This window comes from Rutidosis leptorrhynchoides, chromosome 4 (genome assembly GCF_046630445.1).
Source record: "Rutidosis leptorrhynchoides isolate AG116_Rl617_1_P2 chromosome 4, CSIRO_AGI_Rlap_v1, whole genome shotgun sequence".
Classification (NCBI taxonomy): domain Eukaryota; kingdom Viridiplantae; phylum Streptophyta; class Magnoliopsida; order Asterales; family Asteraceae; genus Rutidosis; species Rutidosis leptorrhynchoides.
The window spans coordinates 469,002,175-469,074,263 of record NC_092336.1 but is presented as its reverse complement, the minus strand read 5'-3'; positions in this window follow the sequence as shown (position 1 = coordinate 469,074,263).

The window sequence follows — 72,089 nt, the reverse complement described above, 5'->3', positions numbered from 1 at the left end:
TTATAATCTTAATTTTGCTTAGTTTATCTGCTTTTGGTTTCAATTGTCGTGTCTTTAATGTATTATGCCTTATGATAATCCAGATGTTACTGCGGTACTGCCTTTATTGAATATTTAGGTAATTGTCAGCGCAGATAGTGTACGTTTTCATTCTTTTGTATTCTCTATCTTCAGTTGAGTAACGGGTCAAGTAACAGATCGTTGCCATGCTTATGAAGATATATGTGCTTGCTTTTTGTTATTCATTTAACGGATCCCATCTGTACATAGAGGTGTCAAGATAGGTCGATTTGGAGAATAAGGTAAGGAGTCAAACGGGTTAAAAGTTTTATGTATACAGCGGGTTGACCCACTTATACATTTCTGTCCATGATTAATTGTTTTTAGATATTGCCTGAATCACTTATGGTTACGAAAATGGTACCTTTACAAGTTTAATACTTTTGAGTGAATAACTTGAGGTTGTAGTGAATGCATCATATATACATTGACTAATTTTTATCTTTTTGACTTATAGTAACAAATGCAACTTTTTTTTTCCTTTCGATGTCATGTATTCCATTTTTGACAGATTCAAATGATTTACAAGATTGTTGCACACATGGCCGCCAATGATCGGGCTATCATTGTTGTCTTGCTGAAGGTGAGTGTGGTGGTAATTTAAGAGGTTTGTTTTTACAAAAATAAAATATCTTTTCTCTGACTACCTCAGATTATTTACTCTGTTTTGTTGAGTGAATTAAATTAAACGTTAATTTTATGAAGTATTATAATTATATAGTGATACATAACACTGTTTATGCTAAACAAATAAAAACTTTACTTAATCACTATTTGTGCTAAAAATGATTGGAATACTAAGCCGTACGCACGACCTATTATTGATGTTCAATTCCATGATATCACTGTTTCTAGGAATTGCGGTTATCCTTAAACCTAAACCGGTATTGTATTTATGAACGTTTATCATATGCTTTACAAAGAAACAACAATCCTATTGAAGTGTCTATTCACATAAAAAGTTTAGTTCTGAATCTTGAGAAGTATATGTCAAGCTCATACGCTATTCTAACTTGTTAGTCATTAATGTTTGATTTATACTCACATTCGTTTCTATTTAAAATTATTTGTTCTAATTAATATTTATCCAGCCTACACACGACGGATCCGGATCTTATTATGATTCAAGTAAGTGACCCATTAAGATTTAATTCTTTACTCAAGTTTAAACTGAATGTGAGTTCAAAATGTTATGGTTATGACAAAAGATTATTGAACTCATCCTTCTGATCGAGCAGGTATGTTCACGTCATTATTATTATCTTTATTATGCTATAATTGAAAATATGATACAATTAAAACATGTTACAAAATAGTAATCAATATATTACCTTGCATTGTAGTCAAAAGGGTTTTACTATGCTGATATAGATTTACCATACGCAAGTGTATGTAAGGATCAAGTAGTACATCCATTTGGTTGTATGTAAGTTGTTTATGATGTGAATCAAGGGTAGTAGCATTATTCGAAGTGTGTTATTTCTTGAATGAGTTATTGTCATTCTAGATTGTGTAAAGATCTTAACATTATTGATGCACTTTAGGAAACTTTCGAGAGACCAACTTCACAAGTGTATATAATTGGTTGATTAATAATTAATCATATTAATGTTTTCATTATAATTTTTTAGCAGTTATGATTTTTTTCAACCCATCAATATTATTAATCGGTCATTGAAATACATGCTAATATGTATGCAAGTTTCAATGGGTACCTGTGAAGCTGATCAAATTGTATTTGGGTTCCAGTTAAAGCTATATCAAGTTCACATATTTAACCATCCAGGCATAGCCTGGGTGGCTACCAGGACTTCCAATGAAGCAAGAGGTCACGGGTACGATTCCCTTCAAGGCAAAATACCTTGGGGCGAGCTCCATTTAGTGACTGATTGACTAGAGGATGCTTTGTCTGGTAGCGGTGGAGGCCTGGCTTGCCGTTTACCCGGGGTTTACCAACTAGAGGGGAGCCATTATGGCTCGTCGCTAGGGGGGTTCCTCGTAAAAAAAAAAAAAAAAAGTTCACATATTTGATGAAACGTCTTTTGGCAACTCTTAATAATATGAAGATCTTGACATAAAATTGTATCACCATGTTATTTTTTTTTTTACTATTTTAGTTTTGAACTACTATCCATAACTCATTGTAGAATTCTAAGGCTCTTGATTCACATAGTTTACGAAACTCATTTTTGCCTTTTCTTTAGTTTCAATACATATATTACTAAAGTGTTTCGTTGTTAAACATGTTTGCTGTACAAATAGTAACAAATAAAAAAACTATTTTTTAGAGCTGTCGTGCAACGCACGGACTCTTAAAATCTATTATAATATGAAACTGCATACTCATTATTTATTGTTTATTGTATATTGAAATTGCATTGTCGTGATTTAAATTATACGGAGTATATACTATTTTTAAAGCGCAAATGTATACATGAATTTGATTTGTATTTTTAATGACTAAGGATGTTGATGAAACATGCGTTAGTTAACATATTGTTAGTAGCTAATACGAAGTTTTAAAGCCATCATGCAACGCACGGACTATTAAAGCTAGTAAATAATAATATATGCATGAGTCGGAACTCGTGTTCTATCATTTTGAAATTGTTTGTGTATTTTTTTTTTTAATTTTTTTTTTGAAACGCAATTATATTTATTATTACCACTTAAATAAATAGATACAAAACGCACATGGAGCATAGAGCGATTATTCCATGGCGATAGGATAATGCATAGACTTTAATTAAGAGTAGTTAAAAACGATGTGACATTTAATATTACTTAGAGATAGTGACACGATAGTCTTTTAATAAGAGTATAGCCATGGAATATATTACAAGAATGTATTACTTAGAGATAGTGACACGATATTCTTTTTTAACGATACTATATATATATATAATACATAATCAATATAATTCTCATCTCTCAAAATACTCTATACTCTATCAACCAGCAACCAAAAGGTTTCAAAATGAAAACACTTGTGACCACAACATTTTGTCAACCTACTTTAAATTTGCAACCCTTTAACTGTCATTTGAACTACATTTTTTAACCTAACAGTTAAACATGAGATGGAAAAGAAAATACTCATAATGTAATTGACGTAAATAGCTAATACCAAAATGCCATGCAATATGTATGCAACAACAAAGTTGACCCTACAAACTCAAGCTACACACATATCCCTTTGAGCAAGAACATGCTCAAAGTCGTAGTCAACAACAAAAAGTATTACAATATGCCGAGACGGATCTTGAACGATTTTAGTGGGAGGGCCAAAATCATTTCAAAAAAATTATATAAGAAAAATTCTAAAATCTTAGAAGGGCTATTATATAAAATATTTATATTTTAGATCCGAGAACATAAAATTTACACTAAGAGAACAAATTTTTGGAGGGGTCACTGCCCACCCCTGCCACCCCAAAGATCCGTCCCTGACAATATGTAACATTTCCCGATTTAAGTCTTTACACATATTCTATAAACGTATCCACAAAGAATACTTATCAACTATCAATTTATCATATAGTTCTTACAAAAATTACTTCTAAAACATCCTAACCTGCACCCTTCCACTGAAACCATTAACTATAGCTTCCAAACAATAATTCTCTTTTACCAAAATTAACAACTTACCTTCAATGTTACAACGAAAATACCTATCACAAAGCTTTTGAAATAGCTAAATGAGTAAGGTAATGACCAAGTAACATGTCCAATACCAAACTTTCAGCAAAGCTTTTGAATTCTTTCTTAAGTGACTTAGTTGGCAGGTACCTCCAAGAGTTCAAATAGATATAACTTCCACATATTAATCAAATAATACTTGTCAGTATGTTACCAACATAAAAAGATGGAAAATAAATTTTGAACAAAACCAAACTTTCAACAAAGATTTTCAAGATTTATACGTAAAGCAAACAAACATCATTATTTAGAACTAAGCCAAGTATGCAAGAAATGAGTGTTAGATAAAGAAAAAATACATAAGGGGAGTAAAATACCCTGAGTGAAATAATGATGGCAATAGATGAATAATACGAAGGACACTACTTTCATTACCTCTACAAAGAGAGTAAACAATAGAAAAGAACACAATCAATCATGCCATAATGAACATATAGCCCACTAAAAACACATAAAAAATGGGTGCTTGCAACCATCACAATGCAAGTTGACTCTCACAGTAGTATAGCAATTAAAACCAAAAATTAACTATAATTGTTGGATGTGCAAAGAAGATCAAAACAGAGAAACAGGTACCAGGTCGCGTTCGGGCATGGTTTGTCGCGAAACGCGACGGTTTGGAACGCGACATGTGGAGCTGGAACGCGACATATCAATCAGTAATCAGGGCTTGATGACTATCGCGTTTTGATCAAGGTTGTCGCGTGTGGATGCAGTTCATCACGTAACGCGATGGGGTGTCGCGAAACACGACATTGTTCGTGGCCAGCAAGTTATTTGATTTGTTTCCTAATTTTGATTAGCACTATAAATATACCCTTTGTATTCTGTAACCCGATGTACGAAAATCAATAAAAAAAAGCTCTCTAGTTGCCCATGGACTAAAGCAATCATACCGATTGCATATAACCACGTAAATTCTTGTGTCTTTTACTTTTCTTGCATTTATTTTGTCCGTTTGTCGTTTGTGGGATCACAATCTATTGATTGGTGATCGTTGTTGGGTCCATAAATTCCTAACAACTGGTATCTAGAGCACAAGGTTCGTATTGGGCGCGATGGCGGACGAAGGAAAGTTTAGGATTGATCGGTTCGATGGGAAAGATTTTGGATTTTGGAAGATGCAAATAGAAGACTATTTGTACCAGAAAAAATTACACTTACCACTTGAAGAGAAGAAGCCGGACAACGTTAAACAAGAAGATTGGGATCTCCTAGATCGCCAAGCTTTAGGAGCGGTAAGGATGTCTCTTGCAAAAAACGTTGCATATAACGTTATTAACGAGAAGACTACGTTTGGGTGCTTAAAGGCACTTACAAACATGTATGAAAAACCTAACGCCGCTAATAAGGTTTTTCTCATGCGTCAATTGTTCAACCAAAAGATGAAAGAAGGTGCGTGTGCTGCAGATCATATCAATGATTTTAACAATCTCATTACAAGATTGGCCTCGGTGGAGATTGTGTTTGATGATGAACTTTAGGCACTGATTTTGCTTTCGTCTTTGCCTGAAAGTTGGTCGGGTACAGTTACTGCAGTTAGTAGTTCCACAGGAACCACTAAGCTCAAGCTTGAGAGGATCAAGGATTTGATTCTAGGGGAAGAAACTCGCAGGAGGAATTCCGGGGAATCATCGGGGTCGCTCTTAAATACCGACAGGGGCAGGAAGAACGATAAGGGTACGAAGAAGGGTAAGAAATTCAAAAAGAGGTTTAACTCTAAGGATCGAGAATCTGCGGTTTGTTGGAATTGCAATCAAAAGGGTCACTTTAGCACTCAATGTAAGAATCCAAAGGTGGATAAAGCTAGGGTGAACTTCACTTCCGAGGATACGGATGACGCCTTGGTGTGTTGTGTTGAAAATTCGGTTGAAGCTTGGATCATGGATTCGGGTGCATCATTCCATGCTAATCCTAGTAAGGAGATGATGAAGAATTTTAAGGCGTATCGGGGGAAGGTGAGATTAGCGGATGATAAACGCTTAGACATAAGAGGCATTGGAGATGTGATATTGAAGACATCCAATGGTTCCAATTGGACTTTGAAAGATGTGAGGTATATTCCGAATTTGAAAAGGAAGCTTATCTCTATAGGTCAATTGGATGAAGAAGGTAATCATACTACCTTCGGTGATCGCAAATGGCGTGTTCTAAAGGATGGTCAAGTCGTGGCATCGGGACATAAAAGGGGAACTTTATACATGGTCGAGGTGTTCGATGATGATGAGGTTAATGTGACGAGTAATGTAGGGGCCGATTCTACTCTATGGCACCGAAGACTAGGGCATATGAGTGAGAAGGGGATGAAGTTGTTAGTTTCTAATGGGAAGATTCCGGGTTTGAAGAAAGTGGATATCGGGTTTTGTGAGCCATGTACTATGGGGAAACAAAAGAAGGTATCATTCGGGAAATCGGGAATTGCGCCAAAGAAGGAGAAGCTTGAACTTGTTCATTCCGATGTCTATGGACCTACAACGGTTGAGTCGCATGGTGGTTCCCGCTACTATGTCACCTTCATTGATGACTCCACAAGAAAGGTATGGGTTTACTTTCTCAAAGTTAAATCTGATGTGTTTTCTACTTTTAAAGTGTGGAGAGCTGCTGTTGAAAACGAGACTAACTTGAAAGTTAAGTGCTTGAAATCTGACAATGGAGGAGAATACAGCAGTAAAGAATTTAAAGACTATTGTGCGGAACATGGTATTCGTATGTTGAAAACTGTTCCGGAAACACCACAGCACAATGGGGTTGCCGAACGCATGAACCGGACGCTCAATGAGCGGGCTAGGAGTATGCGGTTACATGCGGGTCTACCAAAGATGTTTTGGGCAGATGCCGTAAACACGGCAGCTTATTTGATTAACCGGGGACCCTCAACACCGTTAGAGTTTCGAATTCCAGAGGAAGAGTGGACCGGTAAAAAGGTGAGTTTGGCTCACTTAAGGGTTTTCGGTTGTAATGTGTATGTGAAAACCAAAGACATTGACAAAGACAAGCTTGAAGCAAAATCAAGAAAGTGTACTTTTATCGGGTATGGGTTGGATGACATGGGTTATAGGTGTTGGGACAATGAGGCAAGGAAGGTGATTCGTAGTAGAGATGTTACTTTTGATGAAAGCTCGTTGTATGACACCAAGGTAACGGTTAATTCTAGTCATAGTCCGGTTATGCTTGATAAGTTTGTTGATGTGAATACAGGTTCTAGTGGGAGTTCGGGAACTATTGAATTGCCAATTGACGGTGAGGATCAAAGTGATGGAGATGATTCGGAGAGTGGTGCTAGCTCCGAAAATGATGAGAGCTCTATTGGTGGGGACGATGGTGACTTAACTCGATCACCACCACCCGTTACTCCACCATTGAGACGCTCTAGTAGAACGCCCAAACCTACTGTTAGGTTTTCTCCATCGGCAAACTATTTGCTCTATACCGAAAATGGTGAACCCGAGAGTTATTTTGAAGCAAGACAATCTAAAGAATCCATACAGTGGGAGCTTGCTATGAAAGAAGAAATGGGGTCACTTATCAAGAATAAGACATGGTCTTTAGTGAAATTACCTCCAACGAAAAAGGCGTTGCACAGTAAATGGGTCTTTCGGGTCAAAGATGAGTTGAACGGGAAAAAGCGGTACGAAGCTCGGTTGGTAGTTAAGGGGTTTCAACAAAGAGAAGGAGTTGATTATAATGAGATCTTTTCTCCGGTTGTGAAGATGACTACTATTCGCTTGGTTTTGAGTATTGTTGCTGCTGATGACTTACATCTAGAACAATTAGATGTAAAGACCGCATTTTTACATGGGGATCTTAAAGAGGAGATTTATATGGTGCAACCAAAGGGCTTCGAGGTAGTTGGTAAAGAGAGATGGGTTTGCAAATTAAAGAAAAGTCTGTATGGGTTAAAACAAGCACCACGGCAATGGTACTTGAAGTTTGATGAATTTATGACAAGGAGTGGTTTTACAAGGAGCGAGTCGGATCATTGTTGCTACTTGAAGAAATTCAAGTCCTCCTATATTATATTGTTGCTTTATGTTGATGACATGTTGATTGCAGGTTCGGACATGTTAGAGATCAACAGGTTGAAGAGAAAGTTGTCTCACGCATTCGAGATGAAAGACTTAGGGGCTGCTAAACGGATACTCGGGATGAGTATTGAAAGGAATCGGGTTGAAGGTACTTTAACTTTGTCTCAAACCAAGTATATCGAGAAAGTGTTAGAGCGGTTCAACATGGGTGATTCAAAGGCAAGATCCGTGCCTTTAGGCGGTACCTTAAAGTTAACAAAAAGTCAAGCACCTACAACGGAAGTAGACAAAGAGGAGATGGCTCAAATTCCGTATGCGTCGGCAGTAGGTAGTATTATGTATGCAATGATTTGTTCAAGACCCGACATAGCTTATGCAGTGGGAGTTGTGAGTCGTTTTATGTCGAATCCGGGTAAAGAGCATTGGGAAGGTATAAAGTGGCTTTTGCGCTACTTGAAAGGTACTTCTAAAATGGGGTTGCAATTCACTAAAGGTGATTCCATTTTGAGAGGGTACGTTGATGCTGATTTGGGTGGTTGTGACGATTCGGGAAGAAGCACTACGGGGTATGTTTTCACGGTTGGTAAGACGGCGGTTAGTTGGATGTCCAAGCTTCAAAGTTGTGTTGCGCTGTCAACAACGGAGGCTGAGTATATGGCAGCAGCAGAAGCATGCAAAGAACTTGTATGGCTGAAGAATTTTATGTTTGAGTTGGGACGAGTTCAACAAGACTATGTCTTGCACTGTGATAATCAAAGTGCTATTCATTTGGTGAAGAACCCGGTGTTTCATGGTCGTACGAAACACATAAAGCTAAGGTATCATAAAATTCGTGAACTTATTGAAGATGGTACTTTAGTTGTTAAGAAAATTCCTGGTACGGAGAATCCTGCTGATATGTGTACTAAGGTGGTTACGATCGGAAAGTTGAAGCTTTGCATAGCTTCAACTGGTCTTCTTGTTACTTGATGAAAGAAGACGGCAACTAGAGAGCTCTAAGGGTTATTGGTTTTGATTTCGACAAGTAGTGTTGAAGACCTTGTATCGAAAGTCTGCTCTTCCAGCGATGTTGAGTTTGCGTGTCCCATGTTTGATTGGCGGTATGAAAGGTGGTTCGACGTTCTTGGTTGAAATGGTTGGTTTTTTGGGTTGACGAGATTTCTGGGTTTTGCTCTCCTTTGAGTGGGAGATTGTTGGATGTGCAAAGAAGATCAAAACAGAGAAACAGGTACCAGGTCGCGTTCGGGCATGGTTTGTCACGAAACGCGACGGTTTGGAACGCGACATGTGGAGCTGGAACGCGACATATCAATCAGTAATCAGGGCTTGATGACTATCGCGTTTTGATCAAGGTTGTCGCGTGTGGATGCAGTTCATCGCGTAACGCGATGTGGTGTCGCGAAACGCGACATTGTTCGTGGCCAGCAAGTTATTTGATTTGTTTCCTAATTTTGATTAGCACTATAAATATACCCTTTGTATTCTGTAACCCGATGTACGAAAATCAATAAAAAAAAAGCTCTCTAGTTGCCCGTGGACTAAAGCAATCATACCGATTGCATATAACCACGTAAATTCTTGTGTCTTTTACTTTTCTTGCATTTATTTTGTCCGTTTGTCGTTTGCGGGATCACAATCTATTGATTGGTGATCGTTGTTGGGTCCATAAATTCCTAACAATAATATATAAATAAATAAAGCACCATAAATACTAAATCTCAAAAAAAAAAAAAAAAAAAAAAAAAAAAAAAAGATCCCATTAGTGTTCTCTATACCTGTGTATCTACCAATTAAAACTAAGTTGCAATAACATAATATACACATCGTTGAAATCAAAAAGGTTATGTAAAATAGAGCAACAACATTCAATTATTATAAGCAGACCATAAGCAGCAACAATTATAGTAACAACCACATTAAACAAATCAGAAAATAAAACAAACATACACAAAAAAGATTAAATAACAAAATAAATTAAGTAACTACCTTTACTGACTTAGAAGTCGAGATGCAGCAGGAAAAGTACTTGACAAACACCAAGCTAAGGTACAATTGAACAAAAACACCTGCAACAGTAACAAAAAAAAAAAAAAAAAATTCGTTTATGAACGTGGCCAAAAGCAAAGACGATAATAAATGCTATAAAACTCGAACGTTAACAACAACCTTGAAATAAACCCCAAACAACAAATTTCGAGCTAAAGAGATCATCAAACTTATACCTGCTAATAAAACCAGACCTCAAATTCCAACAAACCTTTTTGGTCTCATTATCAGATAAGGATCTAATTCTAATAAATAAATAAAACACCTTAAACAATAATAATAAATACATAATCGTAATAAGGTGATAACCTAAAATTACACAATGCAACCAAACTTTTTTAAACTGTCTTTACTATTTACAAAACGTATTACAACCATTTAACTCATGAATAGAAGAGACAAAGATATGCAACCACAAACTCACCACAATCAGATATAAAAAGCTTTATATTATATACGTTAAAAATAAACACGGCTAATTGACGATAAAATAAAAAAAGAGAGAAAACAAACCTTCGCGACAAATGTAACATCTTTATCATCAACAATCAACAATATATCCAAACACTACATTATTGCCTGCAATTAAAATACAACAACGTTGAATAATCAATTTGATGTTCTTTAATAGATCAAAACATTGTTTACAAAACATATGATATGAGGGAGTAACTATTTCCAACATAACGCAAAGCAACACCTGTTAATTGATGATGCCAAGGATCTACACCCGCCAAAACTGATGAATGAATTAGCAGGGGCATAAGTTGTGGTAAGATATGGCATCTGGAAATAGTAACACTGTTAGCAACTTTAAAACAAAATCAATTTTCAAAAGTCAGAATACTTGTATCATAGACATGCACTACAATAATTATACTGCACACAAACTACGATTGAAGAAATATATATTCTTCGAGATATTCGAAAATAGAAAATGAAGTTTTAGTTATTGATAACACTCTTGAATTCCTAAAATACTGGAGTATAATCTTTTCAAGTCACCCAATTTACAAATTCACATCAGGCAATGGGTATAAATAAATATAATAACATATTTCAACTACTAACCAGTTAAACATCATACATGAAATATCAGTTACCTGCCCTGATTTACCACCATATCCTCCATCCTGATCCTGATCGTGATCATGAGAGCATAATGTATTAAGATTTTAGTATCAATAAGCTTATACCAAGCAGTGTTTCTTCTTCCCTCACCTCAGACCTCCAAGTGGTTCATACAAACTCTTAAAATTAAAAACAAAAAACAAAGAACAAAGAAAAAAAAAACCCCACAAATAACTACCTCATGGACAAATTTAGAGAGAGAGAAAAAAAAAAAAAAAAAAAAAATCATGACATGACACATTCATTGCTTTCATCCAGAGCATCAGCTTCATTGTACTTGATGAACAAATTTAAATTTTACTTTGAAAAGAAGAGATGATAAACTAATAAAATGTCAGAAATGTACATAAATGTAAAATAATAAACATACCTAGCTTGTCTCCATAAACAAATCAAAGACTTTAAAGTATCTGCATCTACATGTAACCCCGAAATAAAATTATTAATTAACAAATCCAGAAATTAGTAATATATATATATAAAAAAAAAAAGACTAAAGTGACTTTAAAAGAGAATTATATGAAGCATTCTATAAATAGGTATTATCACAATTTTTTTTTTTTTGAAAAGCAAGTAGGAATTATATTAATCAACGATATAAGTACAAAGGTGTCATTGTGGCCACTTAAAAAACAACAAGAAAATACAGAAGACTACACACGAATTAGATTGCAAAGATTGCAACTAGCACGATATGGGGTTAGAAAACCAATTTTGCCACTCGAGCTTATGCCGATTTTGTCTCCTCGAAAGCCAGTCGAAAGATAGGGTTTGAATCTCCAAGATTAGTGAAGGAACCGCCCCAATTTTGTTCTTGAAAACCTTTTCATTACGATTCTTCCAAAGCAAATAACAAACAATCCAACAAACCGCTTGCCACAAAATTTTTTTGTCGTCTGTAGCTAGCGAACCAAAAGTCCCATTAAAGATGTCGTCGAAGCTGAAAATTGACGTATTGTATCCCCACCAATTTAGAACTTTTAACCACACATCTTGAGCGAATTGGCAAGAAAAAAGAATGTGTTCAACCGACTCTATACCCCCATCACAAACCGGACATCTCACGCTATGTAAGTCAATACCCCTTTTGTCTAGTTCAAGTCTAACCGGAATGCGCCCCCTTCTCGCTCGCCAAATGAAGATCTCCACTTTTTTTGGAACTAATCTGTTACGCAAGGTCTCTACCTCCGAATTTTTACGAATCAATGTGATACTATCAATGAGTTTGGACATTACCATAACCGTGTACCCCTTGTTTTCGTCTAGTGCCCACTGCCACCCATCTTGTTTTTCGCTAACCAGCTTAATGGGCTGAATTAGCCCACGCAACTCTTGAAGTTCTGCTGCAGTTCGCCCAGTGGGCTCACGGGCCCAAGAACAGCCAACCGACAGCCCACCATTTGAGTTATGAACCATCTCTTGCACTGTTGCTGCTTTGTCAAGTGAAAGTCGAAATAGCCTGTTGAATCTTTCTTTGAAGCAAACGTTCCCGATCCAAGTGTCATCCCAAAACATTGTGTCTGCCCCATTTCCAATTGCGCTAGTAAATGAACTAGAGAAGGGGATCCCTAGCCCATCAACGTGTTTTCCTGCATCACAAATAAAAGACCAAAGACTAGCGCTTGGATTACGGGCAGGCCCGTTACCAAACACAAGTCCTCCATTAGAACCATAAATGCTACGAATCACCGAGACCCACAAAGTGTTGGTTTCGGTTTTGAACCTCCACCACCACTTACAAAGAAGGGCAAGATTTTTACATTTGAGTGACGTGATATTTAAGCCTCCTTCTTCGTGAGGAAGAAGGATTGTTTCCCATTTGACCCAAGACATTTTAGAGTTTGAACCCGACCCACCCCAAAAGAAAATACGTCTCGCACTCTCTAGACATTTTAGCACACAAGGAGGGGCACGAAAAAGCGAGAAATAGTAGAGCGGTAAACTAGAGAGAACCGATTTAACAAGAGTCAAATGACCACCGAATGAAATCATTTTAGCTCTCCACTCCGATAACCGATTGTTGAACTTTTCGATAACCGGGGACCAATCTTTCAATTTCTTCATCTTATTACCCACAGGGAGACCCAAATACATAAAAGGTAACTTACCCGCTTGACAAGAACACCATGAGGCAAGATCTTCCACCTCTGAGTTGCTAATACCTACCCCATAAATGTGACTTTTATTGTAGTTCACCTTTAAACCCGAAGCCCTTTCAAAACATTCTAGTAAATACATTAAGTTACGAGCATTACGCTTACTCCATTCCCCGAAAAAAATCGTGTCATCCGCGTATTGTAAATGGGAAATAATAACCTTCTCGTTACCAACTTCAACCCCTTTATAAATGCCTTTGTCCACCGCCACTTTAGTAAGAATATTAAGGCCTTCGGACGCGATAATAAAAAGAAAAGGTGATAGGGGGTCACCTTGCCTAACACCCCGCCTTAGATGGAATTCACCTGTCGGGGAGCCATTAATTAAGACCGAAATTGAGGCTGATTGTAAGCAAGATGCCATCCACTTTCGCCATTTAACCCCGAAACCCATACAAGTCATAACTTCTAGAAGATAGTTCCAATTGATCGAATCAAAGGCTTTCTCGAAATCGACTTTGAAAATAAGACCATGTTTTTTATTACGCTTGAGATCATCAACCACTTCATTCGCCACTAAGACACCATCTAGGATAAATCTCTCACTAAGGAAGGCACTTTGTTCCATCCCCACAAGGCGCGGCACGACTCTACGAATCCTAAGAGACAACATTTTCGCAATTATTTTGTAGTAGCTACCAATAAGACTAATCGGCCGGTAATCTCCAAAATTCAATGGATCCACTTTCTTAGGGATAAGCGATACGAACGAAGCGTTGCACCCCTTGGAAAACTCACCGTGATCCCAAAACCAATTAATAGCCTCGATTAGATCCTCTTTGATGATGTGCCAAAATTTTTTGAAAAAACCCAAGTTAAAACCATTCGGCCCGGGGGCTTTAGTACTTCCACAACACTTTATCGATTCCCAAATTTCGGCTTCCGAGAATGGCACTTCGAGGCTTGATGCTTCTAATTCTGAGATCGATGAATAATTCAGCCCCTCTAGGCTAGGACGATCCATATCTCTCTCGTCGAATATTTTCTTGAAATGATTAATCGCTTCATCTTTGATAATCGACGGGTCTTCACACCATGAGCCGTTAACATTAATACCCCGGATATTATTTTTGTTGTAATTTCTTCGTAGTGAGTTGTGAAAATATTTTGAGTTTTCATCACCATCGGTCATCCAACGTACCCGTGCTTTTTGTCTCAACATTCCGGTTTTTACCTTTTCCTTTTCTAGCCAAGTTTTTCTCGACGCACGCCAATTCTCGTGATCCTCAACACTTAAAAAACCTGATTCCGCTTTGAGTTCAAGATCCATCGCCACCTTTTTTGCATTTTCAATTTCTACATCAAGATTCCCAAAATGAGATTTGCTCCACTCTTTAAGATCCCCTTTTAACCTTTTTAGCTTGTTACGGAAAACACAATCTTTTCGATTACCTTCCATCGTACCTTTCCAGGATTCGGCAATTACATCTCCAATACCATCCACCAACAACCATTCATCAAAGATTTTAAACGGTTTAGGTCCAAAATTGACTTCACCATCCGACATCATAATAGGACAATGATCTGAAACCTGTCTATCTAAAGCAATGACCTTTAAATCCGTCCACAAACTAAGGAAGTCACTCGATACAAGAAATCTATCTAACTTGCTCATCTTAACTCCATCATCACTAACTCTAGTGAATTTCCTTCCCCCCATTGGAATATCAACTAGCATATTTCTATCGATGAAGTCATTGAACATTTTGGCCCGACTTTCAACGAATTCACAATTTAATCTTTCTGAACAAACCCTAACTTCATTAAAGTCTCCACAAATAACCCAAGAGACCCCGGTACTACCTAGCAACATATCAAGAGATTCTCACATCCTTTTTTTATTCAAATCATCATGCGGTCCCTATACATTTATAATGATAGATTCATGGCCCGAGTTTTTCCATTTACCCCGAATTGCAATAAAAAACTCACTTATAAGCTCACTATTCACCTCGAAAACATTTTTGTCCCAAATAATAATTTGACCGCCCGATTTACCGACCATTTCTTTTTGAGAAAAACCACAATCCTGGATCCCCAAAGCCCAAAAAACCAACTATCGTCTTTAGCATGACATTTTGATTCTTGAAGTGCGAAAATGGAAGGTCTTTCCGCAAAACATAATTTACGCACATCACCAAATTTACTTTCTTTCCCGAACCCAAACCCACGAACATTTAATGACAAAATCTTCATTTAAAAGAAAAAATATGATAGAAGAAGATGAAGTACTTACAGCACTTTCTTGGTCCATTTTAGACCAAGATTTGCACCGAATTCCTCCAACCCTATACTGCTTTCCGAAATCAACTGTTTAGCCTCTTCCTTCTTACTGTTGCGAGACGAACTAGATTTGCTTTTCGAATTGAGGCCTTGTTGATTGGAATTTCTGGATCTCCTCGCACCACGACTACCACATGTAACACAATTAACGCCACCATGAGCCTCTTGACTATATCTTTTTCTTGATGATTTATTGGCGTGTAGAATTTTCGATGATGCTTTCCAATTACCCATTGACTTCCAACAACAATTGGATGAATCAGACTTGTACGAATTGGCTGTTTTATTCCTTCTGGGCATTTTATGGGCATCAATATCATGAGACTCTCCCTTTAAGTTAGAGGGATTTCCATCAATCGGCTTACTGGTTATGTTACCATGATTATCATTAAGCCCAACATTGTCATTTGATTGACAATCTACCGGCCCACTAGCAGTCGAAGGCCCACCTGCTATTGGTTTTTGAGGAGCAACCGGAGGCCCAAGAATAGGACTAAAGCAGCTATCATCATCTGTGGAGCAATCTGTCTCACCCAAATCCTTAATTGTAACCATATCTCTTGGATCATCAGGCCCTGGTATCACCACAGGCCCAACAGGCCCAATAGGGTAATTTTGAAAATTCGGATTGGAATTGTGTTCTGCATGGCCCAATGGACTGAATCTATTCGAATTAACCCTAGGGGAGCAAGCCGCCAGAATAGGTTTGCCACTTTTCTCTATCTTATCCGCCTCGGTTCCAACAAAATTAGAATTGGAGAAGTGACCGTCTCTAGGTGATTCAGGAACATTAGACGAGGCACAATCATTATTATTGATTGCATCGAAGAGATTTTTGATCCCCATGCATGAGGACTCATCAACTTCCACCTGACCTCTGTAATCACCGTCGCGATTGCCCCGACCACCGGACCGGAGTTCACCCTCTTCTAGCTCGTCTGAACTGTCGTCCGAATAGGTATTAGAAATGTCGTCTGATTCTGATGAACCCTCCCAATCAGACAAGTTCAAGCTCTCTAGATCTAGTTCAATACCAACGGCAGATTCAACAATGTTTACATACTTAAAAACCGAACCTGCAACCAATTTTACCACGCCGTTAATATGTTCATCATCCCAAGTGTGAAGGAGAACTTGTCCAGAAATTAAGTTTTGCTTGCCATGGAGGATATTACAATTCTTGAATTCAATGGGATTCCCCCACCATTTAGCAATCGAGTTAAACGTTTTAGAATTCCAATACTTGAATGGGACCCCTTTAATGTTAACCCACACTAATCTCCCTGGACTGAAATATTCACCTTTCCAAACCTTTAGATCAACAAAACATTTCTTAATGGGACAATTATTTCTATCCAGCAGGTTTTTTGCAATGGTCGGATTATCACACACAAGCATAACATGTAGGCCACCCACATATTTGATATGGATCTGATCATACCAATAGTAGTAATGAGATTTAACATACCGATGCTTTTCAATTCACCAATGAGAAAACGGTCCTCCAAATCGTTGAATGTAGGGTTGTGAGTTACATCAATAAACCTCACCTTTTCGAATTACCTGGATTTCTTCCAATCATTTCTATTGCTCGCTAGTTTTTCTCTTAGGTCTTGATTCTTGAATGGTAAACGATTGTTCCAACTGCTATCATGGCGAAGGTCAGGAATTGGGTTCTGCCGTGATGCCCCATATGCCTCCTTCAGATCCGAAAAGTCACCCCTAGGACCTGCTTTCACCATCGGAGCAACTTTTGGCATCCAGACAGAATTCACATTTAGCTTGTTCTCACCACCAATGTTACGGGTGCTACCGGCACCGTTAGGGTTCCTGTTAGTAGCTAAAAACACCCTAATGGGTCTCCGATCGAACTTCACTTTTTCAAGTTGACGGAGGAGATTATTCACATCTCTAACCCCATGAAATCTTACGTACGCGAATTTATATCCACTTCTTAGTCTTTTGCCGGCAAGGTAAATATCCCTAAGATCACCAAAGGGTTTGAAGATCCGCCAGAGGTCCGAGATGCTCCAGTGATCACCGAAGTTGAAGAACATGAATGATGTCAAACGATACCCGAAAAACCTTGAATCTGAACCCCTAGTATTACCCTCATCGCGAATTCTCTGCTCGTTCGTAAGTACCCCGTGTGCATATCTCACTGAAAGATGTTTCTCTCTCCTCTCAGACTCTCTCTCACGCACACACATGTTTTGCAGTTTAAATGTTTTTAAGAACTCTGTTATCTCATCATTACTCGAGCTGTGGACGTTAAACAGCTTGAATCGTTAATGAGCTTGGATCTGAGGCGGTGATGAAAACAGGATTTGATTTCAAATCTAAAGTGGTGATGTGCTAGGGTTTTGTGAGTGTTGGTTGAACGATTAGACACAGACAAAATGGTGTATTGGTGTTTGACTTTCTTGAATAAGTAATATATATTGTTCAATTAGATGAAGAATTGAACAGCATACATGAAAAAACAAGACGATCGGCGGTCACTGTTAACGATACAACTTGAGAGAAAAATAGAAGATGAACTATATAAGCTACAAACCCTAGGTTAAAGATATAGATCAAATCGAACATAAACAAATCGTATAACAATACAATATTTCTGATTGCTGGAAGAAACACAATAAATGAAGAGATCTGTAAACTAAAATAATTTTTTTTAAGACTAACCGATCGATCAGACGAAGGATCCGAATCCATGAAACGGATTTGATGAAACTGCGAGATGGAGTTTTTGATAGCGCATTTCAAAAGTCAATCTTGTTGATCTGACTTGATGATTATGAATAGATCTCTGAATTGAATTTAATTTGATAAAATTGTTCAATCTGTTTCTCTCAAACAGTTAAAGAAAAACATATACTGAGGTGTGTATTGGAGTGAAAAAATTAAAGAAATTGAATGAAATTAAAGAACCACATGACCTGATCTGGATTGAAATCAGAAGAATTTGTTCCATTTAATGAAGTTTTATCGGATCGATCAAAAAAGGATGAAGAATTATGAAAACTTTGGGAAGAGAATAAAGGGAGAAAACAGAGCGCATGTGTGTACAGTATTATCACAATTTACATCACCTGAAGCATCAAATGTTTTTAAACAAATTCAGTTAGACATCTAAACAAAATGTTAACGTTCATCGTAAAAACATAGACTATAAAAGGTTTTATAAACTTAATTAAAACAAAAAAGAAGCTAGCATACCTTGAGTAAACTACCTCATTTTATTCAACAGCCACAGTTATAAGAGTTTTGAACACTCTTTATTTTCGATCAATACTTCTCCTCGCTAGTCTTGTACACGTTGTTTTGATATATGCACAAAAACAAAACCGTCAATTACATAGTGTAAAAAACAGATATTCTAACTTTGAAAAAAAAAAAAAAGTTTTTGTCTTTACCTGCTTGAAGTCTTCTGCTTGTATCTCATGATATTAACAAAATTTGAAACTATGACAAAAAATATGATTACCTAACAAGTATTTCAAGACTGAAGATTGGCAGTCATTATTCATCACTAATGCCAGTTTAAAAGTAGAAAACCAAAAAATATATATAAAGGCTAATTAATACATGTTCAAAATTAGCAAAGAGCAAGTCTTTAAGGTTTATAAGAGTTGATGATATATTCACCTTTGATTCATCTTTGATCTTTCCAGATTGTGCAAGCTAGTAATGGCCTTTAAGATTTCTTACTTCAAAAACTTGAAGAGCTATGTTCATAAGCACCAGCAAGTATAGCAACAAATTAGATAACTAACCACATTCGTTCTTGAACTTGTTCGTGACATTTTATCGAGCAGCTGGTGTTCATTGAGTAAAATGGCATTATGCGCATCCACTATCTATCAGCTGCTGGTGTTCAGAGCACCTTCAAGATAGAAGATCCAAAACAATTGAATGAGATGAATACTCAAAACATACATATATACATATATCTAACAAAATCAAAACACAATACCTGTTAGAGAAGGGTGTAAAATGAAGAAGAAGATATGAAGAGGAAGCGAGGGATTATTTTGAATTTTTGAGAGGGAGGCGTGAATGACTGAAGCCTCTAATTTAAAAATATTGCTGAAGCGTGAGGTTACTTGTGTCCTACGGGGTTTTTTATTTATTTATTAATTTATTTATTTTTACGTTTTTAATATCATTAATTTAGTACATGTATTTAAATTAATTAAATTGTTAAGAGTTTTTTTTAATTCAAAAATAAATTATTAATTATGTCATCACATGAGGGGTCCAGAAGATGACTGAGTCCATATTTTTTAACCTAAAGTTTTAATTATTTCATGATATCTTTTTAATGAGTTTAGTAGATAGTAGATAGTAGATTACAAGAATGTATAAATTCTTATCATATCATATACTGTAATACGGAGAAGATCAAATTTATTTATTATACATTAATACTGTAACAATTTTCATTATTAAATTATATAACAAAATGTGACGATCCGAAAATTTCCGACCAAATTTAAACTTGATCTTTATATGTTCCCTACACGATAAGCAAAGTCTATAAAGTTGAATCTTAAAATTTTTGAACTAGTTATATGGATTCAGTTAACCTTTGACTACTTCTGACGATTCATGAACAATTGTTTGTATATATATATATATATATATATATATATATATATATATATATATATATATATGCAAATATAATTATAAGTATATATATATATATATATATATATATATATATTAATTTGAATCAATAAAATACAAATTAATCATTTGAATTGAAATATATATAAATGGCATATATATTATATGTTGACACTTATAATATTTAAATTCTATGATGAAATAACATAATACTTTATATATATATATATATATATATATATATATATATATATATATATATATATATATATATATATATATATATATATATATATATAAACATTTACATTTTCATATATACATATATAATATAATTAATATTCAAACACATATTATATAATGATATATATTTATAGTAAAAGTTATTTAGTATATGTTAAAATATACTACGTAATATATATGATATAATTGTAATGTTACTATATTAAATGTAATTAAAAGTTAAAAATATAGTTGTTATAATAATATTATTATTTCTTTTATTATTACTATTAATATTAATATCAACATCAGTATTATTAATATTATTATTTTAATATAAAAATGGAAACATGTAACTTGTTATATCTTTATTAATACTAGTATTATTACTTGATATTATTACTTTTTCATTGAAAATCATTATTTTAGCTATCATTAATATTATTATAAGTAGTGTTAATAATAGCATTATTAATAAAATTATTGTTATCATTTTTATTATGATTATTATCATTAAACTTATTAAAATTATCATTTTATGATTATTAGTATCATTATTATGTATTATTATAATTAATATATTTATAAGAATTATTGATATTATTATCATTATTATTAATTTATTTATTATTAGTTCCATTATTATTATTAAAATTAATATTAAATTAAAATTAGATATAGATATAGTCGATATACAGTTATATAAATACAGAAATATCTAAACACACACATATATATATATATATATATATATATATATATATATATATATATATATATATATATATATATATATATATATACAAAATACGGTTATTAAAAATCGCGAGGCAACCTACGGGAGAGAAAGGATACGAACCTACTCTGCCAAGCATTATGAAAAATGGTTTAGTACACGAGATATGTGTACTCTATTTAAATCTTGTGGTCTATCAAAATGATGAATTTTATTGTTTTATGATAAACCTATGAACTCGCTAACCTTTTGGTTGACACTTGAAAGCATGTTTATTCTCAGGTATGAAAGAAATCTTCCGCTGTGCATTTGTTCATTTTAGAGATATTACTTGGAGTCATTCATAACATATTTCAATAGACGTTGCATTCGAGTCGTTGAGTTCATCAAGATTATTATTAAGTCAACTATAGTTGGATACATTATGAAATGATATGCATGCCATTAACTTTCGATGTAAAGAAAGTTTGTCTTTTAAAAACGAATGCAATGTTTGTAAAATGTATCATATAGAGGTCAAATACCTCGCGATGCAGCCAAATGTAATGTATTCGTCCAGATGGATTAGGACGGGTCGTTAAACAAAAATAACCAATACTTACTTTCTAATTAACATTGTTTTGTAACCCAAGAATACAGAGTGCAAACTATTTCTACCTCTCAAAATTTCATTGGGGTCACATGCACCCACTAGGGTACATGTGGCTCCGCCACTGAATACGAAGGGGCCGATTTAAATCAAGCAAAATATGTAGTGTCAAAATAAAACATTTATAAATGTTAAATATCATTAAATAATAAAAAAAAAGTCCTACAACTCAGTTCGACGACCTTAAGGTTCTTGAACTCATCATATAGAGACTCTCAATCAAACATTTGTACAATTTCTCTTTCGATGTAAACTACCAAGTTAGATGCAAGACTATTATCCGACACCTTATTACAAATTCAATTTTTGCATGTCATTAGATTATCTCTTAAAAAATGAAGTTACTTTTTACGGTTGTAACTTTTTACCTAGTACAAAAAGATTCGGTATATTATTATTGTACTAGTAGTTCTACTAATCATTCAATTAATCAATGAATACATAAAATAATTTATAGCATAATTATATACTGCAAAAACTAATATAAAGACTAATTAATCAGTAAATACATATTTTAATTCAAGACTATAATTGAAAGAACAGAAGAAGCTCAAGAAGAAATTAAAGAAGTCTAGGTTATATTTATATTTAATTATTATTTATTTATATAAAAACTACATCTGCACAAAGTTAGAAAAGTATAAAAGAAACTCCCATTCTAAAAACTTTTTGAGCCGGTTTATGGGATGGCACAAGCATTTAATTTAATTTTCAAATTAAACCCTTAATAATATAAAAATTGCTATAAAGTATAATTTTTTTTGAGTGGCCAGGGGCCACCAGGGCCGGCCCGAAGGGGTACAATGTGTACATTCGCCCCGGGCTCAATAATTTTAGGGGCTCAATATTATTAATTGGTCACAAAAATTATCAAACCCAACTGTCCAAGACTTTTAAAAGTGTAGATAAGTTAAACTCAAATGAATAAATTTATTTTTTGTTATTTATTTATCATGACCCAAGTTATTAATTTATAGTGTATTCTTGTTTGATTCCTCACCAATGTGGGATAAAACACATTAACTTATCACTTATCAAGTGGACAACAGATAAAGAGAGGCTGTGGCAGAGCATTGAAGATCAATATCAAGGAGTATAAATTATGTTGTATCTGTATAGTTGGTGTGTTTCATTTATTGAATAAAGTAACATTAATAATCTTTAAAATATCTTTAATGATTGATATATTTGTCGTTTTTTTAATCAGCTTATATTATTCATTAAAGTCTAAGGGCCCTTTTTTTAATTTCGTCCAGGACACTCAAATTCTCGGGACTGGTCCTGGGACCCACCTTTGCCCATATTATACTCCGTCCTTGGGTAAGAGGTAGCTTACTACAAAATTTAAATACAAGAGGTACAAGATTTTAAGCTAAGTAGAAGACTACAAGAAAATTAGTAAATAGTTTAAGAGTACAAGTTAAGAAGCTTGATGTACAAGCATGTGAAGCATGGACCACCCTTTAGTTCAAATGGCTATATATCTTGAAAATGTGAGTACCGTATTATTTACGAAACTGAGATATATGCTAGTATGTATGATTATACGCTATATGTTCCATTAAAGATGTTTGTATGCATTATATCATGTTTTTATATATGCGATATATGTATATGTTAAATGAATGGTTATTGTATGCCGACCAGTGCGATACGAAAATATAGAGTTTAACACGTTAGCGTCAGGCTTCACGTTGTTCAATGAATGGATCCATATCTATATGATTGGATCCAAATAAAGAGACAGAGTTACGGTTCGGTTACACATTAACACATAGATCCCAATATGTCTTTTTATGTAATGAGTATGTCATGACATTGTGTATGTGTTATTTTTATAGCAAAAAAGCACGTGCTCACTAAGCTTTAGGTCAACATTTATTGAATATATATTAGGTTTAAATGCTCAAGAAAGCTAAGTCAAAGAGATGCGTTAATGACAAGAAAGAAGAGTTTAGAAATTGTACATTAGTTTAGAAAATTATAAATTGTACATAGACGTTTTCGTAGAGAATGTAATAATATATTGCTTCCGCTGTCAAATGAGCTTAGAAATAGACCCCGAAAAGACGGGTGTTACAATGTAATACGCACTAACCCAAATAACCGCTTGCAAAATAGAAGAAGCCCCTGATGTTACCAATAAATTCCATTGCCACCCATCTTCTTTCAAACTATCCAAATTAAAATTACCAATAATACTCAAAAGATCATTTAACTCCCCCAAAGATCCACCATTTGGCTCACGAATCCATTCCCAATTCCCTATTGAACCTACACTTGTTGTACTATTACTCGAACCTGCATCATGATCCCTATATTCGCTTGTTAACATTTCTTCCACACTCGAAAACCTGTTTAAACCAAAGCTGTTGAACTCGCTGAATTTGATCTTGGAGCTGTTGATGTTCTTCTGTTTGCTGTAGGAGCCGAATCAAAATTAGCTGACCTTGAGTCTGCTGCACTCGAACCGGAAACTGCTGCATCTTGGTCTACTGTTTCTATTCTTGTGACTGATGAAACCGGTACTGAAATTTGATCATAAACAGTTGCAGTTGGCCGCTGATCAAGTCTAAATAATCTTGGATACCGTTGTTTTAGGATTAGGTTACTGATGCGCGGCGTACGGTCACTTTTTATCTCGACGCCGGTCGTCGGTGTTGTTTCGGCGGAGGTGAGATCCGCTTGCGCACCAGGAGAAGTTTTATATTTTATTGTGCTGGGACCTAAACTATACCTACCTTCTTTATAGAGTAAATAGGGCAAGTATGACATAGGGTGTTGCTCTTAAAAGAAGGATGAATTAAAACGAAACTTATTTAGACAAACTAGTGTTTATATTTTAATAGTGGTTGGGTAGGTTTTATATTAAACTAAATTATTATATTAAACTAAGTGAAATAAATAAACGTTGGAGGTGACTGCGGTACTGGAAGTTTAAACAGTGTTTATTATGAATGTAAGTTGCATCCCGGATTACGATACTATTGTTTCGTGGAATATCTATCATATCAAATCTTGGTGATGTTATTTTTATCCGATTAAGTTTGAAACTTCCAAGAAACTTAATTCAGGCATAAGACTTAATGCGTCACGTGATAAAAATACAGGGTTTATTAAAAAGAGGTTTTCTTTTTATATAAAATGAACCAACCCGACAACCACCCTCTAGTCCTAATTCTCTTATGGAAACTCCCGCGAGGGTGTACCAAGAAAGATTAGACCTATGACAACACATATCAGAAATAAGAACATACGTTCCTACCGAATTAAGTTGGTAGTGGTTAATTGTACTAGGTCGAGAATGGTCCTCGGCTATGAAATGATTTGATAGATATTCGTCGTTCAAAGTTAAAACAAGTGTTAATGACTACTGTTTTATGAAAATCTTAGACTCCAAATATTAAATTGTGTCTTTTTACGAGCGAATGGAAAATGACATAAACTGCATATCACACCCACTCATTCAAAGACTACAAAGTTATGAAATAACTTTGGTTATTTATGTCTCATTTGTGATTGTTTGATGGTGGTTGGTTATGATTCGTATGCTTGTTTATTGTTGTTTGTGATGGCATGTTTGTGACCATATTGTGGGTGCAATGACTTGTTTCTACAAGTATCGCCCCACCCATTGTTGTACACTTGCAGAATGTTCTTTATTGGTACTTTTCCCGCAACAAACGGGCCACTAGCCATCAAGGCAAATTTTTCATCGAAATCAAATTCGCTTACCACAAAGTTATGGCATACTAGAAGGTGCCCCCACAAACTCTCAATGTCGTTACCATATTCAATATAGAGCTGAAAAGCTCTAATCAAGTCGAGCATGCTCATTGTTCTCTCTCTACCCCTAACCTAAAGTGCATGTAGTTGTTGTCCATTATAGTTTCGGGTTAAGCATTGAAGGTTAAAGTAGTCAAGAACTCGATAGTTAGAGTTGGGTAGATTGGTTCTTGTAGATTGAACAAGTTGTACCAAAGGTCTATGGACGTAGTTTTATCCCGAGGATTGGGATGAAAAACGATGTACTTACGGAAGTTTCGATAGAGCTTGTGGTTTGTTAATGTGTCCCAATCTATAACCTTGGCGGGGTGGGTCCTTTAGGTCAATCGGTTAAATAAACGACGAGTTAACTCCTCATTTTGGAGGTTCACAACGGCTTGATGCCATGGGTGTAGGTGGAAAGCATAAGGTTTAACCCCTCCCGGTGGGGGATCATGTGGTAGTGAGCCATCACCGCCACCACCACTACTAGACTCAACCCTACGTTTCTTTTGTTGCAGTACTTTTTGCCATTTGGACAAGTTTTGTTCTTGTTGTTGTTGCGCTTTCTTTCCCTGAAACAAAGAACAAACAAGCAATGCACATAAATGTTAGCACAATCAACAAACAAACCAGCAAACCACAATGGGCAACAAACATCCCCCTACATTTATCTTCTACCACAATGAACGCAATATATTACTCTAAAGCTTCATAATCCTTAATGTTTATATAAGACCCAAATTATTATTGTACATCAGTGTAAATAGAGTACTTGAAGTGTGGGAAGCATTGTGTAATTAAACAGAGGTCAAAGTCTGCCCAGACCTTGGTGCGCGCCGCGCAGGGGTAAGTGTGCGCGCCGCGCACTGCTCCTGTGCACAGATTCCTACTTTTTAAATTAAAGTTAAATAAGGGGCATTCTTGTCTTTTCACATGGGGACGAGTTTAGGGCATTAGAAGCCAGTTGTGTGGTGGTTGAAAACACATTCAACACTACACATTCAACACTTTGAGAGAGAGAAAGTTCAAATCAAGAAGGAAGAAGTTAATTTCGGGTCAAAGCGCGTGTATTAAAGTTGTTCATCTAATCACTAGCTACGTGGTGATTGTGGTGGTATGCTCTAATCTTGATTTCCTTATTTTAATTTGTTTAAGGGTTAGGGTTTTGGGTTAGTGATGAACATAAAATCCATATTTGGTGATTTTGGGTGTTCTTGGGTAAGATTGGGTCATGAGGACTCAAAGATGACTAACCTAGGGTTTTGAAATGATAAATGAAATTACGAGTCATAATTGGTTACTTAATTACTAGCACACCTAGTTATTAAGTGAATGGGTGTTAATTGGGTTAGTGGATGACCCGAAATAGGTGTGTTGACTTTAAAATGGTTAAATGGTTAATGATTGACCTAGTTGGGAAAGATGGGTATGAAATACCTCAATTTTGTATTATTTAGTGTTGTTGGACCTTAATCACTAGCTTTTAGTGATTTACGATGGTCTTGACCTTAAATGGACGGTTTTGGTGTAAATGGGGCATTTAATGCATTTAAGTCATTAAATGCACATGAGTGAATTGTTGGTGTTTAGTCCAACTAGTATGTGTGTTGACTGAGTACTTATTGTATTAGGTACTTTTCTTTGAAGCTTGTGGGAGTATAAAATCGTCACCGAATCGTTAAAGTGAGTGGAATAATTATGCATGTCTGTATATAATGTATTTATTTGTGTGGCATGAAATGTGGGGTAGTCACGGTGTTAAGACACCACATAATACGTAACGAGTGGGTTAGTCGCGGTGTTAAGACGCCACTCCAGAAATTAATGAATGTGGGGTAGTCGCGGTGTTAAGACACCACATAATATGTAATGAGTGGATTAGTCGCGGTGTTAAGACGCCACTCCGGGATTTAATGACATGTGGGCTTGTCGCGGTGTTAAGACACCACAATGTCATAGAGGGTGGGTTAGTCGCCGTGTTAAGATACCACACTAATGGATGTTGCGAACTCCGATGGTGTTGCAAGCACCATCTCCTTGTATGAATGGTTAACCATGGTTATGTGTCGTAGTATAGCATATTATATTTTTCGTGTTATATGCTATTATTTTTGCTAGCTCGTGATATTGTGGATTTAGCGTTGTACGTTGAAATGGTATGCTAATTTAAAATGCTAGCGTGTATGAGGTATTTGTGTAAGTAATGGCAAGTAAGTAGGTTATATATGTATATGTATAACTATTGCATTCACTAAGCGTTAGCTTACCCTCTCGTTGTTTACCTTTTTAGACTCCGGCGTGGACAAGGGCAAAGGTATCCGTTTGGATTAGTAGTGGCTCTCGAGGGTTTAGCTTTTGGAAGATCGACCAAGATTTGGGTAGTTTAACCCCCAAACACCATGCTCAAAGTGTCGTTTGGAAATTAAACTAATGTGGTCAAAACTTATATTTTGTACGAAACTCGTATTTCGGCATATGTGAGCCCGGTTTCGTAAAACTTGTTTTATAACTGAAACATGTTAGTTTTACATATTATAATGTGTTGTGAAAAGCGTTTCGTCTAAAAGTGTCAGGAAGTGGGAGATCTTTAAACGAAAATTGGACATTTTGGACAGCGGGCTGCCAGGCCTTGTGCGCGCCGCGCACACAAGGGGATGTGCGCCGCGCACCCTACTGCTATAAAAAAATCGCGTATTCAGTTGGATAACGGGTTGGGTTGTTACCAGTGGTATCAGAACATGGTCTAAGAGATTTAGCCGGCTTGAGATAGGTGCCTAGACTTAGACTTTATTATGTATGCGCTTTATGCGGGACTTGTAGGAGACGGGTCGGACCGGGATTGGTTAGTGCCTAGGTTTATGTGAACTAACATTGCACTAATTTTTTGTGTGGTGTTTGCAATCATCAAAGTGAGATAGACGTTGTACTAGCAAGTTAATGCGACGTGCTCGCGTAACAATGATTAGCTACCATTGTTACGGGTTCAAATCGTGTCAAACAAGCGATGTACGACAATTGTTGAGCAAGATGGGGCGGTGAGGTATATATATATATATATATATATATATATATATATATATATATATGTGTGTGTGTGTGTGTGTGTGTGTGTGTGTGTGTGTCTGTGTGTGTGTGTGTCATGTATTTCGTTTCGTTATTTAACCTATTCCGTTTTATAGAATGAAGATGAGAAACGGACATGATAACAATGAAGGAGATACGAACGAGGACGCCGAGTTCACAGCCAAGGTTGAGGCCATTTTGAAAAGGCATCACACGACCTTTCTGGAGGACGTTAGGAAGATGTTTCTAGATTCGATTGACGAGCAAGTAGTCAATCTAGTTAAGGAACAAGTGAAGGTTGTTCTTCACGAAGATAATGTTGGAAGGCGAGACTTCTACTATAAGAACTTCAAGGATTCTCAACCTCCCACCTTTGAAGGTGAACGGGACCCACTTAAGAGTGCCCGTTGGATCTCCGATATGGAGGGGGCTTTCCGTACTTGTGAATGCCCTCTCGATAAGAAGATAAGGTACGGGTGTAGTATGTTGAGGGGCGATGCTAAGTTGTGGTGGGACGCAAAAATCCAACTCTATGGTGAAGAACAATGTATGGAATTCACGTGGGATGAATTCAAGGCAGAATTTTTCAAGGAGTATCGAACTTTGGCCGATCTTTCGAGGCTTAAGGACGAGTTACGTGCTCTAAGGCAAGGGTCGATGGATTTGAACACTCTCAAGTCCACTTTCTTATCAAAGACCCAATTTTTCCCGGAGTATGTCAGGAATGATCACATGTTAAAGGAAGACTTCTATCGAATCTTGAACGACAACTATCAAGAAAAGATTAGTGTAAACGTGGTGAAAACTTTTGATGAGTTGTTCGACATGGCTAAGGGTTTTGAAGCAATCATTTTGAGAAAGAGTGGTTTTTACCTTTGGCAAAAGAAAATTTGAAGGTTCGAGTCAATCGAATTTTTCAAGCAAGAAGAACAAGAAGGGTGCCGAAAGTGTTAATAGTGTGAAGAAGAGTGTTTCCGGGGGTTTTCCTTATTCTTGCCACAATTATGGGTGAAAGGGGCATATGGCTCGTGATTTCACGAACCCGTCGACAACCAAACTCACTTGTTTTAATTGTAATTAAGAAGGACACCAGAAGTCGGAGTGTCCCGATTTGTATGGTGATCAAGTGAAAAAGTTAGAGAAAGCGACGGGTACGGCTAGGGGTCGAAACTATTTGATGACCCATGATGAAGCCAAGCAATCCAACGAAGTTGTCTCAGGTACTTTCATGGTTAACTTTAATCCGGCAAGGATACTATTTGATAGCGGTGCTAATTTATCGTTCGTGTCTTCGCGATTTGTGTCTAAGCTTAATAAGCCGCTAGCTAAGTTAAGTCATCCGGTAGAAGTCGAAATAGCGGATGGTAAGACGGTGCTAGGAGTTGATGTTTGTAAAGATTGTGATGTTGTGTTTGGTACCGAAACGTTTAAAATTGATCTCATTCTGATGACTTTGGGTGAGTTCGATATTGTTGTTGGTATGGATTGGCTCGATCGTTATAGAGCCGATATTGCATGCCATGAAAAGTCTATTCGTGTGAAGACCCCTAGTGGGGGAGAGTTAATTATTCATGACAAAAAACGAAGAAGACTTGTGCCATTATGCACTTATGCACGGGCACGTCGTTTCCTTAGTAGTGGTGGCATGGCTTTTCTTGCCCATGTAAGAGTTGTTAAGTCAAACTTAAGAGTTGCTTGAAAAGGGTTTTATCTTTAACGCCCCTTCATATCTATTATAAATGATTCATCTCAATTGATTTCATTGCAAGGTATTGACCTCTATATGATACGTTTTACAAACATTGCATTCGTTGAAAGACAACTCATTTCAAAATATAACATTTCGATACAAATGATATATGATTCTCCTAATATGAATGACTAATCTTTTATAACAGTCTTTTTGAACTCAATGACTTGAATGCAACTTCTTTTGAAATATGTCATGAATGACTCCAAGTAACATTGCTAAAATGAGTAAATGCACAGCGGAAGATTTCTTTCATACCTGAGAATAAACATGCTTAAAAGTGTCAACCAAAAGGTTGGTGAGTTTATAGGTGAAGCGACCCGTCCTAATCCATAAGGACGAATACAATAACATATGGTTACATTGCGAGGTATTTGACCTCTATATGATAAATTTTACAAACATTACATTCATTTTTAAAAGACAAACTTTCATTACATCGAAAGTTGACAAGCATGCATACCATTTCATAATATCCAACTATAATTGATCTAATCTGTCATTTACTTAATCATAATCTTTACTGAACTCAACGACTTGAATGCAACGTCTTTTGAAATATGCCATGAACGACTCCAAGTAATATCTTTAAATTGAGCAAATGCACAGCGAAAGATTTCTTTCAATCCTGAGAATAAACATGCTTTAAAGTGTCAACCAAAAGGTTGGTGAGTTCATTAGTTTATCATAATCGATCATTTCCATAATTTTAATAGACCACAAGATTTTCTTTTTATAAACATAATCCTCAAGCAGAATCCTCTCGTCTGCATTAAGGTAAAATCATTCATATGGTGAACACCTGATAATCGACATTAACAAGATGCATGTAGAATATCCCCAAAACAGAATCCTCTCGTCTGTATAATAACAAGTCGAAGTACTAAAGCATCCGTACCTCGGATGAGGTTTGTTAGGCTCATAGATCTATCTTTAGGATTCGCGGTAATTAGGGGTACTGTTCCCTAATTCTTAGGTTACCAAGTTAAAGGGATGATATTCGATTTCGATAATCCAACCATAGAATGTAGTTTTGAGTACTTGTGTCTATTTCGTCAAACATTTATAAAAACAACGCATGTATTCTCAGTCCCAAAAATATATATTACAAAAGCATTTAAAAAGGGAGCAAATGAAACTCACTATATTGTATTTCGCAGTAATTAAGTATATGATGGCATTGAACAAGTGCAAGGTTAGCCTCGGATTCACGAACCTATGTTAATTATATATATTTATATGTTGGTCAATATTTGTCTAACAATTTAGGTCAAGTCATAGTGTACCACAATCCTAATGCTCGAGACTAAATATGCAAAAGTTAACAAAAGTCATCTTGACCAAAATGACTTCCAAAATTTATACATGATTATTATATAGTTTAAATATAGTCGTTTTATATATTTAAATATTTTTAACAAATTTTATTAGAGTAAATCATATAATTCATTTATTAATAAATAAAATTTTATATTAAAATTTATATAATAAAAATATACTGTCATTTATGTTAAGTAATAAAATTTATAAAATTCATTTAATATCATAAAATAATATGATATGTATTATTAATGTAATTATTTTACACGTAGTAAAATATCTTTGTATCACATATTTATTTGATAAAATAATATCGATAATAACAATAGTACGTAAAAGTCGTATTATTTTGTAATAATAATTATTATTATTCTACTAATAACAATAACAATATTAATATTTATTTTTACTAAAAATGATATTATGATAAAATGATAATTTTTATTAAAATGATAATAATAAGGATATTTTATATTAACAATGATATTCCTATAAATAATAATTTTTGTAAAATGATAGTTTTAATATTAATAATACTTTTAATAATAATAGTGATAAAAATAATGAAAACGATATTTTTATCTAAATCAATACCTTTCAATATTTTAATTTCATCATGATACTTATACTCATTATTTCTTAATCAATTTGTTAATAGCTTTTAGTCGTCTTTTATATCGCGTTCAAGATAATGATAATAATAGTAATCATAATTAGATGTTACTAATATTAGTTTTAATTATAATAATACTAAAAATAATAAATATTATGATAATACTAATAACTATTTTAATGATAATAATAATAATAATAATAATACTAATTATAATCTTAACTATAATAACGATAGTAATAATAATAAAAATAACAATTTTTAATGATAATATCTTTTATTAATAACGATAATGATAATAATAATAATAATAATAATAATAATAATAATAATAATAATAATAATAATAATAATAATAATAATAATAATAACGACGATAATAACGACGACAATAATAATCATTTTTAATAATAATACAAAAATTCAGTTGACTATAACTTCTAATCTGTTCATCTAAACCATTCGAGTTCTAAATGAAAAGTTCTTAATTTTTCGATAGCTTTCCAACGACAAGCATATCATATACCCTATCTCATTAGCATATGTATCTAATTCAGGATTCATCATAACCTAACTAATGACAATATCAAAAGTACAAACATGCATAATCCTATATACTCGAGCACTAGTCAGGGATACACTATTAATATAAAAAAAGTTAAGTTATGAGTGCTCACGTATCAATATTGAGATTCAATATTGCAGGAATGGTACGTAAATGCAATAGAGATGATAAACACTAGATTGACCTCACGAGCATACCCCCGAATCATACCCATAACCTCCAAAGCGATAACCCATAACTTCCTTAGCTCTATCCCTCTTCAAAAATTCATTTTTTTTAAAAAAAAACTCGCGAGCAAGATCTCGTCGTAGTATTTTATGTATAAATAATACTAATAATAATATTAATCTTAATAATAATAATAATAATAATAATAATAATAATAATTATATTTATAATATAAATATGTGAGAGATATAGATTGATGGATTGAATGAGTAAACTGAGCCAGAATTCGATCGTATTTAAACACACTTTGCCCACCTACCCACACCATGCGATCGCATGGGATTTGAGTGGTATAGCCATGCGATCGCATGGCTAAAAGAAAAGGGCAAATATTCGTTCACAATACCTGCCGACACTTATGATTCATAAAATATATATTATTTAATTTATAATATATTTAATCTTTAGAATTAATTAAATATTATATTATATTCTCGTGCATAGTTGATTTGTAATTTTTGCACCGATGAATTGTACATTGACGCTCGACTTACGTACCGGTTTCGGTTTTTCGAACGTCCTTTCGTACGCTTAGAAAACTTGTACTTTACGTTTCGCGACACGTACCTTTATCAATAATTAGACTTATTTCACCAATAATTATACTAATTGAAATGTAACTTATTCATTTGAGTGTTTTGGTTATTTGCTTCTATAAATCAACTTCTCGTTGTTTATCAATATAAGTAATTTATACCAAAACATTTTTATAACTAAGTTTATATTTTATCTTATTGTAATATATATATATATATATATATATATATATATATATATATATATATATATATATATATATATATATATATATATATATATATAAATTTGTACATAACATATATAATTGAAATATTTTAATAATATAATAATTAATTTTTCAAAACTAATTATATTGCAAAGTTGTTTTATATACATTAAAATCGTTTAAATAATAAAAGTTATTATATCAAATAACGTTTTAATATTATGACAACTAAATAATTAATTTATGAAGAGACACGAGGCAATATTTGTAAAACAAGCATTGAAAGTTTAAACAATAATCTCTACTAACCTTTGCCTGGTTATCGTTATTTGACATATTTGTTTTTACTTGAAAATTACTTTGATATTTTCCGAATATAGTTAAAATGGAAAGATTTCTCAAATTAATGTGGACCTCACAACAGAGACTCGTAATCATATCATAATATATCTGATAAATCAATCATTTGATATTATCTTCTAATTCCATCGATAAACATATTGAAGCAAATTCATTCATGTAAAGTATTATACGTTTAATACTTTGTTAACGTTTTCCAATTTATATAACTATATATTATAATACATAACTATACACATAATAGTTCATGAATCGTTGAGCATAGTCAATGGGTAATTGAATACATAAACATAGTTCAAATTTTTCGAGATTTCAACATTACAGACTTTGCTTATCGTGTCGGAATAATATAAAGATAAAGTTTAAATTTGGTCAGAAATTTTCGGGTTGTCACAATAGGTTTATAATAACAATCATTCCATAGTTTTAATAGACCACATGATTACATTTTCATAGTTAACTGCAGGAACGCTCATCTGCAAAAATCATTCATATGGTGAACACCTGGTAACCGATATTAGCAAATGCATATAGAATATCTCCAAATATACAGGTACACTCATCTGTATATAAAATCGAAGTACTAAAGCATCCATAACCTGGATGGGGTTTGTTAGGCCCATAGATCTATCTTCAGGATTCGCGTCAATTAGGGGGTCTGTTCCCTAATTCTTATGCTACCAAGCTAAAAGGGTGATATCCGGTATAATGATCCAGCCATAGAATGTAGTGTTAAGTACTTGTGTCTATTTCGTCAAACATTTAAAAAAACAGTGCATGTATTCTCAGCCCAAAAATATATATTGCAAAAGCATTTAAAAAGGGAGCAAATGAAACTCACGATACGATATTTTGTAGTAAAAATATGCATACGATGGAACTGAACAATGCAGGGTTGGCCTCGGATTCACGAACCTATATCATTTATATATATTAACACATTGTAATATTAATCAACTAAGTTTATATATATTTTATAATATATATATATAAATGAATATCCTTATATATAATTATATTAACCCTTATAATTTGTTATAATACTTATATGATATATACACTTTAATAAAGGTTATGTTAATATAAATAATATTATATTATTTTATATATTAAAAATCTAATATTAGTATAATTATAATATATGTAATAAATATATATTTTATATAATAATATTTTTTTATAAAAATAATAATAATAATAATAATAATAAAATAATGATAATAATAATACAAATGATAAAAATATTAATGTTAATGTTAAAAATAATAATAAGAATATTGTTAATACTAATACTAATAATAATAATAATAATAATAATAATAATAATAATAATAATAATAATAATAATAATACTGATAATAATAATAATTCTAAAAATGATAATTATTAATAATGCATTTTTTAATGATAATGTTAATAATAAAAATGATAATTTTAATAAAAACACTTTTATTAATAATAATCATTTTAAAAAAATGATGATTTTTATAAGAATGATAATTTTTATAGCAAATGATAATTTTAATGATAATACTAATAATAATAATAATAATAAAAAATAATAATAATAATAATAATAATAATAATAATAATAATAATAATAATAATAATAATAATAATAATAATAATAATAATAATAATAATTGTAGTAATAATGTAAATAAATTGTTATACCATATATTGTCATCATCTACATCCATCATAGTCATCACCATATACCGTATCACCATTACCATTAACTGGTCATCATCATCATTTAAACTTAAACGATCCTCATCATCCTTCAATTAACAATATCTATCATCTCTATAATCGTATATCATCTATCATAATCTCGTTCATTAACCTCACATATATAAACAAGGTAGCTCGATCACACTTCTACAGACTGGCCCAATCTTACGGCCCAACATCAATTTCCATTTTGTAACTCCATTTGAATCCTATACGGCCCAAACAACAACATGATAGCTTAATCATGTAGTCCATTAAATCGTTGGGCTTAATTGACCTTGTAACACCTTAGCAACTGAGGCCTGAAAAAATATAGTTCGGCTCAAATAAAGGAAAAGAAAACGGTGGCTCAAGATGATCCTGTAACAATCGTTTTCATTCTTAAAAAAACACAAGTGGGGTTATTTTATTTAAAGTCTGTTGGCCAATAAGGAAAAGAAGCATAAAAAGCAGCGACTTTTGATCTCATAATTCAGTTCCCAATTCATGTTAGGTTGCTGAAGGTTTGCGTTAAATCAAATAGTTCAAGTGGATTTCTGTTTGACAGTTTCGAATGATAGGAACATTATTAAATGGCAGCTGCAAACCTTCAACTTTGGTGTTTGATTTCGTCTTGCTCGATCAGAAGATATAAATGACCGTAGTATGTGATGAAGATGGTGGTGATTGGAGGTTAGTTGCAGGTTTATGGTTTTCAAATTGAAATAGAAAAACAGAAGTAGTAACAACAATAAAAGTAGAGCAGCAGAATAGTTGTAGGCTGTTTGGGTCATCGAATATAAACAGAAGACAAGATGCAGCAGGTTTGAAGGAGTTGTAGATGGCAGTTTTGGTGGGTTTAGTGAAGAATTGTAGAGAGAGAGAGATGTTGATGATGGTGGAGCTGTGGTGATTCACGATTGTGAAAGTGAGGGTGCTTGCACATGATAATAATGGTGACCGATGAAGATGGTGTTGGTTTGTAACGGGGTTCTTCGATCAAAAACAGAATTGTAGGAATCTCATGGTTCTCGGTTAAGTTCTTGGGTTAGTTTTCGTTGGTGTTTGATGATGAAGGTGATGGTGTGTTGTAATGGTTGTGATGAAGTGGTGTTTGGTTATTAAGTTTACGGATTTCAACCTAGAGCATCAACAAGTAATCTATGATGTTAAAATCGAATAGAAACATAAAACTAGTAGCAAAACAAGGAAACAAGTTTGTGTATGTGTGTGTTCATAAGTTTCATTGTGGTAGAGATGGTTAGGTTTGTCGTGGATGAAACAGAAAGAAACATATAGCAGCAATAGTAGGTTTCAATGGGGTTTTTGTGGTGATGAGCTATAATAGAAAGAGAATAGCGATAGCAGTTACAGGAAGTTGCAAAGAGGTTGTTCAATGGTGGTTTGTTGATGGGTTGTTGATGAGACAGAAAACAGTGAGCTGAGCATAAGTAGTAGGAGTTGCTGTGGTTTTAATGGTTGTTAGGGTGATTGTCAATGATGGTGTCAGTTCGATGGTTTGAGCGAGACAGAAGAAAAGATAACACGTGGGTTGTTCATGGTGAGGTTGTGATAACGGGTGACGATTGTGGTGGATGAGCCGATTGGTGGAAGCTTATGGTGGTTAGAGAGTTCAAGGGTGGTGGTGTTAAAGATAGTGATGGTGGTAGTTTCAACATACAAGAAAGAAACAATGTGGGGGTGGTTATGGTGGAACCATGGTGGCGATTAGTGATGGTGATACTCGGTGGACGACGGTGGTCATGGTGAAGGTGAAGGTGGCGAGTGTTGCCCGAATTATATCTATATCTCAATATGTGTGTTATTTCATATGTATGTATGTGTGATGACCCGGAAAATTTCGATTTATTTAAACCAATTCTCTATATGATTTAATATTTTCATCATGATAAGAAATGCATTTTGACAAGTTTTAAATGAGTTTTATATAACGGTTGACCACCTGGTTTATCCGATGATTCACGAACGTCATAACTTGTGATAATTATATAATTGTGTGTATATATATATATATATATATATATATATACGGAAACATGCGAATAATATTTATATATGAAATGATAAAAAATTTACTATTGAATGATGCAATTTTCAAATTAAGAATTTTATGTATTTAATCGTTTTATTTTTATGATGTAATTTTTCTTAATTTATAAGAAAAACGCAATTAAATCAAAGATGTACAAGCTTTAAAGCACAACGTACAACAATGAAACTTAAATAGTTGAAGCAAAATTACTTCATTTACTATTCATATGAATAGTAAATGAAAAGAAATTAATTAATTTACTATTCACATGAAAACGACATGATAAAAATTATTAATTATAAGTTACATAACATACCCCTAAAGTATTTAAGAAATACGACTTTTTAAAATTTTAAAATCGAATTAATTCCTCAACGGAGTCAGATAGATATGGGTGTCGGCACATAAAATACCAAAATTGGAGGCGGCTTCACTGTTTTAACACGTTTTTATGCACTAATATTATTATATTATATTATTATATTTATTATATAAAAAATATTAAAATAAGATGTCGACATACATAGAAACAAATTCAAAGTAACTTTTGTTAGAATCATGGGAAAATTCATTTAATTTATGTTGATTGTGGGTCATGATCGATGGATATATATGTGTCCATTTTTTTCTGCAAACATAACACATACATACACTACTTCATATATTATTATTATTATTATTATTATTATTATTATTATTATTATTATTATTATTATTATTATTATTATTATTATTATTATTATTATTATTATTATTATTATTATTAATATTTTCATTAATATTATTAGTATTAAGGTTATAAATATCATTATCAAACTTATTAGTAGTACTATTATTAGTAATATATACATAAAATACTACGACGGGGGTATGCTCGGGTGATTTCAAAACAAGTTTTCAAATGGTTTTTAGCTAAGGAAATTATGGGTATTGTTCGTGAATCAAAGGCTAACTTTTCATTTGTCATCTCCGTTGCGTCTGCATACTTTTCCTACAATATTGAACCACAATATTGATACGTGAGTTTATAGATCCCCTTTTTAATTGCTTTTGAAATCTATATTTTTGGGCTGAGAATACATGCATTTATTTTAAATGCAATGGACACAAGTACATACTTAATTCTACACTGAGTTTGAACTAAAAATTCCTTAGCTTTGGTAACTAGTAGCTGCCGGTTATAAGAACTGGTGGGCACAAATAGTTGTATATGGATCCATAGGGCTTGACATCCCCGTCCGTTCCAGGTATAGAGACCCTAGCCTGAACTATAAAGCGGACGTATGCTATTTGAGTTTAGTACACGTTGGTTTGCGTGTATTGTACATGTTGGTTGCATGTATGTTAAAACAGGGATACTTATTATATATACGTTAAGTTTAGTTACCAGGGTGCTCAATTTCGTAGAATATTTTGATAAACGTTTTGGATGAAATAACTGAAATCTTGTGATCCACCTTTATATACAGATTATGCGCAATATTAAAACTATGAACTCACCAACCTTTGTGTTGACACTTTTAAGCATGTTTATTCTCAAGTCCCAAGAAGTCTTCCACTGTTTGCTTATACGGTATTCAAGCTATGTGCATGGAGTCATACATGCTTTATTCGAGAAAACTTTGCATTCACAAAATATCACCATGTATCTTATTTTGACTGCATTGTCAACGGATGTATTATTGTAAACTATTACTTACAGTGATTGTCTATATGTAGAAATCATCAGATGTCAAAAACCTTGGAATTAGATATTTATTTATGGTGTGCCTTTTCAAAAGAATGCAATGTTTATAAAACGTATCATGTAGAGGTCAAAACCTCACTATAAAATCAATGAATAATGTACCGCGTCAATAGCGATTTTGACGGGTCGTTACAGTTGGTAGCAAAGCTAGTTTAAGCTATGTAGTCAGCTTAATCGTAGAGGGGGTTCTCACAGTGTTACCTGTGATGAAGCATTGGATCTTACTCCTCGCGGTCCGAATATGGTTGGTTTTGCCGAGAGGCAGGGCCGTAAAATCAGTGTCTGAGGTACACTCAGTGGTCACCAGGTGGTTAGATGAGAAGGCACTGGGTGGGACGTGTGGTGTCCCAACTGAGTTAAAGTTGGTATCCGAGCTTGAGGTCATAGGGAACCAGAATTTGCATTAGTGTGTTTAACTGGTAATTGTTAGGATGCATTAGTGAGTCTGGACTATGACCGTATCTGTTTTTACCGATGTTTGCTTATCATTTCTTGTCAGAAATTACATACTTATCATTCTTAAGTCTAGACACATTTTCCTGCATTTATTGCATAGATAATGTACAGACGAATTAATATCTTAGCATATCTGTTACTGTTAACTTTGCCTGACATCTTCCAAAGATTCCTCCGTAATTTATGGGATTTTGGTATTATATATACATATGTAAATTATGTGTTGACGAATACCAATCTAAGTCCTATAATCTATTTCATATCAAAAATCATTTCCCTGATTATAAAAGATGGATCCCGCATCTAGTTCGAGTTCCTCAGATTCCGACAGCTATTCTGATATGGATTTCTACATGAACTCTAAAAACAGCGTAACCAGAATGGATCAACCAATTGGCCATCATCTATTCTAGATGAATTGGGGATGGGTTCATAATTTACTTAATCATTGGAGACACGAAGAAGTTGATACTTTCCATCCACCACATTTCCCTCTGGGCGAAGAATCTGAAGCACTTACCGGCGAACCAATCTGTAACACCATTTTCACCCTCATTTCCAGAATAGCTCACAACGATTACGTAACATCTACTATTCTAAATCTTATTCATCCGCTCGTTCGAACCGCCAATTATTCCGGTGTAATAGAAGAAGTCAACGATCTTCGCGCTCGAGTAATGGCGTTGGAGAATATGGTGCAAAGATTACAAGCACCAGCAACAACACCAGTAGCACCAACAACATCCACATCGCATGCCTCAATACCGCAAGTACCAGCAGTATCACCGGTATCAACAGTACCACCATCATCAACACCAACAGTATCATTACCACCACCAACAACCACCTCCACATCACACGCCTCAACATCACAATCTGTACCTCGGGCATCAACATCATACGCACCATAGGTACCAAGGAGTACCAATAACAACAAATGATGAAGTATTAATTCATCACTTCATTGAAGAAATATTCTGCAGAGAATATGTAGTTTCTAAAAGTTTTAGAGATTACTTATTGTAGTTCTAACCGTAAACCAGATGAGTAGATGGATAGAGATGATAGAGGAAACCCTGATAAGAATGGTGTGTGATTTACAAGCTAGACTTGTTGTACAAGCGCCACCAGCGGTATCACCAGCATCACCATCAGTATCACCAACACCAGCAACACCTGTAGCACCAAAAGCTCCATAACCACCGACGATATCGACAACACAATCACCAATGGTTATATTGAAATAACTAGTTATGGAGTATTAACTTATTATTTCCAAAGAATTTATATATTATATATGAATTTTGGAAACCATAATATATCTTTTCATACTAAGCTATTACGTATGAATTTTTAAGGGTAAGTACTACTCGGTTAATTCATATTACTAATATGCTATGATGTATGAATTAACCATCGTTAACTACAATCTCTGTTTCAACTTGATGAATTCCATCTCCTAATACACCAAGTGTATTACTCAATTACATGTTTAATGTTACACTTTCATTATCGATGTATTCAAAACTTACTAGAAAAACATCATTCGTGCCTTGTGAAGTTCACAAGAAGTCCACGAGCACCAACATCCTTCACCGAGGAATATCAATAAGAATAAATAATGAAGTATTGATTACATTAGTGAAATACTCTGCGAAGATTATGTAATCTCTAATGTTTTAGAGATTATTCGTTTCTAAGTTCCAGCCGAAAATCAAACGAGTTTAATCGAATATTAAATCATTAAATCTGTATTACATCTGAAGAAAATATACATTCATATATTTTCATAAAGCTTTTAATAAAGATTCTTTTTGTACAAACTATTAATTGTGAATATATTTTAACGGGTAAGTAATACTCGAGAAATATTTAGATTTCACGTTAATATGTTACACTGTACATTCTTAAATTACTCGATAATCATTAACCATACTCACTACTTTCACAACGATATACATTCTTTCATAGAAAGCAGAACAACCTTTCTCACTCAAATTCAATTACATATTCTGATTTTAAACAGATCAGAATCCAGAATCCAAGTCAAGATATATAAGATAGCGTCACTCTTAGATCCCTACATCTTTCAAAGCTATTCTTTGACTTCTAAACTGTGCTAGAACATCAGTTCTATTCATAAAACCCAGAAAAATATTCGTATCATTCAAGATTATAAAACATCATATGTATATTGACGATTACAATCTGCGTTCAAACCCTTCATGATTCTTGAAAACAAGTCAATTAAGAAACAATCGAGAGGATGATCCAACCACACGTTATCTATTAAAAGAAAAAAAATTGCATATAGATTGCACCTGGAAAACTCTCGAAACCTAAGTAAAAGTTTAACACGTATTTGTGTTAGATCCTTTAGCATTGTTATTACCGAAAATAACCTTGTAATTTCTTTTTAAGGTACCCAGTGTTATCACCCTTCCAACAAGTCAACTTCGACTTTTCAGATCAGCCTTACTATAACCTTGATATATACGTTCTTGTTACTGGGGAACCTTTTACATTCCACCATATAAACAGTAAACGTATCAATAACTTCATTACCCTTTGACTTAAGCCTCTCTGAAAAGTCACTATATTTATTCATTGAAACCCTAACATGTACTCATCTGCATCTTGTAACGGTAGTTGTCATACCAAAAAGCTTCAATCATTATTCTCGAATTACACAGCGTTTCTACATCAACAGTAATATATATATATATATATATATATATATATATATATATATATATATATATATATATATATATATATATATATATATATATATATATATATATATATATATATATATATATATATAACGTCTATCTCCTGGACTTACGTACTTCAATTCTGAATTTCTGAATAAGCACCCCAGTTTACGAATCAGTTCTCAAAAATTTTGAAAAAGCTGATGAAGTAGCAAAAACTGTAAACGACCTTAACAGTCGAAAGTTTGATGACAAAGAATAGTGTGTTGAAAAAGCTCGGAAAATGAGAAAATTTGGTACTAAAAACGGATTGAGCAAACCATGAAGGAGGCTGTGGATAAATCACAAAGACTAAACCTGCCTTCAAAGTATCCAAATGATTCAGTGTCTGCTGAAGTCTTTAGCGAACACCTTGCTCCTTATTCTAAACATTTGTAGACAAATTTTCTGCATCATTTTTGATTCTAGATATTTTAAAATTATAAAATATCATCGTATCTTTCAGTATAAAATTCCTCGAGATGTTCTGAAGATATCTTCATAGCTATCATTGCCCGAGATTATTTATCTCTTTGCGCTATCTGTGTTACATCAAAAAGGAAACTGTTTTAGTTTCTAAACTTCTGAAACCTTCGAGTTTAAATTATGAATGTTTTTGGAGAAGTGTTGGGGATTGAAACATGAGTTAGTATAATATAATGACGTCGGGCCAACGTGGTTATATTACAGTAAGTCATGCTGAGTTTCTAATGGAACGTGATAAAGTTTCACGGATCATACCCTCATCATGAACCATGTTACATAACTCTTTCATTCTATTTAACCTCTAAACATATCAAGAAAATATTTTTCTTGATGATTCGGTCTTTTCTGTGATTTTTTGGTAATTTAACAAGTCAGATCGTGCTATTACCATTTCTTTCTTATAACATTAGTTATGTTCATCCGAAATTTCATACTTACAAATTCTGGACCATTACTTGCTTCACACAAAGTCGAAAAGAGAAAACAATAACATAAAGCTTCGAAATATAAAGAGAAGTATAAATCACAGCAAATAGAAGAGATCATTAACCGTAGATATCAATAATTATGGAAAGACAGATGCAAGGAAGGATTATGAAAACCACTACCCCAAGAGCGAAGTAGAAGTAAACAGATTCCTTCTGTGGGAGTTGGAATAGAAGGATGATTGTGGTGATAGTCAGAATGAGATCAAGGATCAGAACTGGATGAAGTATTTTCACAATCTTTTAAAGGTATGAAATGAGGAAGAAGATTTAGGAGTGATGAAAATAATGGAACGGAAGAGGTTGATTTATAACGAAATAACGGACATAACAATCGAGGCAAATTACGCATTTAATCAAAGAAAATTATAATTTCCTTAATCACCGAAGAATCAAATCTTATATAGATTACAAAGATATTCTTTAATTTCCTTGAATTCCGGAAATCAACCGTGACTATGTCAAGAGTTAAGACGAACCTTTGATTTCATCATTTCACTCTTTTGCGATAGCTTCTCTCATACGCTTCGAGTAATCGAATTGTTTTTCCATATTACTCAATGGTGATAAAACTCTAAATTTCAACTTATATTCTTCATAAAAATATTCTTACGATCAACCATGACGACCTCTGTCAAAATTTTGGGACGAAATTTTCTTTAACGGGGAGGTACTGTGATGACCCAAAAAATTTCGACTTATTTAAAACAATTCTCTATATGATTTAATATTTTCGTCATGATAAGCAATGCATTTTGACAAGTTTTAAATGAGTTTTATATAACGGTTGACCACCTTGTTTGTCCGACGATTCACGAACGTCATAACTTGTGATAGTTAGATAATTGTGTATATATATATATATATATATATATATATATATATATATATATATATATATATATATATATATATGTATATACGAAAACATGCGAATAATATTTATATATGAAATGATAAAAATTTTACTATTGAATGATGCAATTTTCAAATTAAGAATTTTACGTATTTAATCATTTTATTTTTATGATGTAATTTTTCTTAATTTATAAGAAAAATGCAATTAAATCAAAGATGTACAAGCTTTAAAGCACAACGTACAACAATGAAACTTAAATAGTTGAATCGAAATTAATTCATTTACTATTCATATGAATAGTAAATGAAACGAAATTAATTAATTTACTATTCACATGAAAACGACATGATAGAAATTATTAATTATAAGTTACATAACATACCCCTAAAGTATTTAAGAAATACGAATTTTTAAAATTTTAAAATCGAATTAATTCCTCAATGGAGTCAAATAGATATGGGTGTTGGCACATAAAATACCAAAATTGGAGGCGGCTTCACTGTTTTAACAAGTTTTTATGAACTAATATTATTATATTATATTATTATATTTATTATATAAAAAATATTAAAATAAGATGTCGACATACATAGAAACAAATTCAAAGTAACTTTTGTTATAATCATGGGAAAATTCATTTAATTTATGTTGATTATGGGTCATGATCGATGGATATATATGTATCCATTTTTTATGCAAACATAACACATACATACACTACTTCATATATTATTATTATTAATATTTTCATTAATATTATTAGTATTAAGGTTATAAATATTATTATCAAACTTATTAGTAGTATTATTATTAGTAATATATACATAAAATACTACGACGGGTGTATGCTCGGGTGATTTCAAATCAAGTTTTCAAATGGTTTTTAGCTAAGGAAATTATGGGTATTGTTCGTGAATCAAAGGGTAACTTTTCATTTGTCATCTCCGTTGCGTCTGCATACTTTTTCTACAATATTGAACCACAATATTGATACGTGAGTTTATAGATCCCTTTTTAATTGCTTTTGAAATCTATATTTTTGGCCTGAGAATACATGCACTTTATTTTAAATGCAATGGACATAAGTACATACTTAATTCTACACTGAGTTTGAACCGAAAATCCCTTAGCTTTGGTAACTAGTAGCTGTCGGTTATAAGAACTGGTGGGCGCGAATAGTTGTATATGGATCCATAGGGCTTGATATCCCCGTCCGTTCTAGGTATAGAGACCCTAGCCTGAACTATAAAGTGGACGTATGCTATTTGAGTTTAGTACACGTTGGTTTACGTGTATTGTACATGTTGGTTGCATGTAAGTTAAAACAGGGGTACTTATTATATATACGTTAAGTTTAGTTACCAGGGTGCTCAATTTCGTAGAATATTTTGATAAACGTTTTGGATGAAATAACTGAAATCTTGTGATCCACCTTTATATACAGATTATGCGCAATATTAAAACTATGAACTCACCAACCTTTGTGTTGACACTTTTAAGCATGTTTATTCTCAGGTCCCTAGAAGTCTTCCGCTGTTTGCTTATACGTTATACAAGCTATGTGCATGGAGTCATACATGCTTTATTCGAGAAAACTTTACATTCACAAAATATCACCATGTATCTTATTTTGACTGCATTGTCAACGGATGTATTATTGTAAACTATTACTTACGATGATTGTCTAGATGTAGAAATCATCAGATGTCAAAAACCTTGGAATTAGATATTCATTTATGGTGTGCCTTTTCAAAAGAATGCAATGTTTACAAAATGTATCATCTAGAGGTCAAAACCTCACTATGAAATCAATGAATAACATACCGCCTCAATAGCGATTTTGACGGGTCGTTACAGTATGTTTATCTCACTCATTAGTGTATAGGCATAAATGTATATATAGAATTAGAGATATGCTGTGGGGAACTCCAAACCAAAAACAGTATTTGAATGTAAATGATTATCTCCAGCACTAATCTAGTTGTCATCATATATATATATATATATATATATATATATATATATATATATATATATATATATATATATATATATATATATATTATATTAACAGAATAATTCACATGACTAATATGAAAGCCGTCACCCACTGTTGTACCGACAATTTTAATTCGAATAGTATATCGTGGTCCGTTGAAAATCAGTTGCAGATAAAAGTATTAGGAAAAATTCCAAAATTTATATTTATTTTAGTCATTATTGTATAATTAGGGTCATTAATTGTTTTAAAATTATTAAATAATAATTAACTCAACCGACCGTGCACGATTCCAGGTGAAATATAAAAAAAATGATAAAATTTAATAATTAGATCCTAAATACATTTCTAAGAAGCCTATAATTTATATAACTCACTTTTAGATCACGGTTTATTTTAAAATCACAAAAGTTCTTTTTTAACTCGTTTACTATCAATCGAATGACAATTGAATGTTACCGTCGTTTACTAAATAACTTCGAAGCTATATATATATTCAATATACTTTATTTATATATATAGATACGTTTTAAATACTAATTATTATAATATCCTATTTTATTTTATTTTACATAATTAGTTTTAATAACAACATATAATATTTCAAATTATATTTCCAATCATTATTTATATACATATATACACACATATCTATTTACAATTAATTGTTCGTGAATCGTCAGAAATGATCGAAGGGCAATTGAATATATGAAACAGTTCAAAATTTTTGAGACTTAATCTTACAGACTTTGCTTATCATGTCGAAACCATATAAAAATTAAGTTTAAATTTGATCGGAAATTTCTGGGTCGTCACATTATCTGACCGAGTGCTTCGCCTGGGGAGCTCCGGTTCTATTCGTAAAGAAGAAAGATGGTAGTATGCGGATGTGCATCGATTATCGGGAGTTGAATAAAGTGGCGATCAAGAATAGTTATCCATTGCCTCGGATTGACGATTTGTTTGATCAACTCCAAGGCTTGACTTACTTTTCTAAAATTGACTTACGGTCCGGCATTCACCAAATGCGGGTCCATGAGGAAGATATCGAGAAAACGGCTTTTTTAATGTGATACGGGCATTTCGAATTTGTAGTAATACCTTTCGGTCTTACGAATGCACCGTCGGTATTCATGGATCTTATGAACCGAGTGTGCCAACCTATGTTGGACAAGTCGGTAATGTGTTCATCGATGATATTCTTGTTTATTCTAAGAGTATGAAGGAACATGAACGTCATTTGCGCGAAGTATTGAAGACGTTGCGGAAGGAGAAGTTGTATGCTAAACTTTCCAAGTGTGAATTTTGGCTAAGGGAAGTGCAATTCCTTGGCCATATTGTGAACAAAGAAGGTATTCAAGTAGATCCGGGGAAGATAGAGATGGTGAAGAGTTGGGAACAACCGACTACGCCTACGGAAATCCTAAGTTTTCTCGGGTTGGCCGATTATTATCGTCGGTTTATCCAAGACTTTTCTAAGATCGCTTCTCCATTAACAAAGTTGACGAGGAAGAACGCGAGATTTAATTGGGAATATGAGCAAGAAATGGCTTTTCAATTGTTAAAAGAGAAGTTGTGTCAAGCTCCGGTGTTAGTGTTACCGTAAGGTGTAGAAGACATGATGGTTTATTGTGATGCTTCTTTAAATAGGATCGGGTGTGTTCTAATGTAACGAAGTAAGGTCATCGCTTATGCCTCTTGACAATTAAAGGAACACGAAAAGAGATATCCGACTCATGATCTTGAATTGGCGGCGGTGGTGCATGCGTTGAAAATTTGGCGCCACTACTTATATGGTGTCAAGTGTACGATTTATTCAGATCATAAGAGTTTGAAACATCTTTTTGATCAACGGGATTTGAATTATCGTCAACGTAGATGGATGGATGTGGTAAAGGATTATGATTGTGAGATACTTTACCATCCGGGTAAGGCGAATGTGGTCGCGGATGCATTGAGTCAAAAGAGTCAACATCCGGCGATACGAGTAGGATTGTTACGAATGATTATTACTAACAATTTTCTTGTAAAGCTTGGTGAGATTCAAATTGAAGCTTTTGTTAACAACAAGCATGAAGAATGAATCGTGGGGCAAACGGAGTCCATTACCTTAGGCCCGCATAGTTTGTTGTCCTTTCAAGGAAGAGTGTGGGTGCTTAGAATGGGAGATTTCCGACAAGTGTTACTTGATAAAGCGTATAAGTCAAAGTATTCCATTCATCCGGGTGCGACAAAAATGTATCTTGATTTGAAGAAAGAGTATTGGTAGCCGGGCATGAAACGTGATGTTGTTAAGTATGTTGAGCAATGCGTCACGTGTTTGAAAGTTAAGGCCGAGCATCAAAAACCCTATGGTATGTTACAAATGTTAGAAATTCCGAAATGGAAATGGGAGCACATTACCATGGATTTCATTACCAATTTACCAAAGACGGTGAGAACCCAATTTGATACGATATGGGTGATAGTTGATCGATTGACAAAAAGTGCTTTGTCAAGGTTGTTTATCAAGGAGGTGATATCGAGACACGGGGTCCCTATATCTATTGTTTCAGATCGGGATACTCGTTTTACATCTCGGTTTTGGGAAAAGTTTCATGAAGATATGGGTACATAATTGAGATTGAGCACGGCGTACCATCCTCAAACGGACGGTCAAACCGAACGTACGAATCAAACATTGGAGGATATGTTACGGGCGTGTATTTTCGATTTCGGTGGTAGTTGGGATGAGTTTCATGACCCGTCCTAATCCATCTGGATGAATACATTACATTTGGTTACATCGCGAGGTACTTGACCTCTATATGATACATTTTACAAACATTGCATTCGTTTTTAAAAAGACAAACTTTAATTACATCGAAAGTTGACGGCATGCATACCACTTCATAATATATCCAACTATAATTGACTTAATATTAATCTTGTTGAACTCAACGACTCGAATGCAACGTCTTTTGAAATATGTCATGAATGACTCCAAGTAATATCTCTAAAATGAACAAATGCACAGCGGAAACTTTCTTTCATACCTGAGAATAAACATGCTTTAAAGTGTCAATCAAAAGGTTGGTGAGTTCATTAGTTTATCGTAATCAAACATTTCCATAATTTTAATAGACCACAAGATTTCATTTAATCAATAATCATACACTCGCAAGTGTTTAAAATTCATTCATGTAGATTGAACACCTGGTAACCGACATTAACAAAGTGCATCTAGAATATCCCCAAACATATAACATCGAAGTACTAAAGCAGTTCAAATTCTCTGACTAGGGCATGTCAAAGCCCATAGATCTATCTTTAGGATTCGCGTCAATTGGTGGCAATTATAATAAACACCAATTCTTAGGCTACCAAGTTCAACAAGGGCGATATCCGATATAACAATTCAACCATAGAATGTAGTTTCGATTACTTGTGTCTATTTCATAAAATAGTTATAAAAGCAGCGCATGTATTCTCAGTCCCAAAAATATATATTGCAAAAGCATTTAAAAAGGGAGCAAATGAAACTCACAATACGATATTTTGTAGTAAAAATATGCATACGATGGAACTGAACAATGCAAGGTTGGCCTCGGGTTCACGAACCTATATCAAGTATATATATATATTAACACATATAATCACATAATTCCTCCTACATAATATTTATATATTAAGTGTTGTGGTTATATAAATATATATACTTTATTTATATTTTATATCTTCAGTTAAATATTATATATAGTTATTTTGTAAATAATCATTATTCATACATATAGTTATATTGCAATATATATATATATATATATATATATATATATATATATATATATATATATATATTTGTAGTTGGTATTACATCAAAAATCAGTAATTTGTTATATGTAATATTTATATAATAATTTTATTATGTTTGTAGTAATAATAATACTGTAATAATAATAATACTAATGATAGTAATAGTGATAATAAAAATAATGTAAATAAAATTATATAGAAAAATCATGTTAATGATAATAATAATAATAATAATAATAATAATAATAATAATAATAATAAAAATAAATAATAATAATGAGTAATAAGTAAACTACCTCAAAGGAGTTGTCTTACAAAAATGCCATCAACCTAACATGATTATCATCATGTCGTCATCATACGTTCCAAAACAGACTGGATCTCAGTCCTAAAGACACAAATGAAAATACGGCCCAACTGAAAATTTAACAATTTATACGGTCCACTAGAAGAAGGAAGATATCGGCCCAACAGAAAATGGAAGTGGTTCTCGGCCCAACTTGCATAATCATAACAGCTCATATAATAGTCCATATGTTTGTTTCATTGGATTCCATCAACTAGTCCACTTAACCTAAGTTATAATTATTAGGTTAAAAATAAAAGGAACTAATGGTATTGCAGCAACCTGTCGACAGAAGGTAATCGTTTCCAAACAACAATAAAACGAACTGAATGCTTGTTGATCTTCAAATAGCAGTAACAACCATTGGTTTTCTTATGAGTGATTGATGGTGTTCGATGATAGGGTTATGGTGGTTTTTGTTTAGTTTCGATGGTGAACAGAAGAAAAAAAATGAAGTGTAGCAGCCGTGACACATAATTGGTGTTCGATGATGGATTGAGTTGATTTGTATGGCAGTAGAAAAAAAATATCCACAATCTTGTTCAATGTTTTATTCATAATCTTGTTCATCGCCTTTTAACTTGAAAGTTCGTGAACGGTTTTAACTGAAAACGAAACCTCAGGGTCAAAAGGGGTATTTGTTACCATGGACACTCATAGTGTATATTACACTTTTTAAAAGCAAAAAAAAGAGGACACAATTCAGACACTTGTTTCATCTGGTCCGTTCTTTAACATATAAAGTTCACCTTTTTATTACAATAACCTAAATAAAAGAATTAACAATACCATTGTAGTTGAATGAAACATAACAGTAGAACAGAAGTAATTAGAAGCTGCAACAAAGCTGCAGATGAGACTGTTCGAGTTGGGTTCACGCATGGTGGTGAAGGATGGCGGTTTTCGGCTGTAGAAGAAACAGTAATAGCAACCAGCAGGTAATAGTAGACAGTAATTAAGGGTGGTGTTTTGGGTCGATTAAAATAGGAAATATTTATGGGTTTCAATGGTAATGGTGGTGGTGATAGTTTTCGGACTGTAGCAGAAGTAGGGAAAAGGAAACAGAAAAAAAATACAACGCAGCAGCTGCAGTTTAACGTTATGATTGTTTTGGGTGTTTGCCTTTAGTTTTAGTCAAATAGAAACTGAAAAGAGAGAGAAGGTGATGTGGTTGTTCATGGTGACCGGAGGTGGTTGTTTCATCATGGTGGTGTGTGGTGTCGTGAAGGTGACCGGAGGTTGTGATCGAAGATGAAAGTGATCTATGGTTGTCGAACCCAGAAGTGAGTAGTTACAACTATAAATGAGGTGGAGATTCTGTTAGCACACCACAACAAGTAAAAATATTAAACAAGCAATCATCATATATGTTTTTGAGTTAGGTTTAAATGGTGATCATTTGTGGATAATTGATTCAATGGAGATGATCAAAGCGGTGGATTGATTGATCAAGAAAATAAGAAGTAGAAGTAGATAAAGGGATTGATAGTTGTGGATGTAAGGTTGATTGTAAGGTGAAATGGTAAATCAATTAATTTAAGGGTGTTTGGTTTTGGTTACTTTTACACCTATCTGTAATATGTCGATATATATATGAATATAGTAGGTATATATCTTAGTATTATATAGATAGTGGATGGTGAATTGATGTGTAACAAAATGATATATCAATCATGTACAGTGCTATATCAATTACCTTCAATTCACGGATGAATGATGTGAATAAGTGAAAGAATGAGAAGAAGTTAGCAAACCAATAATAATAATAATAATAATATAATAATACTTCTAAATCAACATTCATGAATTATGAAATAGTACAGCCATCGGTACTGTGCAATCATGTAATCATTTAGTCGACATAAATTAAATGGAAAATGTTTCGTGATCCGTTGATAATCAGTGGCGGATAAAAGTGTTCAGAAAAATCCCATATTTTTAAATTAACTATATTTATTTATTTTGGTCATTATGGTATAAAATTTGGTTATTAACTATTAAATAAAAATTACATTAATTATTCACTCCCAACCCCAAGTAAAATATAAGAAGTTTTAAAATTCAACAAATAGTTCATAAATACATTTTTAATAAGTCTATAATTTGTAAAACTCATTTTCGGATCACCGTTTATTTTAAAATTACATAAATTCCTTTTTAACTCGTTTACTATCTATCGAACAATTGAGCGTTATCGTTGTTTATTAAATAACTTCGAAATCACAAAATATATATTCTATATACTCCCTCCGTCCCATTATAAGTGTCCACTTACTTTTTGCACACAGTTTTAGGAAATTCCACTAACTTTATTCTCCACCAATCAGAAATCTTCTCTTTCCAGAATAACCTCTTCTCATTGGTTGAAATACAAAGTGAACACTTGAAATGGGACATCCCAAAATGAAAAAGTGGACACTTGTGGTGGGACGGAGGTAGTAATATATATATATATATATATATATATATATATATACATACTCTTTAAATAATAATTATTATATATTATTATTATTTTTCAACATTGATTATAACAATTACAATATATAATATTTCATTTTATAATATATATATATATATATATATATATATATATATATATATATATATATATATATATATATATATATATATATATATATTATCTATTTATTTAATTATATGCATATCTATATATTATATATTAAATTAAATATACTAATATTATTTTATATATTTATTTCCAACAATTAAATCATATATTATTTCAAATAAAATTATATATATCTATTTACAAGTTAGTTGTTCGTGAATCGTCGAAATTGGTCGAGGTTCAATTGAATTCAGGTAAACAGTTCCAAAGTTTTAAGACTCAACTTTACAGACTTTGCTTATCGTATCGAAATCATATAAAGATTAAGTTTAAATTTGGTCAAAAATTTCTGGGTCGTCACAGTACTTACCCGTTAAAGAAATTTCGTCCCGAAATTTGATCTAGGTCGTCATGGCTAACAATAAAGATGTTTTATGACGAATATGAGTTGATAAATAAAGTTTTATTACCGTTGTGTAATATGAATAAACAATTCAATTATTCGAAGAGTACGAATGAAGCTATCACGAAAGAGTGAAATGAGAGAAATAAAGTTTAATCATATCTTTTGATGCAGATAGGGTTGATTTTCTGAGTTTAAGGGATTTAGAGGAAATCTTCGAAATCTAAAAGATTTGATTCTTCAACGAATAAGGGAATTAAGATCTCTATAATTAAATACGGTGATCTGACTCGATTACTCTGTCTGATATTTCCATTATAAATTAAACTCTTCCGTTCCATTATTCTCACCATTCATATACTTTCTTTCTTAGTTCATACATCCAAAAGATTGTGAAAATGCTTAATCCAGTTCTGATCCTTGTCCTTATTCTTGCTATCGCAACAATCATTCTTCTTTTCCAACTTCCACAGGAGGAATCTGTTTTCTTCTTGCCCGTGGGGTTATAGTGTTTTTAATTCTCCCGTGTCTTTATGTTGCGATAAATATTGACATACACGGTTTGTAATTTATGTGTTGTTATCGGGCTTTATATTTTCCTTTATATTTCAAAGTCCCATCTTTTGTCTTCTATAATCATTGTCATCCACAGTAAATGCTCTTTTTTATTTGCTGCGATTTATACCCCCTTTCAATTTCAGAGCTTCATGCTTTTGTTTTCTTTTTGCAAGTAATGGTCCAGAATTCGTAGGTATGAAGTTTCGAATTATCATAATATACAAAGTAGAAATGAAAGGTAGTAGCATGATTTGATTTGTCAAATTATCAGAATATTCGAAAAAAGAGAACTATCAATAAGATATGTTCTGAATATATTTGAAGATTAGGTAGAATGTAAGAGTCGTGTAACATGGCACATGATGATGGTAGGGTCTGTGAATCATCATGTTTCATTAGAAACTCAGCATGACTTACTGTAATATAATCAAGTTGATCAAGTGTCATTATATTATACTAACTCATGCTTCAATTCCCAACATTTCTTAAAAAACATTGATAATTTAAACTCGAAGGTTTACAGAATATAGAAACTAAACAGTTTCCTTTATGATGTAATACAGATAACACGAAGAGATAAATGATTTCAGATAAGAATAGTGATAATGCTAAAAATGAACATATATTTCATAGCATTATCCCTCAAGAAAGACAAGCTTTTAGTTGCAATTGTTCTATTTACAAGTGATATTCGTTTAAATAATAAAAGGTGAAGACAAAAGACAGATTCGACGAATTGAAGACGCAAACGACCAAAAAGCTCAAAAGTACAAAGTACAATCCAAGAGGTTCAAATTATTGATGAGAAACGTCTAAAAGTTACAAGAGTACAAGCCGCAAAACGCAAGATACAAGATATTAAATTGTACAAAAGGACGTTCGAAAATCCGGAACCGGGACCAGAGTCAACTCTCAACGCTCGACGCAACGGACTAAAAATTACAAGTCAACTATGCACAAGAATATAATATAATATATAATTAATTCTTAAAATTATATATATTATATTATATATTAAAAATGTCGGCAAACTAGAAAACAAGAACATGTGAGCTGATCCAGCTGGCCATGCGATCGCATGGCCAGGATGCCCATATTTCATGCGATCGCATGAGCCTAAAAGGCTGACCACATCTATAAATTTTGCAGTTTTTGGTCGAATGTTTTACACCTTTTTCTCTCTATCTCTCATGTAATATATATATATATATATATATATATATATATATATATATATATATATATATATATATATATATTATAATTTTAATTTAATAATAATAAGGGTATGTTAGCGAATGTTGTAAGTGTGTAAGTAGAAATTCTGTCCGTGTAACGCTACGCTATTATTAATCATTGTAAGTTATGTTCAACCTTTTTAAATTAATGTCTCGTAGCTAAGTTATTATTATGCTTATTTAAATCGAAGTAATCATGATGTTGGGCTAAATATTAAAGACGGGGTAATTGGGCTTTGGACCATAATTGGGGTTTGGATAAAAGAACGACACTTGTAGAAATTAGACTATGGGCTATTAATGGGCTTTATATTTGTTTAATTGAATGATAGTTCGTTAATTTAATATAAAGATTTATAATTGTACGTACCTATAAATAACCACATACACTCGACCGGACACGATGGGCGGGATATTTATAAGTACTAATAATCGTTCATTTAACCGGACACAGGATTGGATTAATAGTCAATGGACTTATTAAAAAAGGGGTGAATTATATACAAGAAAAATTGGTGTAATTATAGTTTAAGTCCCCAATTAGTTGGAATATTTGACTTCGGATATAAGAATAATTTGACGAGGACACTCGCACTTTATATTTATGACTGATGGACTGTTATGGACAAAACCAGATGGACATATTAAATAATCCAGGACAAAGGACAATTAACCCATGGTAATAAACTAAAATCAACACGTCAAACATCATGATTATGGAAGTTTAAATAAGCATAATTCCTTTATTTCATATTTCATCGCACTTTTATTTACTGTCATTTTATTTAATTTCACTTTTAATTATCATACTTTTTAATTATCGCAATTTTATTTATTGTCATTTTATTTATCGCACTTTTACTTATCGTACTTTAATTATTGTGATTTACTTTACGGTTTAAATTAAGTTTTATTTTTAATATTTTACATTAGGTTTTAACTGCGACTAAAGTTTCAAAATCGACAAACTGGTCATTAAACGGTAAAATCCCCCTTTTATAATAATAATACTACTTATATTTATATATATATATATATATATTTATATACAAATTTAGTTTTAAAAATATAGCGTTAAACTTGGCTAGTTCTCTGTGGACGAACCGGACTTACTAAAAACTACACTACTGTACGATTAGGTACACTGCCTATAAGTGTTGTAGCAAGGTTTAGGTATATCCACTTTATAAATAAATAAATAACTTGTGTAAAATTGTATCGTATTTAATAGTATTTCCTAGTAAAAATTAATAGTATTTTGTACCCCTTCGCTTTAACATCAAGTATTTTTGGCGCCGCTGCCGGGGACTGCTTAAACACCGGAAGCAAAACGCTATATATATATATATATATATATATATATATATATATATATATATATATATATATATATATATATATATATATATATATATAAAATTAATTTACTTTTGTAAAAATACATTTTAAAAATACAAAAATATAAAAAGAAAAACAAAATATATATATTTTTAAGAGTTTGTTTAAAATATATAAAATTATTAAGTATTTCTATTTTTTTTAGTTTGTAAAAATACAAGTTTTTATTTAATTTATATAAATATTTTATATAAGTATTAAAATAGAAAAAAAAAAATATATATATATATATATGTACTCGGCCCGACACTGTTGCAGCCCAGACTTCTGGCCCAGTTTTCTAATTCATGCGACCGCATTAAATTTTAACTAGCACTCCATGCGATCGCATGGAGTGATTTGACAGGCCTGGTACCTTAGTTAAATCGAATTAGGGTTTAATTTATATATAATTATTATTAATTAATTTAGATTTAGGGTTAATTAAAATAATAATTAGTTTAATTTAGTTTTATTTTTACTTTTAATTAGTTTTATTAAGTTTAATTAAATATATAAAACTAATACTTTTATATAAATAATATAAAAATAACATTTTTATAAAAAATTGTATTTTTATAACTTTAAGCTTATTTTTACATTTTGAATATTTTTTATCGTTAATTCATAATTTATATGTTTTTCGTTCGTAATTAGTTTTTAATATAGTTTTTGTCATAGTTATTTTTATTTCTAGATTTTTAGGCTTTGCCGTAAAATCCCTTAAGTGTTTTTTCTTTAGATTAAGACTTAAGCGCTTTAGAATTTCGCGACGCCGTTTTAAGATTTTAGTACTTTTTAAGTTATTTCCGTTTTGGATATAGAATTCCTTTTAAGCTTTAATACCTTTAGACGTAACTTTTAAATTTTAGTTTTTAGACTTTTAAGTTTCGATACGCTACGTTCTTTTTATTATTTTTCGACCTCTTATTTTTCAACCTTTTTCGACGCACTCTTTTTCTTTCTTATTTCTCTACGCTCTAGTTTTTAGGACATAGAATTTTCTATTTCTTCTCTAAAATTTCTTTAAATTTTGACCAAAAATTATTTTAAGCGGTTAAATTAATAGATATCCAAAATTTTCTGGTTCGTAGTAATAGTTGAATTTGTTAGTGGTGAGTTGTGGGCTTCCGATTTAAAGGGTCCTGGCTACCTGCTGCATCTATTTTCTATTCGAAACGTGGGCAAAATCAGAAAAGTCTATTAATTTGATAACTTATATAATTTTTATCTTTTATAACTAATAGGATATTCAGTGAATGCATCGAGCGAAACGTTCACCACCTTTTATACGTTCACCACCTGTAACTCGATCAAGACATCTAGCCAATATTGTCGCCGTTGATTTTTCTTTAGAATCGTCATCCAGTCGACCAAGTACTCCAATTCAAATTTCCGATAATCCATTTTTTGAACCCGACCTCACAATTGAGAATCCGGAGGATATTCAGGGACAATTCAGAGATCCTGAACCATTAATCTTTCCTCCAGAACCACCAATCATTCAAACAGAGATTGTCAAGGAAGAAACCATTAAGTCAAAATCCTCTAGTGATTCAGATTCAACAAATTCAATTATGGAAAATCTGGAACCTCTAAGTATGGAAGACCAAATGAGGGCTAAACGCACTGGCCAAGGTCACGCAATTACTCAACCAGACATTAATGCGCCAGATTATGAAATCAAAGGACAAATCCTACACATGGTAACTAATCAATGCCAATTTAGTGGTGCGCCGAAGGAAGATCCAAACGAACATCTTCGTACCTTTAATAGGATCTGTACTCTATTTAAAATCTGAGAAGTGGAGGATGAACAGAGATATCTCATGTTATTTCCCTGGACTTTAAAGGGAGAAGCCAAAGATTGGTTAGAATCGTTACCTGAAGGGGCGATTGATACATGGGATGTTTTAGTTGAAAAATTTCTTAAACAATTCTTTCCGGCATCTAAGGCTGTAAGACTTCAAGGAGAAATTGTTACGTTAACACAAAAGCCAAATAAAACTCTATATGAAGCATGGACAAGATTTGGAAAGTTATTGAGAGGATGTCCGCAACATGGTTTAGACACTTATCAAATAGTACAAATATTCTATCAAGGATGCGACATCACTACAAGAAAAGACATCGATATAGCAGCTGGTGGTTCTATTATGACGAAAACCGCAACTGAAGCTTACAAAATTATTGATAACACTGCTTCCCACTCACATGAGTGGCATCAAGAAAAAAATATCGTTAGATCATCTAAAGCAGTTAGAGCCGATTCTAGCCATGACTTTGATTCCATTTCCGCAAAGATAGATGTTGTCGAGAGATGAATGGAAAAGATGACTAAAGATATTCACTCAATATGAATTAGTTGTGAGCAGTGTGGAGGACCACATTTGACAAAAGATTGTCTCAGTATTGAACAAACAATGGAACAAAGAGAGAATGTTTCATACATGAACCAAAGGCCTGGAAATATTTATCAGAATAATTATCAACCGCCAAGACCAATCTACAATCAAAATCAGAATTCTAACCGAAATATTCCATACAACAACCAACAAGGTCCTAGTAATCAACAAGTATCCAATAATACTTACAATCAGCAAAGACCTATTTTTCAAAATAAACCACCACAAACCGATGATAAAAAGCCAAATTTAGAAGATATGATATCGAAGCTAGTTGAATCTCAAACGCAGTTTTTCACATCTCAGAAACAAACCAATGAACAAAATGCTCAAGCATTTAGAAATCAACAAGCTTCGATTCAAAATTTGGAACAAGAAGTGAGCAACCTAGCAAGGTTAATAGGTGAAAGAAAACCGGAAAGTCTACCGAGTGATACAAATGCTAACCCCCGGAATGAAACAGCTAAAGCCATTACCACGAGAAGTGGTATTACACTTAAACCACCTGAAATACCTGTAATTTTTGATGACTCTGTTTTTACTCCACAAGAACAACAACCTGAGCAAGATAAGGAAAAAGAACCGGTAGTTGAAAAGGTCAATGAAGATAATACAGTTAAGGCTAAACCTTATGTTAAACCATACCAACCACCACTTCCTTACCCGAGTAAAATGAGAAAAGAAAGACTTGAAGCCGAGCAATCTAAATTCTTGGATATGTTTAAACAAATAAATGTCAATCTTCCTTTCATTGATGTGATTTTAGGAATGCCTAGATGTGCTAAATTCTTGGAAGATCTAATCACAAATAGAAAGAAAATAGAAGAACTCTCAACTGTTACTATGAATGCTAATTGTTCTGCAGTGCTATTGAATAAGATACCAAAATAATTATCAGATCCAGGAAGTTTCACAATTCCATGTTTTCTGGGTAGTCTTAGTTCAATAGAAGCATTGACAGACTTAGGTGCTAGTATAAATCTAATGCCATATTCATTATACGCTAAACTAGACCTTGGAGAATTAAAACCAACACGAATAAGCATACAACTAGCCGATTGATCAGTAAAATATCCTAGAGAGATAATGGAGAACATGCTAGTTAAAGTTGGTACTTTAGTATTTCCAGTAGATTTTGTTATTCTGGACATGGAAGAAGATTCTCGAGTTCATCTCATATTAGGAAGACTATTCTTAAACACGGCTAAAGCAATAATAGACGTGTTCGGTAAGAAACTGACCCTAAGTATAGAGGACGAGGGTGTTACCTTTTGTGTTGATAGAGCCATGCAACAACCGCAATCTACAGATGATACATGTTATTATATTCAAACTATAGATTCACATTCGGAATTGTTAAAAGAATTTCCAGAATTACAAGGAACATGAGAATGTTCTTTAGGAGAAGGAACTGAACCAATTAATGAAGCTGAAATGTTAGCTACACTCATGGCTAATGGATATGAACCAACAACAGTAGAATTTAAAATGTTAAAAGAGAAAGACAGATATCGATATAAATCATCAATAGAAGAACCACCGACATTAGAGTTAAAGCCACTTTCAAACCATTTGGAATACGCTTATTTACATGGTGAATCTGAATTACCTGTAATAATATCGTCTTCTATTACTGAAAATGAAAAATCTCAACTCATTTCTGTGCTAAAAGAACATAAACCAGCTATTGCATGGAAGATTCATGACATTAAAGGCATAAGTCCTTCGTATTGCACACATAAAATCCTTATGGAAGAAGGTCATAAAACGTATGTGCAACGCCAACGAAGACTAAATCCTAATATGCAAGATGTTGTTAAGAAAGAAATTATTAAACTGCTCGATGCAGGTTTAATTTATCCAATCTCTGATAGTCCATGGGTAAGCCCAGTTCAATGTGTACCTAAGAAGGGTGGCATGACTGTCATCACAAATGAAAAAAAATGAGCTTATTCCTACTAGGACTGTAACAGGATGGCGTGTTTGTATTGATTATAGAAAATTAAATGACGCCACCAGAAAAGATCACTTTCCCTTACCTTTCATTGATCAAATGTTGGAAAGATTAGCCGGAAATAGTTACTATTGTTTTCTTGACGGTTTTTCCGAATATTTTCAAATCCCAATAGCACCCGAGGATCAAGAGAAAATCACGTTCACGTGCCCTTATGGTACTTTTGCTTACAAACGCATGCCATTTGGACTTTGCAACACCCCTGCGACCTTTTAAAGGTGCATGATGGCTATTTTTCACGACATGATAGAAGAATGCATGAAAGTTTTCATGGATGACTTTTCAGTCTTCGGTGATACTTTTGAAACATGTCTAGTCAATCTTGAACGAATGCTTATTAGATGCGAACAATCAAATCAAGTTCTTAATTGGGAGAAATGCCATTTCATGGTTAAAGAAGGCATCGTTCTTGGTCATAAAATCTCAAAGGAAGGAATTGAAGTGGATAGAGCTAAAGTAGATGTAATTGCTAAACTTCCACATCCCACCAATGTTAGAGGAGTTAGGAGTTTTCAAGGGCATGCCGGTTTTTACCGACGTTTCATAAAAGATTTTTCTAAAATTGCCACTCCTATGAATAAACTCCTAGAAAAGGATGCTCCATTCATCTTTTCAGATGAATGCATCAAATCTTTTAATATTCTTAAAAAAAACTCACTAATGCGCCGATCATGATAACTCCAAATTGGAATCTACCGTTTGAACTAATGTGCGATGCAAGTGATTTTACAATGTGAGCCGTTTTAGGACAAAGGATTGAAAAATGATTTCAACCTATTTATTACGCTAGTAAGACATTACAAGGAGCACAAACAAATTACACAACTACTAAAAAAGAACTCCTTGCTATTGTCTTTGCTTTTGACAAATTTCGTTCATATCTAGTTTTAGCTAAAACGGTGGTCTATACCGACCATTCTGCTCTTAGATATCTATTTTCGAAACAAGATGCCAAACCACGATTAATCCGTTGGATCTTACTCCTACAAGAATTCGATATTGAAATCCGAGACAAAAAGGGAGCAGAAAATCTCGCCGCTGATCATCTTTCTCGTCTTGAAAATCCTAAATTTGAAGTTCTAAATGAATCGGCCATACAAGATAACTTTCCTGATGAATATCTTTTGAAGATCGATTATAATAAAATTCCATGGTTTGCAGACTATGCAAATTACTTAGTATGTGAATTACTTGAAAAAGGGTTGTCATACCAAAAAGGAAAGAAATTCTTTAGTGATATAAAACACTATTTCTGGGAAGATCCACATTTGTTTAAAAGTTGTCCCGATGGAATAATACGCTGATGTGTATTCTGAGATGAAGCTAGTCAAATCTTAAACCATTATCACACAGGACCAACCGGAGGGCATTATGGGCCTCAACTTACAGCAAGAAAAGTTTACGATGCTGGATTCTATTGGCCTACAATTTTTAAAGACGCACACCTTCTTTGCAAATCCTGTGATGCATGTCAAAGGGCAGGAAAAATAAGTCAACGTGATGAAATGCCACAAAATGTCATTCAAGTATGTGAAGTATTTGACATTTGGGGTATTGACTTTATGGGTCCATTTCCAAAATCTCATAATAATCTCTACATTCTCGTTGCTATTGATTATGTATCTAAATGGGCAGAAGCACAAGCTCTCCCAACTAACGATGCACGAGTTGTAGTCAACTTCTTAAAACGTCTTTTTGCAAGGTTTGGAACACCGAAAGCTTTAATAAGTGATCGGGGTACTCATTTTTGTAATAATCAACTTGAGAAAGTTCTCAAAAGATATGGAGTAACTCATAAAATCTCAACCGCTTATCATCCACAAACAAGTGGACAAGTTAAAAATACCAACCGAGCATTAAAACGTATTCTAGAGAAAACCGTAGGATCAAATCCGAAGGAATGGTCCATGAAATTGGAGGATGCACTCTGGGCTTTTAGAACAGCCTACAAAACTCCAATTGGAACCACACCTTTTAGACTCGTTTACAGAAAAGCATGTCATCTGCCAGTAGAAATTGAACACAAAGCATTTTGGGCTTTGAAGACATGTAATCTTGATTTACATGAAGCAGGACGTCTACGGTTAAGTCAACTAAAAGAATTAGAAGAATTAAGACATGAAGCATACGAAAATTTGTTAATCTATAAGGAAAGAATGAAGAAATGGCATGATAAAAGAATCAGAAGTTCAAAAGAATTTAAAGAAGGATACAGAGTTCTTCTTTTCAATTCACGATTCAAGCTATTTTCTGGAAAATTGAAATCAAGATGGTCTGGACCATTCATAGTCAAAAGAGTTTTCCCGTACGGAACAGTAGAATTAATAAATTCAAATGGGATTGAGTTTAAGGTTAATGGTCACAGAGTTAAACATTACATAGATAGTCCAATGGAAGTTGAAGATGAAGTTAATCACAATTTCGACACCACAGCTAACTAAGTTTGGGAAGGTTCGAATCTTTTTAGGGTAATATATATTTCTGTTAGAGTTAGATATTCTGTTTTCGTGTAGTTTCCGAGAATGGAATCCGAATGGTCTTTCCCTAGCAGACCCTAAAGAACTAGTCTTCTCCCTCCATTCTGAATTTTTATTTCTTTTAGGTTTTACGAGATGAAGAATTCCTTTGAACTAAACCATGGTCTAATGCTACATTCTTTGATTACTAAACGTAATAATGACACACTCCCGAGTGACCTGGTGTCAGTAATAAGAGGCAGATGTGACGAAGTAAGGAAAGAACTCAGGAAAGATTATCATAAGATACATTTTGGTAAAGGCAAATCAAAATCCGCAACAAAAAGAAGAGCACGACACCTTGAAAGATGTTATAAACGGAAAATGGTCACACGAAGGTAAATGTTCAAATAATCAAACATATTCAAATACCGAATTTGTTACTCTATGCAGAGAAGGACCGTTTATATGTTTAGAAGAAAAGATATTGAAGAATCGAGGTTACGCTTATGTAGCTATGGAAAACCAAATCACACGACTCTCCTATGAGTCAGCTAAAGCAGGTCTCTGAGAATTCTATCTCACAGGTAAGTATGTACATTTTTTATTTTTATTTTTATTGCTTTTAACTTTTTGATAATAAACGCTGAATCGTTCGCTATAAAGTATTAAATTGGTATTTAATAAAATTAGGTATGCGTAACCGAAATTATTGATATCATACAAAAATTTATTACATCACTGCGAAATTTACCGTTTATTCTTAAGGTATAAATATCTTTAATCAATCAACCCAAAATATTTCAAAAATTCTTCAGGAGTAAAACTAGGTTATGGAACCGAAATTAATTTACCGAAAAAGGGGCGTATATTTTTGATAATATTTAATTGATTAAAGTGGGATAAGCGATCAAAAAGATTTTTAATTTTACTTTTTACCTTGTTTTTAAAATTAATATATAAATATTAAATTAATATTGTAAACTTTTTAAAATCAATATATTTAAGTTTTTAAGTATTTTAAAAATTAATATTTTTAATATAAGTTTGTAAAATTAATGTATAAAAATATTAATAATATTTATATGAATTTTTAATTTTATGCATTTTAAATTTAAGTTTGGTGTGAATTTAAAAACAAAAATTTACTTTATTTCATTAAGTTAAAAATGTGATATTCAAAATTCGTCGTGAGTTGAAAACTAGGTCGTTGAACCGAAATTGCTTTACCCGAGGGCGGGACGAGAACTTTTATTATCATTATTTTTAATCTTATTAAATTAAAGTATGCCAAAAACATTAAAAAAAAAAACCCAAAAAAATCTTTGCTTTTAAAACAACGCCTTGGAATGACAAATTTTTAAAATTTTGTTGAGAGACGGACTAGGACAACGATCCGAAATGCCCTCATTCTAAAAGAAACAAATTTTTTAAAAATTTATTAAATTATGTTTTATTAGTTAAAGGTTATGTAAAAAAAAAAAAAAAATACCCCATGCGATCGCATGGGGTTTTGCCTTCAGAACCATGCGGTCGCATGGGGACCGAATTCTGGTCAGAATCAAATAACCAGCGAGCTGTTCTGTCTCACACCACCACACACACAAACATACGAACATACACACACATATCACCCTAAAATCATCAATTTTTCACCAAATTCAACCAAATCTTTTGCTATAATCCGCTTTAATTATGAATTTGTTAATAAGTTTTTCAAGAAAGGTAACAATTACACCCCTAAACCTCTTTAAATTTGATTTTTAGTGTTCTTGAGCTAATTTATACCTAATTTGATTTTGTTAATTTCTAGTGTAATTGAAGTTAAATTGTTAGTATATTATGCATGTATAACCTAGATTGATGTTATTTAACATGATTTGAAGCCAAAAACTTCAAAATTTTTAGAAATCTAGGGTTTGTGTTCTTGAGCAATTTGGGGCTTTTTGATATAAACAGGTTATGTAATGACCCGGACTTTTTCGATCAATTTATACTTATAAGATTAATATTTACCTAAATTAAACCTTACCAACATGATAAGCAATCCAAATTGTTGAGATTTATGTCTTCGAAAAGAGTTTTACACAACGTTTGACCGTCTAGTTTGACCGATGATATCACGAACTATACAATATATGATAATTATACGTTTGTGTATATATATATGTATATATACATATTTAACATGATCTAAGAATGTTTTAATACCTCATTTTGTATTAATAACAATAAGTTACAAGTATATTTTGAAACTACTAACTTAAGTTTTCAAAACGATAACCATACGTAACGTTATTTGACATAAATACTTATGACCTATAATGTTTATACATATATCATATAAGTAATGTATTTAATCACTTTTTAAGGACTTAAATACATAAAACAATATAAGTGTATTCACAAAAGATAGCTATATTTGAATTCTCATTCCATTTTTCACAAAATTTCTATACGTATATCTAGAGTACATGTACTCGTATCATACCTAGCTTCTATACGTATTTACTATTGGTATATACACATCAAATCACCACCAACCAGCCCTTGTTCAATGCCTTATGTATAAGGTAATTGGTATTTGGAAGTTTGTTGACTAAATACATAAAATTACAAACTAAAATCTTGTCCTTGTACCCCATGGATCACGTTTTTTAAAGACATGGGAGGATCTCCATTTTGATTCATTTTCTCTTCCATTTTCTTAGCTAAAACACACACACTTTTAAGAGCCTTAACCTCCATAACCATTCAGCTAATATTCATGAAGATCTATGTAACGACCCGCACTTTTTCGATCATTCTATACTTATAAGATTAATATTTACATAAATTAAACCTTGCCAACATGATAAGCAATCCAAATTGTCGAGACTGATATTTCCGAAAAGAGTTTTACACAACGTTTGACCGTCTAGTTTGACCGATGATATCACGAACCATACAATATATGATAATTATACGTTTGTGTATATATATGTATATATACATATTTAACATGATTAAGGAATGTTTTAATACCTCATTTTATATTAATAACAACAAGTTATATGTGTATTTTGAAACTACTAACTTAAGTTTTCAAAACGATAACTATACGTAACGTTATTTGACATAAATACTTAAGACATATAATGTTTATACATATATTGTATAAGTAATGTATTTAATCACTTTTAAGAACTTAAATACATAAAATCATATAAGTGTATTCACAAAAGATAGCTATATTTGAATCCTCATTCCATTTTTCACAAAATTTCTATACGTATACCTAGAGTATTTGTACTCGTATCATACCAAGCTTCTATACGTATTTACTATTGGTATATACACATCAAATCACCACCTAACCAGCCCTTATTCATGCCTTATGTATAAGGTAATTACTTTTGAATCATTGCAAGACTAATTACAAAAATACAAACTAAAATTTTGTCATGTTATCCTTAAAGATCACATTTTTAGGAGTATATATGTATCATCATTTTGATTCATTTTTACTTCAATCTCTTAACTAAAAACACACACTCTTTCTTACTCTCTAAACTCCATAACAATCCAGCAAAGTTCCATAAAGATCTAGCTTCAAAAACCATACTAAAACACCATACAAAAACCATACAAAAACACTTCAAGAAAACCCTCCAAGAACACCAACTTACTTCCAATCTTTCATCCACTTCTATCACCCTTTTGATTCTAGCTTCTTACTCCTCTTTTACAGCAAACTTATCCAAGGAACTTGAGGTAGTAACTATGTTCATAACCTTATTCGATTCATATATATATAGCTATCTTATTTTGTGGTACAAAAGTTTAACAACAAGAACATAGTTTGAATGTTTTCAAACTTGTTTGCAAACTAAATAGATCCTTCTAACTTAACTTTTAAAATGCTTCAAGACATGTAACATAACTTATTTATATGTTAATTTAACAAGGTAAAACTTGGTTTTTCAAAGTATAAGTATTTTTGGAAAAATGGTCATTAAATGATTTTGTTGTAACAAAAATGTTTAACTTCATATGTTTCACTAAACTTTCACCTATGCCGTATGATTTTGAATACAAACCAAGGTATTTACAGTTCATAGTCTTAAAGAAGAACTCGATCCAAGAAGATGGCAATTTGAATCAACGAAAACGGACTTGTAACGAAGAAACTATGACCGAAACAAAATTGGCTATCCTAGACATTTTCAACTTCGGGATTCATTGGAAAAATTTACATAAAATCACATACTTCTAAGATAACATGATATTTTATATATATGTACTCATAATTCAATTTCATATGGTTCAGGATCACCCGTAAGCAACACGAGAAGATTAATCATAAGATCCCATGATTGTACGCAACACGTCATTTGACAACACCGGTACTTTATGTACGCAACACGTCATTTGACAACACCGGTACCATGGGTCAAGATTAATCTCGACCAATACATATACGATGGGGTTTTATTTATTTCGTTGGGGGTTTTATTTATTTCATTGCGGGTATATTAAACATCTAAAAATGAACCATTAAAATTGAATTACTAACAACGAACTGCTAACTACGGACTAAGGAATTATTCAAAGTATTAAAAGTATAACAAGTATATATATGTAACGTTTGTTTAAAAAGAAAAGGTATTGATATATTATATATGGATAGGTTCGTGATATCAACCGGAAGACCAAGTCAAAAATATATATATCTTCAAGACGAACGTGAGTATATAGTCCCACTTTTAAACTCTAAATATTTCGGGATGAGAATACATGTATTTTATGTTTTACGATATGGACACAAGTAACTGAAAAATATATTCTACGTTGAGTTGTACCACTGGCATACTTCCCTGTAGCTTGGTAACTAATATTTACAGCGGTATTGTAAACGCGAATCCTGTTGATAGATCTATCGGACCTGACAACCCCAACCGGACTGGACGACCAGTATTCAACGGTTGCACAGTACTTCGTTTTGTGACTACACTTGGTACGGTGTAGTAAGATTTCATATTAAAGGGAATATGCGACGTGAAAATGTTAAGTATGGTTACCAAGTGCTCAACCACTTAGAATACTTTTATTAAACTGTTTATATACGAAATCTTGTGGTCTATATGTATATTGCTGCCGGCATTAAACCTATATCTCACCAACTTTATGTTGACCTTTTAAAACATGTCTATTCTCAGGTGATTTCTAAAGCTTCCGCTGCATCATGTTGGATCTAACCAGGATCTTGCGTACGCATGTTTGTGTCAAAAATAAAACTGCATATCCGAGATGTTGTATTGTAAAATATGCTAGAAACCGTGTTGTTGTCATCATTTGTAAAGTTTGTAAGTCGAAGATTATCGCTAAACGTTAATCTTCTTTTTATGGTCTTAAGCTTGTAACAAAAATAATGGTTATGGTTTGTAATGTATAATATATGCAGTTTTCTTTCAAAAATGTCTCATATAGAGGTCAATACCTCGCAATGAAATCATACGTTATCTAACGCGTTCTTATGGTTAAGGACGGGTTATGACATGTGGTATCAGAGCGGTGGTCTTAGCGAACCAGGTTTGCATTAGTGTGTCTAACCGATAAGTCGTTAGGATACATTAGTAAGTCTGGACTTTGACCGGGTCTGATTTAAAAACCATTGCTTATCATTGTTGGTTAAAATTTATGTGTAAATATTATGTAAGTACTAATGGGTTAGTTGTTGTGTGATAGATGTCGGGCTCGAAACTTATTATCACATTCAGCGACTCCGAATCAGAACCTTCAGATTGTGTTTCAGTCATTAACATATCCGATGACGAAAGTGATATTTTTGGGGAAGACTCACAATTTCCGGATGAACCAACTATAGAAATATCGGAAAGTGAACCCGAGGAGGAAAGTGAACCCGAGGAGGAAAGTGAACCCGAGGAGGAAAGTGAACCCGAGGAGGAAAGTGAACCCGAGGAAGAAATACAGGAAATTACAAAAGACGAGTTCGAACTAGGAAAGAAACGAAAGGCTAATGAATTAGAAAATTCAAATCCTGAGTTTAATAAGGATGATGTGGCACCAACTCCACTAAACACTACCACCCCTATCCCCGCTATTCCTATTAGTGCTATCCCCGCATCTAGTTCTTCGGCACCTCAGCCAAAACGTAGGGAGACAGCTAGGATTCGCGTTGGGGGATTCCCTGGACATAAATGTTTTGGGAAATAGACCAAATGATGCGCTACCGTATTAAACCATGGAATCACATAATGTTTTGTATAATATTATTAGTGTGGTTTGTTTAAAGTTTGATGTAAGCATATGTAAAATAGCGAAGTATGAAATGCAATAATTTTCCATGGTTAAGTATTATTTAGATTGTAGTAATTGATTCTGTACTAAGCTATTAAGTATGAACATTAACGGGTAGGTACTACCCAAGATATAATTATAAAACGCTAATAAGAAGAAAAGGCTTTTATAATAATACCTGGTTCATATTATTAACAAGCTATAAATGTACTATAAATACACACTACATCTATAATATTCCATGTGAATAATTATTTTCTTTCATTAGGAAATGGCGCGATTGAATCGAATGACGGAACAAGAACTCGAGGAACTCATCAACCAGCGAGTGAACGACAGAATGTTATGGGTTGAGGCTGCAAGAGCTGCTGCAGTTAATCCAAATCCTCGTGTAGGATGCTCCTACAAGACGTTTCAAGCTTGTAAGCCATCATCATTCAGTGGAACGGAAGGACCGATCGGTTTAACCCGATGGATAGAAAAGATGGAGACGGTGTTCAAAATCAGTGGTTGTGATGAAAAAGACATGACCAAGTTTGCATCGTGTACTTTACAAGATAGTGCACTCACATGGTGGAAGAATTATGTGAAGGCGGTAGGAGGAGATGTAGCTTATGATACTCCATGGGAAGAATTCAAAGCAATGATAATCACCGAGTATTGTCCAAGGAATGAGGTTATTAAGTTAGAAGATGAGTTACGAAGTTTGAAGGTGGTTGGTACTGAAATCACCAACTACAATCAGCGATTCATGGAACTGGTTTTACTATGTCCTGAATTGGTTCCAACCGAAGCACGGAAGATTGAAATGTACAAAGGTGAAAAAGACATGACCAAGTTTGCATCGTGTACTTTACAAGATAGTGCACTCACATGGTGGAAGAATTATGTGAAGGCGGTAGGAGGAGATGTAGCTTATGATACTCCATGGGAAGAATTCAAAGCAATGATAATCACCGAGTATTGTCCAAGGAATGAGGTTATTAAGTTAGAAGATGAGTTACGAAGTTTGAAGGTGGTTGGTACTGAAATCACCAACTACAATCAGCGATTCATGGAACTGGTTTTACTATGTCCTGAATTGGTTCCAACCGAAGCACGGAAGATTGAAATGTACAAAGGTGGTTTGCCCAAAAAGGTCAAGGCAAACGTTACGGCGTCGAAACCTAAGACAATTCATGAAGCTATAACCATGGCGAACGAGTTAATGGATCAGGTCATTCTGGATAAGAAAGCATTCACTACTGAGGTGAAGGTATCGAGTAACAAAAGGAAGTGGAACGGAAATTATGATCGAGGTTACCAACAGCAATCTTTTAAGAAACCAGAAACCCCGAAAGGTGCGGGTAGTGGTTCAGGCTTTGCTTACAAAGGACAAAGTCCTTTATGCAACCGTTGTCACAAACATCATTTTGGTTACTGTAGTGTGTTGTGCACTAAATGCAATAGACAGGGACATCTTGCTGAAGATTGTAAGGCTCTCGTTACAAATGCAAATGGTAACAAGACTCCTGCCACCAACGCAAATAGAACTGCTTTGGCTAACATTACTTGTTTTGGGTGTGGAAAACAAGGTCACTATAAGAGCCAGTGCCCGAATCAGAATGGCGGACCTGCACGTGGAAGAGCGTTTGTTATTAATGCTAGAGAGGCACGTGAAGACCCGGAGCTTGTTACGGGTACGTTTACCATTAATAACTTAACAGCATCTATTTTATTTGATACTGGCACCGATAGAAGTTATGTGTGTAGAAATTTTTACACTAAATTGAATTGTTCATCATTACCTCTAGATGCTAAGTACTTGATTGAGTTAGCTAATGGTAAACTAATTAAAGCCGATAAAATTTGTCGTGGTTGTGAAATAAATCTAGCCGGAGAAACGTTTAAAATCGACTTAATACCCGTGGAATTAGGAGGTTTTGATGTAATAGTCGGCATGGACTGGATGTCCAAAGTAGGAGCGGAAGTTGTGTGTGCCAAGAAGGCAATTCGTATTCCTGGTAAGGATAAAATACCGGTG